Source organism: Chelonoidis abingdonii, chromosome 4 (genome assembly GCF_003597395.2).
Source record: "Chelonoidis abingdonii isolate Lonesome George chromosome 4, CheloAbing_2.0, whole genome shotgun sequence".
NCBI classification, from domain to species: Eukaryota; Metazoa; Chordata; order Testudines; family Testudinidae; genus Chelonoidis; species Chelonoidis abingdonii.
In genome coordinates, this window is record NC_133772.1 from 125,706,803 (window position 1) to 125,778,891 (window position 72,089).

A 72,089-nucleotide genomic window follows, 5' to 3' on the forward strand; every position below is an offset into this window, starting at 1 on the left:
CTGCACATTGAGTGGATGTTTTCAGAGAACTATCCACAATGACTCCAAGATCTCTTTCTCGAGTGGTCACAGCTAATTTAGATCCCATCATTTTATATGTATAGTTGGGATTATGTTTTCCAGTGTTCATTACTTTGCATTTATCAACATTGAATTTCGTCTATCATTTTGTTGCCCAGTGACCCAGTTTCGAGAGATCCTTTTGTAGCTCTTCATAGTCTACCTGGGACTTAACTATCTTGAGTAGTTTTGTATCATCTGCAAATTTTGCCACCTCACTCTTTACCCCCTTTTCCAGATCATTTATGAATATGTTGAATAGGACTGGTCCCAGTACAGACCCTGGGAGGACACCGCTATTTACCTCTCTTCATTCTGAAAACTCTCCATTTATTCCTACCCTTCGTTTCCTATCTTTGAGCCAGTTACCAATCCATGAGAGGACCTTCCCTATTATCCCATGACAGTTTACTTTGCTTAAGAGTCTTTGGTGAGGGACTTTGATCTAAAGGTAGATTTGGTTGTTTTGTCACTCTGTTAGGTGATTGATACTTTAGTTCCAGCTAACATAAAAAAGTTTGTGCCCTACAAGAAACAAGTATGGACAAAACACTGATTTTATTTATTTATTTTGTTTCCAAACCTTGTATATAGCATGATGGAGCAGAGGCAGCAAGATGTTGTTCAGATGAAGAAAATATACATTAACAATTACACCTGCCATGGAACACTGGACTATTATATATGCATAAACACACATATGTATGCACGTGTCCGAAATTCCTTTAACTCTTCTGTGTGCAAGAGCAAATAAAAATGCCATAGCATTCCACCTCACAGCAACAACAACAAACTCAAGAGATGGCAGTCACAAATTTGTATACGCTTACTGGCTAGTGTTTACTTTGCCATATTTTTGCACCTAAAATTCACTTTACGTATTAAACGCCACCCCAGACTGTAAAAGCAGCAAAGAATCCTGTGGCACCTTATAAACTAACAGACATTTTGGAGCATGAGCTTTCGTGGGTGACGAAGTGGTTATTCACCCACGAAAGCTCATGCTCCAAAACGTCTGTTAGTCTATAAGGTGCCACAGGATTCTTTGCTGCTTTTACAGATCCAGACTAACACGGCTACCCCTCTGATACTTGACCCCAGACTGGCACATTTTTAAAAAAATGTGCTTTGTAGTGCTCAAGAACTGTAGCTAACCACTTAATTTCAGCTTTCCTTCATCTAAAGTAATAAATATATCACCTCCCACCTACATACTATGAACTGTTTGCAATACTAGGATTATTATCTAGGATCCTCAGATATAAATGGAACCCCCCACACACTATTGTTCTAGCAATGGTAGGAGTACCAGTGTAGGCAGGGTCTGAGAATTTTTAACATCTTGTCATCTAACCCCGCTCTGAGCAGGTCTAGATAACATGGTAGAATGACAGGTGGGCTGCACTGACTCCTCAGGGCTCCCACCATGGTACTGGAGAAGCTGCACCAGCACTAAACCAATGGTAGGAGAAAATCTCTGTAGACTCAGCTCCATTGGTTTCAGTGGGAATTGGATCAGGTTTTACTTCAGACCATGTTGCTAATACCTTGATATAAATCCTTTGGGTTAAGTTGCTAATTGCAGGGGCAGGTGGAAACCACAGGACCTCTTGGGGAATTAAAACTCTCAATGAGGCCCTGTTTACTCTAGGATAATTACCTTGTTGTTGACACTGAGTTAAACCACAGACCCTCCTAATTCCTCCTCCACTGGAGTTGTAAATAGCTTTGCAGCTGCAGAAAGAGCCAAATGCTTTAACACCCATTACAGAAATCCTGCTAGACACCATTAGTCTGGATCCTTGGTGTCCTTTTTGCTGAGCTCTTATTCTCTTTCACCCCATATTCACTACAAAAAAATCTGTGTTGGCCATTCCCATTTTAATAACTGGTTCAACCTAACATATTTGGGGCTTGTCAATGCACTAAGTCACATCAAAATCACTAGTTAAGTTAAACCAAAGAGATTTAGCTAAACTGGGGAAAAGGGCTGTCTGAATACTTATTTCTGTTTAAATTATGTTTATTTTGGTTTAGTTTAGATCAATTAGGAAGAGATTTAAGCTAAACTGAAATAAGCAGTTTAAACCAAAGTAAGATGGATTTGCCCTAGTTTAATTAAGCCAGTGCAAGTTTGCATGTAGATAATGACTAAGATATTTTGTTTGGTCACTGAAGTCCAGGGAAAAATGTGTATTAAACTCATTTTAGAGAACTGTATTTAGAGACTGTTTTCTGATAAATTATCAGAGCATGTTTCTAATTGCTCAAGTTTGATAGAGAGGGTGTGACTGGGCTACCGGCAGCTACAGATGGGCCAAAATGGAAATCTCATATTTGAACTCCTTTGAATTTGCAGGTCAGATTTGAATCCTCAGATTTATTTGTCTATCTACCCTTTTATATTGCATTCATCAACACTGTACTTAAATGCCAGAGCTGAGGTTGGCCTTATGATTTTGACTCCAGATCAGGTGCAAAATTGGAATAGGCTTATTTTATGCTTCAGGACTGCGTACAGCCAGAATTGTGCAGAGACAGCTGTTCCATCCAAGACAACAGCAAATCTCACCAGATTAACTAGTCCCATGAGAGATCTGCCAGTTGGGACTGGAATCTCTTGAGAACAGCTCATAAATTATTGGTGTGATAGAACCTGAACCTGAGCTTAAATCTAATCCACATCCAAACACCAACTCCTTAGCCCATCTCTACATATTTCTTCTAGTAAGTGCAGCCAGTCTTGAAAACAATTTTAACATAATTTTGCCTGATCCACACTGACCAGACAGATACCTTAAACTTGTGTCAGCTGGTCCCACTTTTGGAAACTGGTTCACAGTCTAAAAAATTTTTTGTTTGCAAGCTAGAGGGAGTGTATTGGTTCCACAAGCAGCCCAGGTTCAACTCTGCATCTCTCAGTTAAGCTTTTCCAACTATTTACTATCCAGTCCCCTCCCCAACACACATACGCAAAAGCAATCCTTGTAATTTCTTAACACATTATAATTATGGAATCCAGGACTTCCAGGATACTTGGGACAAAATAGTCCAGGCTTTTTTGGAACATGTTTAGAGAAACAGAATAGATATTTTACAGATAACTATTAACCACTACAGATAACTGCTATCTAATTTCTTTATTTTGTTTTAGTATCATCAGTATATCATATTGAGTGCGTTTGTCTCCCGTTATATAGCTCTGCTTTGCTGACAAAAGCTGTTGCAATGAAATCAACTGTCCACAACAATTCCAGTTCATTGTATGATTAATACCAATAATGTACTCAAAACTGATGTTTAACAGAGTTAACTGATTTGCTGGAGTGTTAACAGCCACAGACTTTAACTAATAAACAGATCATTAACTGCTGGTAATAAACAACTTGCCAGGAATCATTTATTATTTAAAAACATAGTTTGTCTTTAAAAAGATGGTCCCCATTGAGGACTGTATATGACACCTTTCCTGTTGTCACTCAGACTGTGAGGCACTGCAATACCAAAGAGAAACCATTCCACACTCTCTGAATCAGACTCTGTTAAAAAGTTATTCTGTTTTTCCATCAGAAAATAATTATGAGTAAAATGTTATTTATTGACCACTGCCACTGTTTCATAGTATGGTCAGCATTGTTACAAAGCTCTAGCTTTTAATACTGCCTCCTATTTAAGGCATAAACTCTAATTCCTGTTTCTGATTGCATAATATAACTGCCTCATCCTTCTCACAGGATATCACCTCTGTGGCACTGCCACAAACTCATTTCCTGCTGAAAACCACCATGTGTGGTATATAATATTTACATGCAGAGAACTTCAATAATGGAAACAAAAGGAAGACAGAAAGAAAAGAAAGAGAGAGATGTTATTCTATAGGGAGCGGACAAAGATATTCTAATAGGAACTGTTTCAAGCTAAGGCTGGAATAGAGAATTCTCTCTCAAGAAATATACATTGAATTTTCTCTTATAAGAAATGTACATTCTGACAAGGAAAAGCTTGTCAGAGAATTATTGCAGGTGAAGAATTCTTCTCATAGATGTCTAAATCATTCAGTCTGTAATAAGATTAAACTAAATTCAAATGCTTCACATAAAGAGAGAGAGACAGTAGCATTCAGTGCTATTTTGATCTTGTCAGTGTTCTATAGTTCAATAGGACAGTCCTGTTTTATTTTCTTCTTTTTACATTCTTCACGAGAGGAGCTGAAGAGGTGGAACAGCTAGCTGACCAAAAGGGAAAACATTTATTAATATTAATTACTAATGCTACAATTAAGTTACCAAAGGTATGAGACAGAGCAAGTATTAACACAGTATCCTAACCTTTTGTAGGCATTATTTTGTGAGATTTATTATTTGAAGTAACAATTAAGATACAATGAATCCTAATAAAAATAACAATTAAATATAACTCAAGGTCCTGATTTTGCAGTTGTTTGACATCCAAACCTTCAGCTGAACACATGTATATGAGAATGTTCTATGTTTTTAAATAATTATAATTATTTATTAATTTGTATTCTATTAGCTCCTAGAGGTGCCAACCAAGATTGGAGTCTTATTGTGCTAGGCATTGTACTCATGAATTAAGAGACAGTTCCTGCCCCCAAAGACTTTGCAAACTAAATAGGGACTAGATGGCAGTTAGATTTGCCAATATAATTTATGAATTGAAAGAGTGATGCATTTAAAATCTAATGTCTGAAATATCAGCAATCAAACACAACTTAGGGATGCCTTCTTTATGTCAACCCCCTTTTAACAGAGGTTGCTATATCCTTTAAACACAAAGCTTTTTTTACCATTATTTAATTCCCATATAAAACCCAGAGCCCAAAAGAGAGCAATATTTATATAGTTATTAAAAACAAACAAACAAAAACCAACAAAAATAAAAATCCCAAAATCCTGACCTTAAACTAACATCACAGATATGCTATTACTTGCAGTGAGAAACAAAAACTGTATTTGCATGCTGGTTGGAAAAATGCTTCCATTTAATTGCTTGTGGAAGAAGCATTTTATTTATAGACACACTGTGCAGAAGGAAATCTGGCTTGCCATGTGTATAATCATATGCATGGAACTTTGCCAGGAAGCTGGCTATACCAGGATGTTTGGTGTTTCATATATCAGGAACTTGGAACAACTCTGCATGTAAACACATAGAGAAGGTTACTTCCCTCCCTCCCCCCAAGGGAACTTTAAGGCAGGCCTTCACTTGGATGCAAATGTATAAAATTAGTAACTACCAACAATGTTATGTAATTGAAACATGAATAATTCACTTTAAAATAACTTGGAATAAATGTATCAATGAGCTATAAAGAGATAAGAGATTATTTGCTACTCCTACATTTGCCATTTACAGAAACATAGCACTAAAACAGATTCTATGGGGTTTTTAATTAATCCTTAAAAATCAGATATGAAGAGATCTATAACTGTGTCAAAATGGAGGTCTCAAGTCTGAAATTCTGATGAGTAATCCCATTAACTGAATTAATTATGACACCACACATGAGTAAGGGTTGCAGGATCAGGCCATGCTGATTTGAAAGAGAAAGCAGGTCTAAGCAATTAGTTGATTAGAAACCCCTTTTTATTTTAGTGTTCCCCCCTTTATTACCCATAGTATGACTGCAGGAGACAGATGGGATTTTTGAAGAGGAGCCAAAATTAGCTCAATTGCTGGATTTGAATCAGGAATTTTGTTACTGCTAAGTATCTCTTTAAGTGGAACCTTTATAAACTAAAGGGAAAGCTATATAAAAAACAAATACTGAACTTAAATTTAAAAACACGAGGTTACTACCACAGTATGATGAGATAATGGCAGGGAATGTAGAAATAAGATAAGGCTTCCATTGTAATATTAACTCACCCACGTTGTACCAAGGGCCTAGTCCTTCACTCAGTACCCAGCCTGACTAGATGTCTGGTCATTGTGATCATTTGGAAGAGCATATTCTTGACTCCCCTGGCCTACAGAGTTTCTACAATCTCCTAAAATGGGAAGGGCTGGTGGGTTCACCTACCGGTTGATGCTCTACCCCTTCTTCTATCCTTTCCCCATCTGCCCTGCACACAGCATCCTACCCTCACCTCTCTTCCTGCTCAGTGGAACCCTCCTGCTTCCACTGCCACAGAGTTCTCTCTATCCAAATGGACGGAATGCATATGGCTCACAGTGGGCCTGACCATGCTTTCCTTGTGCATCCAAGGCCACTATTCAAGTCAGTTGCAGTGCTGGGCCCAGTCTATCTATTTAGGCACACACTGAATAGCTTCCCTCATAATAAAAATGTAGTCTGCATATACAGCCTGCACCATCTTGCATCAGTGGGCATGGATCCAGCTTGATTTAGCCACAGTAGGTTTTATTTCTTGCCGCCCAAGCTACCAAGCTCAATTATGCTCCCTTTGGAGTTTGTTTTCCATTAACTTGGATGGAAACAAGATCAGGCCCACAATTACCTTTCAGTTAGACAAAAATCACTGGATAGAAGTGCATAGAACTTGTGCTGGCCCTCTGCCCAGGGTGAATTTAATCCCCACAGAGTAGAGTACCTGGGGAGAACATCCATTTTATAACATTTTAAAATTCAGATAAGTGGGTCACAGTTATCCAAAATTTAAAACAGTTACCTAGAAAAATGTTGCTTGTATTATATCATCTTAGGAAACTTGTTAAATGACCTTCCTGGGCTATATGAGCTTTTATTCCAAAAAAATATTATAAACAGTCTACTGAATACAAGGAGGAAAAAAAATAATCTATTTTTCAGATCAAGCTCTCAAGCCTTGCAGTGGTGGAAAATAAATCTTACAAATTCTTTCAATTTCCATTTAACATTTCCTGTTCCAATTGCAGAGACAGTTGTCTCCTAAAGTGGTTGTAGTGCATTCATAAATTGCAACAGTATGGTTTCCCTGACAAATCCATTTCAAATCCAATAAAAAAATATAATGGAATTAACTGCTTGGAGATTTTGTTGAATAGCTCAGCTCTTAATAGGCCAATAGCCCAGTATGTTAATATATTAAGAGGCTAGACAAAGTTGCCGAAGCAAGCACAGTATCAACTTCCTCCCCAATATGAGAAACGGAAAGCAGACAAACAGGGAAGCAACAGGACTTTCTTGCATCAGGAAATGAGTTGCTATTTAAGAATCTGATCCTGCAGTTTGGCACATGGTTAAGGTGTTGGAGATCAACAATTCCTAACCACATGCTGCATCCTGGATGTAACAAACACCTAGATATTTGTCTGTCTTGGACAGTGGGAAGGATAAGCTTGTAAAGGGAGACGCGCTCCCTCCTTCCCGGCACATGATGTTCACAGTCTTACCTACAGTCATCCTAGGGCCCATTTAATGCATGCCTTCAAGTCTTGGACTTTTGGGGATATCCACAGCTGGGAGGGCAGTGCCATCCAGCCTACCGCTGAGGTTGCTATGGCTACTTACATTTCATTCAAGAATTTTTGTTTAATTTATTTATTGTTGCATCTAGCAGAGACTGTTCCACTTCTGAGACACAAGGAAGTGGCAGTCAGAAACACATGGCAATGTGGCTTAATGATCAGGGCCGGATTAACACCTTTTGCACTCCTAGGCACCACATCTTCAGCCTCCCCACCTGCTGCTTACAACTGACCTTTGTGTTTTCCATAAAAATGAAACTTTTAAGTTTTAGGGACCCCTAGAACACCGGTGCCCCTAGGCATGTGCCTAACTGGAAATCTGTAAGCCCAGGCCTGAGAGTATAGGTCTGGATCTTAATTTAGTTCATACCTTTTCACAACTTTAAATGTACCTTAACATCTTCTTTTCCTCTAGCAGCAGTACTCCCAGTCCCAGCCATTCATGTATCAGCTGTCAGGCCACAAAAACAACAAAACTGACTTAAAAATTCAGTGATTTTTAAAAAATAATATTTTGTCTTCTTTTTCTTCGCCTCCTGGTTTTTGAAACTTTGGAGTTCATGTTTTCAAGCTTTTCTCTGCAACCCTGAAAGCTTTAAGTTTCCTTAAATAAATAAAAGTAACACTGAGATTCACAGGTAATAATAGCTCTCCAGGAACTGAGATTTTAAGTGTTCTTTTGTATTGTTTGTTTTTTCATTTTAGGTGGCCGGCAGCCTTTTTACTATGTGTCTTCTTGCCACCCCAAACTAAATCCACAAAAGCGTCAGAATGAGGCAATCTTTGATCATAACACAAAAGAAAATGAAACACAGCACTTTTTCAGGAGGAAGCCTTTAATGGCCACTTATGTGTTTTTAGGCTCTGAGATAAAGGTACCTGTGACAACTTTTCAGTAGTGGGATAGTCAGCAATATTGTACAGCCTCCTGTTCTAATGTTTGTTTGTTTTAAAATGAAGAATAGGTTTGGGGGTGAAGCACAGGACAGGGTTGGGTGATCTGGTTCTTGGTTCTGTTAGATTTCCTTTGTGACTTCCTCAAAGTCACTTAGCATCTCAGTCCCAGTGTTCACTACTGCAAAATAGGGATACTAATAGTTCCCTGTAGGTAAGAGGCATTATATCCCATCCAGTGGTTTTATGAAGCTTAACTCATTATGTTTGCAAAACCTTTTGAGATCCTGAAATGGAAGGTATTACGAAAGAGGAAAAAAGGGACATACAATTTGCACTATCAAGACGTACTTAATGGACCTCTTCATATGCAGAACTGCTGTTGAATGGTAGCTCTGAAATATACAAAAAAAAAATCTCCTCCCCATACAAATTAAGGAGGTGCTTTTTTATTTCTAGCCCCAAGTCCTGTCCGACTTTCCTGGTTCTCCTTTGGAAGCATTACAATGGTACTTGTGAACATTAGTAATAAACTTAGTGTGCTTCAGTCACTTAGTCTGCACAACACAGAATACTTTTAGGCGAGATCCTTGGGCAGATGTAAAGCAGACTCGCTCTATTAATCTTGAGTCATTTCCACAAATCTGTACATGCAAATGTTTGTGGACAACAAATAATGAGTAAAACTAGACAATCTGAACAGTGGTGCAGAATTCCTAGGTTTACAAACATTTCTGTGATCTTCAGCCAGCTCTAGTTACGGTCTAATAATTTAAATATTTAATGATGAATTAAAATAATATTGTTTTAAATTATATATTGTGGGAAAAACAAACAAAAATATCCCAGAACAGGAGATGTTTTGGGGGATACCTATAATTTTAAAGTGACCATCTGAATTTTCCTTCATTTCAGTGAAATGACCTAAACACTCAGAAATTTTATTTTAGAGTGAAATGGTAGCAATTTCTAAATTACAGAGGATGTTGTTAGAGAGACAAGGTGGGTGAGGTAATATCTTTTACTGGACCAATTTCTCCTGGTGAGAGAGACAAGCTTTTGCGCTCACAGAGCTCTCCTGCAGATCAGAGGGTGGTGGTATTACAGAGGTGTGCGTGGCAATACATAGTGTGCTGCTGGGACATGATCAAGCTCGTGAATGTGTCAGATATCATTGAGGTATTTGAACAACTAGAATTCCCAAAATGGCACAGAACCCATGTGCCTATCCTGTACCTATAAGTGGCTTTCAGAAATCTTGACCCTTTGCACAGTGGAGCTCAGAAGGTAGACCAGATAGACCACATAAATAGCAATTGGTGTTCTGGGGGACATTTGCTAATTACATTAGCAATCCCCATCCAGATGGAGGCTGAACCCTGAAGAGTGGCAGAGTGGAGGCCAACATGATGGCCAGCCTTGCTCACAATAAGTGTAAGCCAAACAGAAGGCTGAGGGGCAGGGGAGAGCAGATATGTAAAAAGGTTGTTATAAAGAGGACAGTGATGAATTGTTCTCCATGTCCATTGAGGGTAGGACAAGCAGTAATTAGCTTAATTTGCAGCAACAGAGATCCAGGAAACATATAAGAATACCTTTCTAACTCTAAGGAGAGAGAAGCCCTGGAACAGGTTATCTAGGGAGATCACAGGAATCCCTGTCCTTGGCGGTTTTTATGTACGAATCAGACAAACACATGTTAAGAATATACAGTTTTGGTCTGGGGTTTTGCTTTGTTTTTTGGCAATGTAGACAAATCCCAAGTTTCTCCAAGTTGTAGACAAGGCCTAAGTTACTCCTGATCAGACCGGATTGTGTCTGTTTTTTCTGACTAGCTGTCCAGACTTTCCTGAGTGAATGAATAGCCAACCATTTTCTCAAGTGAATAAGTCACAGCAAATTCTAAGATGCTCCACTTCAGAAATTACTATGATCACTGGATATTATATATATATATATAAAATGCTTTCCTTGGTAAATAGTGGCTTTTGTTAAAGGTATAATTCTGAGTATCATTTCATTCTTGGCGATGATTAAACTAAGATTTCGACACCTCAGCAGTTGACCTTGATCAACGTTTTGAATTGCCCATCATATAAAAAAAGAGCTTTAGACACCAAGCAATTATTTAGTGATGGCCATCAGGATAAATATTCACTGAAGAGAAAAATAGAATGAGTGCATTCAAATAGTAAGTGCAAAAAATATAATCAAAGTCAAAATTTAATTTGCATGTGTCCACAACTCTGCACTATAACTTTTCCCTCTGCAATTTTCATCTATTGGAATATACCAAAGGTAAAATTTAAGACTTCAAAAGAAAATGACATCTTTGCAATGGCTATTATGCAGAGATGAGAAGCTGGAATTTGACATCAAATCAAATTAAAGCATACTTTGTTGCATTTGGGGCAACATTTGCATTTTGCACATTTTAATACTATGCCTATTAGCTAGCTAAGGATCCCACACTTCTCACTGGCACTGAGACTTTTTAAGGGTATTCTAAATGTAAGGCAAAGAAGCATTGAACTGCATCCTTTCACAAACAGCTACTGCTCATTAATTTACAATACTAAGAAAACAAGGACACTCGTTACATTTACCCAGTTAAACTTGTGTTGATGAGAATGTGATTCCTTACCACTTTAAAGTAACCTTTAAAATTCAAGTAGGGAGCTGGTCAGGTCAGTGCAAACACACTGCACTAGCTTTGAAGAAATCTTGTACAAAAATCTTGTCCCTGTTGCCTGGATCGGTTAGTGAGGAAAGAGGATTTTCCTTCTATTACTCAAGCAGCTGCAGAACAAATAAGGTGGCTAACGCTTTGCTAGATGCCTTGGAAAACTAAAAATAATCTGTTTCTTTAACATAGCGGATTATGTTCCACTCCATTACCCTATGAACAGGAGTGTGTGAATTTACTTGCTCTTTTTATTTTGTGTGGTGTTATTTATAGCAGAGAGAAGGCTTTCCTGGAAACGTTGTCTTACACTTGGACCTAAACACAGTCAAGGCTGGGATTCAGTCAGATTTCTTCTGGCAATGAGTTCCACAGATGTGGTCGCACCACTGAGAATGTTTTACCCCCACAGCTGATATAATCTAAGCCTTGGCCTCTCCAGCTATACTGTCCCTGTGGAGGATGAACCAGTCTTTGTGGCAGCTAGCTCTCGATCCATTACCAGCACTTTAGATATGAAGTCCGAAACTCTGAACTCTGTTCTGAAATGAATGGAGAGCCTCTAGAGCGCATGAAGCACAGGGTTAATTGTGTTCATACTGGCGCTTGCCTTCCTCTCTATTAAGAAGAATAATCAAGATTGGATTAAGGCATCAGAACAATAGGTCCATCATGCCTACTGTCCCACGTCCTGGAATTGTGCAGTGATGTCAGATTCTCAGTCTTTTTTTTTTTTTTTTAAAGGGTTCTCATGCTCATGGTTGTGGAAAAAAAGCTCAAACACACAGCCCATGTGTAATATGCAGTGGTGACATTTCCAGCTGTCTGCAGAGAGCCGGAAAGAATAGCTCTGAGAGCGGTGAACTTCTTCATTCATTTTAATGGGCTGACTCAAATGCACTGCTTTGGAAGGACCACCACACCAACACCACCCAAGAGAACGCTGCTTGGAGGGGTTTGCTTTTAACATTCCATCATGGCTTTCTTACAGCGTGAAGTCACTACAGAGCCCACCACACCCAGAGTCCTCAGCATGGGTGGTGGAGGCTGAATCCTCTTCTCTGGGATAGTTCACAATCTACCTAAAGACAGCAGTGGTCCCTGTGGAGGTGGAAGTTTCTGTCTTCACAAAAAGCAGGGGTGACAGCCCCCTTCCCTCCCCAAAACCAGACCGGCATGATGCTTGCGTGCAGCCTCTGCTTCTACCAAGCAGGAGTGGGGCCTAGAGAGGGTCAAAAAAGCAACAAAATGTTGGCAATATTTTCACAAAAGTTTTCTCCATTTTATGCAAATTTGAAATGTTGATGAAAAATTTGTCAAAACAGAAAATGTTGACAATTTTTGACCAGCCCTTTGAGACTGTGCAATGGGGTGGGGCCAGAGTAGGCCACTAGGTATGGGTGCACCTACGGCCCCAAAATTATCTGAATCCAGTCTTGTCTGCAATGTACCACATATACTCCACCAGAAGAACTGCAACTATTTGGCTCTCTTTTCCTTAGTGTCATCTTAACATAGTGTGAGGTAGGTGGCCTTTCTCAGGGGTCTACCTCATAAATCTGTAGGGTAAAGTACTGTGCAAAACATGCGCCTCTCGGCCCATACTACACATACCTAAAAACTCCAGAAGGTTAGAGTAGTGTTCTTAGCTCATAGCTAATTTGGAGATCCTGTGTTCAGAATTAACTTCTTTTATTCAGCACCCATCTTCTTAGATATTACTATACTGTACATCATCATCCACAGAACCAGAAGAAGTCTTATCATTTTGGGTCCCATTTCTTTCAGGAGCTCTTTAGATGGTCTGTGACAATAACACGTAATGCTCACAGATCCTTGTCTTCATTTCAAGTCATTTAGACATTTTGCCTTAAATCCACTGTCTCTCTCAGCAGTCTGAGAATCATTCCAGCTCTTCCCAGGCATTATCACAATGAAGTTCCTAACTGTTTTATATTCCTAGAATCCACAAAGATGTCTTTTTCAGATTCCCTTATTATTATCTCACTTAGTGCGAAGATCAGACCAGAATGCCCACATCCTCTTGTGAAACCACAATGCTTTTGTCTTCCATCCCAGCATTGTCGTCTCTCAGACCTGAGCACTCTAGCAAATATATTTTCTAGGCATGCTGTACAGGCTACTGCTTTGATGAGTTATTCTTCCTCCTCCTAGTGCAGAGGGATTACTACTGTCAGTTTCTAATCCTGACACACACACTAAGTATTCCAGACTGCTTTGGTAGAAATTCTTTCCAGCAATTCAGTGGCAATTTCTCCAGTGCCCAATGTCACCTATGTAACCTTACCCTTCTGCAGAGGAACTTCTCCATTTCTCCAGCTAGATAAAATAAATCCTATTGAGCTCTGACTTTCTGGCTGTGATTCAAATGGAGCTTTAAAAAAGAGCATCAAGTTGCCTCTCCCATATTAACAATCCCTGAAACCACTCTTAGGGCAGAACTACACTACTGCCAGGATCGACGCTCTGAAATCGATCCACCGGCAGTTGAATTAGCAGGTCTAGTGAAGACCCACCAAAATCGACAGCAGATCACTGACCAGTCGACCCCTGTACTCTACCCCCAACAAGAAGAGTAAGGTAAGTTGATGGGAGAGTTTCTCTCGTCAACCCCCTGCAGTAACTCGACCTAAGGTACATTAGCTCCAGCTACATTACTCACATAGCTGGAGTTGCATAGCGTAGGTTGACTTACCGTAGTAGTGTAAACATATCCTTATGTATGAAAACAGGAACATAGGAATTGGCATACTAAGGGCAGGTCTATACTATCAGGTTAAGTTGACCTAAGTTATGCAACTCCAGCTACGTGAATAATGTAGCTGGAATCAACATACCTTAGGTCTACTTACTGCAGTTTCTACACCGTGCTTGGTCAACAGGAGAAACTGTCCCGTCAACTTACCTTATGTGTCTTGTTCCAGTGAAGTACTGGAGTCGATGGGAGAACAATCCATGGTCGATTTATCAGGTCTTCAGTAGACCCCGCTAAATCGACCCCCAGTGGATTGACTGCCACAGCATCGATCCATGGTAAGTGTAATCATGCCCTAAGCTCTGGTCTACACTATGAGTTTAGGTCGAATTTAGCAGCATTAGATCAATTTAACCCTGCACCCGTCCACATGATGAAGTCTTTTTTATCGACTTAAAGAGCTGTTAAAACAGATTTCTGTACTCCTCCCCAACAAGGGAATTAGCCCTGAAATCAACCTTGCTAGGTCGAATTTGAGGTAGTGTGGACGCAATTCGACGGTACTGGCCTCCGGGAGCTGTCCCAGACTGCTCCATTGTGACTGCTCTGGACAGCACTCTCAACTCAGATGCACTGGCCAGGTAGACAGCAAGAACTCCACGAACTTTTGAATTTCATTTCCTGTTTGGCCAGCATGGCGAGCTGATCGGCACAGGTGACCATGCAGAGCTCATCAGCACAGGTGACCATGCAGTTCCAAAATTGCAAAAGAGCTCCAGCATGGACCGAATGGGAGGTACTGGATCTGATTGCTGTATGGGGACAGGAATCTGTGCTATCAGAACTCTGTTCCAAAAGACAAAATACCCAAATATTTGAAAAAAATCTCCAAGGGCATGAAAGACAGAGGCTATAACAGAGACCCGCAGTAGTGCCGCTTGAAACTTAAGGAGCTCAGGCAAGCCTGCCTCTCTGGTTCTTTGGTAAACGCCTGCTCCGAGTCAGAGCCCCAGACACGCCGCTTCTATGATGAGCTGCATTCCATTCTAGGGGGTGCCCCTACAACTACCCCACCCCAGTGCGTGGGCGCCATCAATAGATTCTCATGCAACAGGGATATGGATGAGGAAGATGAGGAGGAGGAGGAGGTTGAAGATGGTTTCTTTGCTTGCTTGCTGTGCACTATTTTCCCCGACAGCCAGGAGCTGTTTATCACCCTGGAGCTAGTACCCTCCCAACCCACCCGAGGTGGGCTCCTGGACCTTGAAGGCAGAGAAAGGACCTCTGGTGAGTGTAACTTTGTAAATATAATACATGATTTAAAAGCAAGTGTGTTTAATAATTAATTTGCCCTGAAGACTTGAGATGCATTCATGGCCAGTACAGCTACTGGAAAAGTCTGTTAACATGTATGGGGATAGAGTGGAAATCTTCTTTATCTCTCTGTTGTTATCCTCAGGAGAGTGATATCATTCATGGTCACCTGGTTGAAAAAGGGGAATTTTATTAAGGGGACATTCAGAGGTGGCAGTTCCTGCTGGGCTATTTGCCTGTGGCTGAACAGAAATCATCCCTGCTGTTAGCCATGTGGTGGGGGAAGGGGTAAATCGATCATCCCAGAGAACTGCATGTGTAGGGTGTGTGTGTGTGTTCAGTTCGGTGGTGAGAGGAGGCAGGAGGCAATGCTGAGGCTACTTGAGGATCAAACTGATATGCTCCGGCGTATGGTTGAGGTGCAGGAAAGGGAGGAGCAGCACAGACCACTGCTGCAGTCCTTGTGTAATCAACCACCCTTCTCCCCAAGTTCCATAGCCTCCTCACCCAGATGCCCAAGAACATGGTGGGGGGCCTCCAGACACCCAACCACTCCACCCCAGAGGACTGCTGAAGCAACAGAAAGCTGGCATTCAATAAGTTATGAAGTTTAATGTAGCGTTGTCCTTCCCTCCTCCACCACCCCTCCTGGGCTACCTTGGTAGTTATCCCCTCATTTGTGTGATGAATTAATAAAGAATGCATGAATTTGAAACAATGCTTTTTTTGCCTCTGAAAGTAGTGATCAAGGGTGGGGAGTGGAGGGCGGTTGGCTTACAGGGAAGTAGAGTGAACTATGGGGTGGGGGGAGCAGGTTTTCATCAAGGAGACACAAACAGAACTTTCACACCATAGCCTGGCCAGTCATGAAACTGGTTTTCAAAGCTTCTCTGATGCGCAGTGCACCCTGCTGTGCTCTTCTATATGCCTTGGTATCTGGCTGTGCGTAATCAGTAGCCAGGCAATTTGCCTCAATCTCCCACCCTGCCATAAACATCTCGTCTTTACTCTCACAAACATTGTGGAGCACACAGCAAGCAGTAATAACGATAGAAATATTCATAGATTCATAGACTCTAGGACTGGAAGAGACCTTGAGAGGTCATCGAATCCAGTCCCCTGCCCTCATTGCAGGACCAAATACTGTCTAGACCATCCCTGATAGACATTTATCTAACCTACTCTTAAATAATCTCCAGAGATGGAGATTCCACAAGCCTCCCTAGGCAATTTATTCCAGTGTTTAACTACCCTGACAGTTAGGAACTTTTTCCTAATGTCCAACCTAAATCTCCCTTGCTGCAGTTTAAGCCCATTGCTTCTTGTTCTATCATTAGAGGCTAAGGTGAAACAAGTTTTCTCCCTCCTCCTGATGACACCCTTTTAGATACCTGAAAACTGCTATCATGTCCCCTCTCAGTCTTCTCTTTCCAAACTAAATAAACCCAATTCTTTCAGCCTTCCTTCATAGTCATGTTCTCAAGACCTTTAATCATTCTTGTTGCTCTTCTCTGGACCCTCTCCAATTTCTCCACATCTTTCTTGAAATGCGGTGCCCAGAACTGGACACAATACTCCAGTTGAGGCCTAACCAGCGCAGAGTAGAGCGGAAGAATGACTTCTCATGTCTTGTTTACAACACACCTGTTAATGCATCCCAGAATCACGTTTGCTTTTTTTTGCAACAGTATCACACTGTTGACTCATATTTAGCTTGTGGTCCACTATGAACCCCTAGATCTCTTTCTGCCATACTCCTTCCTAGACAGTCTCTTCCCATTCTGTATGTGTGAAACTGATTGTTCCTTCCTAAGTGGAGCACTTTGCATTTGTCTTTATTGAACTTCATCCGGTTTACCTCAGACCATTTTCTCCAATTTGTCCAGATCATTTTGAATTTTGACCCTGTCCTCCAAAGCAGTTGCAATCCCCTCCCAGTTTGGTATCATCCGCAAACTTAATAAGCGTACTTTCTATGCAACATCTAAGTCGTTGATGAAGATATTGAACAGAGCCCGTCCCAAAAACAGACCCTGTGGAACCCCACTTGTTATACCTTTCCAGCAGGATGGGGACCATTAATAACTACTCTCTGAGTACGGTTATCCAGCCAGTTATGCACCCACCTTATAGTAGCCCCATCTAAATTGTATTTGCCTAGTTTATCGATAAGGATATCATGCGAGACCGTATCAAATGCCTTACTAAAGTCTAGGTATACCACATCCACCACCGCTTCTCCCTTATCCACAAGACTCGTTATCCTATCAAAGAAAGCTATCAGATTGGTTTGACATGATTTTGTTCTTTACAAATCCATGCTGGCTATTCCCTATCACCTACCACCTTCCAAGTGTTTGCAGATGATTTCTTTAATTACTTGCTCCATTATCTCCCTGGCACAGAAGTTAAACTAACTGGTCTGTAGTTTCCTGGTTGTTTTTATTTCCCTTTTTATAGATGGGCACTATATTTGCCCTTTTCCAGTCTTCTGGAATCTCTCCCGTCTCCCATGACTTTCCAAAGATAATAGCTAGAGGCTCAGATACCTCCTCTATTAACTTCCTTGAGTATTCTAGGATGCATTTCATCAGGCCCTGGTGACTTGCAGGCATCTAACTTTTCTAAGTGATTTTTAACTTGCTCTTTTTTTATTTTATCTTCTAAACCTACCCCTTCCCATAAGCATTCACTATGTTAGACATTCCTTCAGACTTCTCAGTGAAGACCGAAACAAAGAAGTCATTAAGCATCTCTGCCATTTCCAAGTTTCCTGTTACTGTTTCTCCCTCCTCACTGAGCAGTGGGCCTACCCTGTCCTTGGTCTTCCTCTTGCTTCTAATGTATTGATAAAAAGTCTTCTTGTTTCCCTTTATTCCCATAGCTAGTTTGAGCTCATTTTGTGCCTTTGCCTTTCTAATCTTGCCCCTGCATTCCTGTGTTGTTTGCCTATATTCATCCTTTGTAATCTGACCTAGTTTCCATTTTTATATGACTCCTTTTTATTTTGGTAGGTCATGCAAGAATCTCGTGGTTTAAGCCAAGGTGGTCTTTTTGCCACATTTCTATCTTTTTCCTACCCCATGCGGAATAGCTTGCTTTTGGGCCCTTAATAGTGTCCTTTGAAAAAACTGCCAACTCTCCTCAGTTGTTTTTCCCCTCAGTCTTGATTCCCATGGGACCTTACTATCAGCTCTCTGAGCTTACCAAAATCCGCCCTTCCTGAAATCCATGTGTACCTCTATTTTGCTGTACTCCCTTCTACCTTCCTTAGAATTGCAAACTCTATGATTTCATGATCACTTTCACCCAAGCTGCCTTCTACTTTCAATTCTCAATGAGTTCCTCCCTATTTGTTAAAAATCAAAGTCTAGAACAGCTTCCCCCAGTAGCTTTTTTCAACCTTCTGAAATAAAAAGTTGTCTGCAATGCAGTCCAGGAACTTTATTGGATAGTCTGTGCCGCGGGTGTTATTTTCCCCTACATATATCTGGATATTTTGAAGTCCCCCATCACCTTATCAAATCTTGGGCTTTGGATGATTTTGTTAGTTGTTTAAAAAAGCCTCATCCACCTCTTTCCACCTGGTTAGGTGGCCTGTAGAGACTCCTAGACGACATTCACCATAGTATCTGCTTTTGGAAGTCAACACACCACTTGAAATCATCCTAACCCATTGTAACACTCAGAAACGCAGACGTCCGTCAGAACATCGTATTCCACTGGCAACGTCACCAACGCCTGCGTACGAGTCTCACTTCAGACTACTGGACCACGGCATTCTCATTTTCCTGTCTAATCTTCTCACCTGGAGGCACTGTTCAAGGCACACCACGTTTATTATCATAGAATCACGCAGCCTACATATATCGTGCTATTACATCCCGTCAGCATAAGTATCCAAACTAGGGAAGACTTCACGCCCTGACGCTCCACCGCAATAAGATGAAGCTGCTTGCTTATCCAAATTCTGGAGAAGGTTCAACGGCGTCATGGGCAGGCTGAACTGCATTCTTAAAATACCCCAACTAGTGTCTGCCTTGAGGGGTAGTGGAAGGGGAGGCGACCTGTGACCAAGCAGCCTCTTCTATTAATTTTCAACCCAGGGGCCACTTCAAGTTTTGGTGAAACCTTGAAACTAGAAAGTTCAAGTCCCTGGGTTACTTTTCTTAATGCCCTTCAGTGTGAAGGGGCTTCTTGGCCCCCTTCCTACAGCAAGCTTCAGGTAACAGCCCTTTCTACATAGAGTTTCTTTGGATTTCTCAGCCACCGAGCACCCTTTCTCCAACTTGTCCTTTTATCTCTCAGTCCAAAACTCATGTCTTTCTACATGCTCCCATTCCAAGCTTTCTACAGATCAAACAACGCTAGCTGCTGCCACCACAGCTTCCTGCTCCAACTCCATTAGGCTGTCTGACTGAAGCATGACTGACTGCTATGTGCCTCATTAGCTACGGGTGCTCTAATTAGGCCTACAGGGCTGGGGGCTAGTTAATCTACTAACAACCTTCCTACACTTGCAGATAAGGTTCTCTCTGCTACCACATCATCAATGCAATATCCAATGCAATGTAAGCACATATCCCATCAAGTTTTCAGTGATGCCAACAATGTCATAGTTGTATTTATTTATTAGCAGCTTCCAGTTCTTCATGCTTATTACTCCATTACTTTCTCACATCTGCCTATAGACATCTAAGATAGCTGGATTTGATCTTGCCTCCCAAGTTTTGCCCTGACCCTCCTTTTCCTCTCTGCCATTCATTGGGAATCATAGAATTCAGGGTTGGCAGAGACCTCAGGTGGTCATCTAGTCCACCCCTGCTCAATAGCCGGACACCAATCCCTAACTAAATCATCCCAGCCAGGGCTTTTGTCAAGCCTGACCTTAAAAACTTTCTAAGGAAGGAGAGTCGCACCACCACCCTAAGTAACTCCATTCCAGTGCTTCACGCACCTCCTAGGAAAAAAGTTTTTCCTAATAATCCACCTAAACCTCCCCCACTGGCAACTTGAGACCATTAGCTCCTTGTTCTGTCATCTGGTACCACTGAGACACAGTCTAGATCCATCCTCCTATGGAACCCCTTTCAAGGTGAGTTGAAGAGCAGCTATCAATCCCCCCTCATTCTTCCTTATGGCAGACTAAATAATCCCAGTTCCTCGGATCTCTCCTCCATAAGTCCATGTGCTCCAGCCCCCTATCATTGTTGTTTGCTACTCGACTGGACTCTCTCCTGGACTCTTTCCAATTTTTCCACATCCTTCTTGTAGCATGGGGCCCAAAACTGGACACAGTACTCCAGATGAGGCCTCACTAATGTCGAATAGAGGGAAATGATCACATCCTTCAATCTGCTGGCAATGCCCCTACTTATGTAGCCCAAAATGCTGTTAGCCTTCTTGGCAACAAGGGAACACTGTTGACTCATATCCAGCTTCTCATCCACTGTAACCCCTAGGTCCTTTTCTGCAGAATTGCTGCCTAGCCATTCGGTTCCTAGTTTGTAGCAGTGCATGAGATTCTTCCATCCTAAATGCAGGACTCTATACTTGTCCTTGTTGAACCTTATCAGGTTTCTTTTGGCCCCATCCTATATTGGTTTTGCTGAGGTCTAACCGAGTCAGATAACTGTGCCAACATGCTTTTAAACGTTCAAACACACATTCTACCACCATTCTGCACTTGCTCAGCCTATAGCTGAACAGCTCCCGACTGTCCAGGGTGCCTGTGTATGGCTTCATGAGCCATGGCATTAAGGGGTAGGCTGGGTCCCCAAGGATAAATATAGGCATTTCAACATCCCCAATGGCCAACGTGCTTTTAAACGTCCAAAGGCACATTCTACTACCATTCTGCACTTGCTGAACCTATAGTTGAACTGCTCCTTACTACTGTCCAGGCTTCATGAGCCATGGGAGCAAGGGGTTGGCTGGGGTGGTGCGACTGCATGGTGCTGCCGGCTGTGAGAGCAGCCCAAGGCAGAAGTTTCCAGCTCACATGATATTCCAGGCAGGACTGAATCTCCATGAGATGAAACTTAAAGAAGAGAATGACCTGGAGTCACTCCCGTTTATGTCCAGGCACCCCTGACTGACCTCACCAAGGTCAGCCAGGGGCACCCATGTCTGCCCAGGTGCTCTGACCAACCTTACCAAGCTCGGCCAGGAGCATCCAGGTCTGCCCAGGCACCCCTGACCGACCCCACCACAGTTGGCCAGGAGCACCCTGGTGATGACAGCTAGCGAAGGCAAGGAGCTGCTGCTGTGTAGCACTGCAGTACCGTGTCTGCCACCAACACTCAGGAGACATATGGTGACGGTGAGCTGAGTGGGCTCCATGCTTGCCGTGGTATGTCATCTGCACGGGTAACCCAGGAAAAAAGGCGAGAAACAATTTTTTGCTGTTGCTTTCACGGGAGGGAGGGGAGCCTGACGACATGTACCCAGAACCACCTGCAACAATGTTTTTGCCCCATCAGGCATTGGGAGCTCATCCCAGAATTCCAGTGGGCAGTGGCGACTGCAGGAACTGTGGGATAACACCCACAGTGCAATGCTCTGAAAGTCGACGCTAGCCTCAGTACTATGGACGCACTCCGCCGACTTAATGCGCTTAGTGGGGGGACAATCAACTGTATAAAATCGATTTCTAAAAAAATCAACTTCTATAAAATCGACCTAATTTCATAGTGTAGACATACCCTAAGACATAACAATGATCCACTTATTCCGATACCTTGTCTCAGAGTGGCCAAAGCTGGATGCTGCAGAGGAAGATGTAATAGCTTCATACTACTCCTACTGTAAGGGTGGGCCTATTAAGGGAAATTTCTTCTTGACCATAGCTATTGATCATCTTATGTCTTGAATCATGAGGACTGATAACCCTTATTTTTATTTCATTTATCCCAGTCAGTGTAACATCAGATACCACTTAGTTTTATGTATGTTTAATATTTTTGTGACTCTTACTGGGAAATATTTCTCAATCCTGTAGCAATGAATTTCCACAAATTAATGACACTGGGGCAAATCCTGCCCCTCTCCCCCAGTTATGGAGGAACCAAACTTGTGCATATCTGTGGGATGGGGACAGAAAAATGGAATTCCTGCACAGGAGTGCACCTGCGTGCACTCTAGATACCCTAGCACACCAGGGGCATATTAGGCCCTATTTTGCATATTCAGGATATCAGACAGTTTGGATAAGCATGTATCTGAACTGAACCCAAGCTCTGAACCGTGTATGGTTGACCATAATTATAAAAACCTAGGGGGGGCCATGTTCTGTCCCATGCTGTAGTTAGTATGCTGGTGCAAGCCAGTCACACATAGCTGTTTAGTCAACTAAATGAGGCTTCTCTTGGCATAGGGGAATTGATGGATGGCGTAGGACTAATGTAACTGGCTCTGCACTCTCTCTTCCTGGCTCAGGAAGTAGGAAACTCTTTTGTCAGTGAGTGGACATGGGCATGGACAGAGTGCTACTGCACTTTGGCAATACTCAGATGTTGAATGGGCCCTTTAAGACATAGCCCTGGGACTGCACTAACTTGTGCCAAGGGTTTGAACAGACCTTATCCAGACCTTGTCCCCTCTCCTTTAGAGTTCTGTGTCAAATACAGCCCAACAGAACCTGAGTTCTATGGCTACACTACAGCATACATTGACGTAAGTTACATCATGAATTAGCCACCTCCCTGAGTGACATAATTTATGCCGATTTAAGCACTAGTGTGAACAGCTTCTCCTGCCAACATAGCTACCGCCACTTGTGGGGGCTGGAGTAATTAAGGGGACAGGAAAGTTCTCTCATCAGCTTAAAGAGGCTCCATTAGAGAGCTCTCTAGTACAGTCATAGCCTAAATATCTGACCCAAACACTTCTATATTGAGGGAGGTGAAGGGCTAAGAATTAAACCACAATTCTAAAGTTCCTATAAAATAGGTCTAATACAGATTTAATCTATTTCATTGCAAGTGTTCTTCTTTAAAAATGTTTTGTCTGTTGTCACTGAAAGGTCTTTTGCAGCAGATCATCTCATTTACAGGGCCAGGTAATCAGTAAGGATTTAGTGCACATACTCTGTAGGAAAGTATACAGTAATGTACTAACCAGATTTATATTTTATGCAATATTCAGACTGTATTATAGATCTAGGCTCTAGTCTCATTTTTTGCCATTGCTTTGCCGTGTGACATTAGGCTTATGACACTTAATCCCTGTGGTTCATTTTACCCATTTGTGCAATGGGGAAACAACACTTATCTGTCTCAAGGCTGGTCAGATCTCAGCATCCGTGGACATTTTTCCACCAGTAAAGATTGCAGGATTTGATTATGGCTTTTAAGTTGGCCATTTACAATATTGGTAATGCACTTTGATATTCTCAGGTAGAGTGGCTAATAAGTATATTGTTATGTAAAGCATTTCACTTCAAATTTCTCCCATCATCTGCAATTGCTTTGTTAGAGGTTGTTTTTGTTTATTCTAACCTTAGTCACAAACTTTTTTTAAAAAAGTATATTAGATAACTTTTAATTTAAAACACTCCTGAAGAAAATTGCAACAGGAAAACAGCTGTTACACACACAATAGTGACACAGTGACTTACTATAGCTAATTAATCAGAACACCTGGAATATCTTTCAGAGTTAAACTGGAAACAAAATAGTAGAGATTAGGTTTTCAAAGCTACTGGTGGTCCCCACTAATCTTTTTCAGGTGTAAACTACAGCGCACGTGGAAAACAAAATCTGACTCATTTCGGTGTGACAGGAGGTCCTTGGGCTAATAATTGCAGCATGTAGTTTCCATAAAATTTACAAGGTTGGCTTTCCATTTTAGTCTTGGCAGGGTTGCAATAAATGCCAGTGAGGTCCATCAAAATGAGCATTTTTGTGTGTCCTTGTAAAAATAGATCAATCTTTTTAACAGACTCCGTGCAGAGAAACTTGAATAATTACAACACATAGCCACAGTTTTAGAGTCCTTTTCCACACCAAAATCAACATGCTAAGTCATAAATGAAGAGGAAAAATAAACACAGGAACATAATAAACTAGACTGGGTTTGGTTAAGCAGTTCTGCCTTTCAGCTGCCGTGCTGTAGCTAACCAAGTTTCCACTAGGAGTGGGCAAAAAGGTTATTCTCCCTGTTTTACAGTTTTCCTTTCCCCTTTGCCTGTTGCATTCTCTAGGTCTGAGCACATGACGGCTCCAACAGGGGAAAAGAAAGAGAACCGACAGTCACGGCACACACGCATTCATTCCTGGACCTCACTTTAACTCATACATTGACCGTCTTGTGGGAATATTAACAATCAATGGAGGAGAATGAAGATAGCTCAAAATACAGGGCAACTGCACCTTTAAATCTTCTGTACTTCACTTATAAGTTGTCCTATTCTGTAGTCATTGCTGCATTGTCAACTAAAAGTAATCAGATATAGCCAATGGGACAGATTCCTTGTTGTGACAAGTTTCCATCCAGCACAGCAAAGGTAGAGGGCTTGTTATACCTGATTCTTTGCCCAGCTCTGTCTTGGCATCACCATTTGCAGGCCTTACTACCTACTGTTTCCCAACATGGCACTTCTGGCAAGGGCTGGGGGCATGGAGGTTAAGAGCCAGGTCTAAGCCTGGCAGGAAGCCCTATGGTGAAGGAAATTGACACATGGGGAGCTGCTGGCAATTTTACTTTCCGTTCTGTTAGGGCTGAGATGGAAGAGCCCCCTCACCAAAGCAATAGTGATGTATAGATAATGGCAAATCATGAGAGTAATGTTGATCATTAAGAAGGATAGAGGTGGGGGTAAAAAGGGACAGAGGGAAGAAGGTGCTTGGGCCAGTCAGTCCACCACAATATAACCCATCTACGATACATAATAACACCTAGAGAAACGTGTTTCTGCTGGAAGAACTTAAGCATTGCTAATGGAAGATGGACCATATTGATGAAGGGGCTTCTGTCCAGCCTTGAGTCTTGAACATAGGTATTGTCATAAACATACAGCTAAGGGTAGCATAAAATCCCTCCTTTACCTGTAAGGGGTTAAGAAGCTCAAATAACCTGGTTGGACCAATTAGGGCCAATAAGGGAAGAAGATCCTTTCAAATCTGTGGGGGGAGGTTTTGTTTGTGCTCTCTTTGTTATTGTCCTCTCTGGGACAGAGAGAGAACAGGGCAGGAAAAACACATCTCCTAAAACCCTACCTGAAATAAGCATCTAAGATTACAATTTGTAAGTAATAGCAAGGAAATGTGTTAGAATGCAGGAGGTGGGGGAGAAGGCGGCGGCTCTGGGTACCCAACCACTCCACTGCAGAGAATGGCCAAAGCAACAGAAGGTTGTCATTCAAACAATTTGATTTTTAATGTGGCCATGTCCTTCCCTCCTATCCCACCGCATCTGGGCTACCTTGTCCGTTATCTCATTTTTTGTAATTAATAAAGAAAGAATGCATGGTTTCAAAATAATAGTTACTTTATTTCGAAGGGAGGAGGGTGGTTGGCTTACAGGGAATTAAAATCAACAAAGGGGATGGGTTTGCATCAGGGAGAAACACACACAATTGTCACACCGAAGCCTGGCCAGTCATGAAACTGGTTTTCAAAGCCTCTCTGATGCGCAGCGCACCTAGCTGTACTCTAATTGCCCTCGTGTCTGGCGCAAAATGATTGTCTGCCGTTGCTTTCACGGAGGGAGAGGCGACTGACGAAAGGTACCACAAACGACCCGTGACAATGTTTTTTGTCCTATCAGGCATTGGGAGCTTAACCCAGAATTCCAATGGGCGGCGGAGACTGCAGGAACTGTGGGATAGCTACCCACAGTGCACTGCTCCATAAGTCGATGCTAGATATGGTATGCATAGGATAGGATGCACTCCACTGACTTAATGCGCTTAGTGTGGACATATGCAATCGACTGTATAAAATCAATTTCTAAAAATCGACTTCTATAAAATCAACCTAATTTTGTAGTGTAGACATACCCTAATAAGTGACTTAACCAAGGTGACATAAGTTAGGGACAGAGTCATGAACTGAACTCAGATCTCTTGAGTCTCCGTTCAGCACTTTATCTACAAGATCATCCTTCCTTTATCATATATTATTTTAATCCAAGAGAGTCCTAATTATTCAGTTTTGTGGGTCAATTCCTCACATATTGCATTCTCTCCTCTCTGTCCCACTCATTTCATTATTCACTAACAGTGGAAGCAAAGGGATATTCTTCAGTGGTGTAACAAATGCCATTATTTTTAATGGATTTATACTAGGAATGATGGCTTAATTTAATCACTATATTATAACCTTCACTCATCCACATCAGTCCCTCCATTTGCAAGCTACAGTAATTGCTCAGGATCCATTAGTACACATGAAACTATCCAACTTTAACATTGTTGAATCAGTGATGTAAATGTGACTTGCTTCCCTGATGTTTGTTTTCAAGGTTATTGACAGAGTCACAGAACCGGTACAACCCAGGCACTGATGGTGTGAGCTTCCCACAACTGCCTCTGCCTTGAGCTACAGGGACCACAGTAGGCAAAGGGAGCAGTTTAGTGCACCAGAACCAAACAACATTTGGTTTCTCTGCTGAGAAAGCTCACAGAAGTCCCATTTGTGTGTGTGTGTGTGGGGGGGGGTGTTTTGTGACATGGATGCCTGCCCACTGGGAACTGCACTGAGAACCACCAGGCTCATCACAAAGAAGTCATACACACATTAGATGGCAATGACTTTTGGTCACTCACAATCTGGGCTGCATTTTAACTAGAGTCCTAAAGACAAAAGGCTCTATATCCCATCACCAACCCTCTGAGCCATCCATTCACCCTAATATCATATGTTCACTATGAGACACTTCTCTTCAAAGCTAAACAAAACTACTGTACTGCATAGAACTGGCAAACAAAATCATTTGCAGCATATTTCCTCCATCATAAATATGCCCCAAACCCATTTATTTTCTTGATTTCACTATTTGCCTCAACTAAAGAACAGTTACATTATTGTTTCCTCTAGAGCCTAACTCTTTCTTTACATTTTTACCATTAAATTGAATCCACTAGCAGTAATCTAACTGATGTTTAAAATGCACAGTATGTCAGCATGACCGGATTGCAACACAAATTTCTCCTAAAACTCATAGATGCCTTGATTCTGGTGTCTATAGAAATTTTAAGACTGTTCTTTCTCAAAGTTTTGTTGCTAGTACCCTGAACTCACTGTCATATGAATCATAGAACTAGAAGGGACCTTGAGAGGTTATCTAGTCCAATCCCCTGTATGTGTGGCAGGGCTAAGTATCTACATCATTCCTGACAGGTATTTGTCTAACCTGCTTTTAAGAGTCTCCAGCGATGGAGATTCCACAACCCCCCTAGGCAACTTATTCCAGTGCTTAACCACCCTGACAGTTAGGAAGTTTTTCCTAATTCCAACCTAAATCTCCCTTGCTGCAATTTGAGCCCATTTTTTCTTAAGCTCTGACGATAAGACAAGAAGCACAACCTTTTACATACTTGAACACTGTTATGTCCCCTCTCAGTCTGCTCTTTTCCAGACAAAACAAACCCAATTTTTTCAATCTTCCCTCATAGGTCATGTTTTCTAGACCTGTAATCATTTTTGTTGCTCTTCTCTGGACTCTCTCCAATTTTTCTACATCCTTCCTGAAATGTGTCACCCAGAACTGGACACAATACTCAAGTTGAGGCCTAATCAGAGCAGAGTAGAGCAGAAGAATTACTTCTCATGTCTTGCTTTCAACACTCCTGCTAATACACCGCAGAAGGATATTCACTTCTTTTGCAGCAGCATTACACTGTTGACTCATTTTTAGCTTGTGGGCCACTCTGACCCCCAGATCCTTATCTACAATACTCCTTCCTAAGCAGTCATTTCCCATTTTGTGCATGTGCAACTGCTTGTTCCTTCCTAAATAGAGTACTTTGCATTTGTCGTTATTGAAATAGGAAACATTCTTAGAGTCATGCTATGTCAGAAAATACAAAATCTATTGTCACTTGCCTTCACTTGCAAAACCAAAGATTTGTCAACTCCTAACAAATAAGATAGAAAAAGCGTCCAATGTGAGGTATCTGCCATTACCAATAATTGCTGGCATTTTATTCTGGTATACTGCAGTGTATTGTAAACTGTGCTAAAATTACAAGCTCTCACTTTAAATATAAGGGGTTTCCTCGTACTGCTTTCAGGCTAAGGGGCTTTGTAGGGAAGCATGCAATCAGTCTGCAGAAAGCCAGCCAGTGGCAAGGTGGGGTGAGTTGTACCTCTCTGTTTTAGGAAAAAGCCAGCTTTGTCTCTCTCCTTTTCGAGGTTCTTGTGTGAGGGATCTGAATTCTAAGAAATAAAGTAGTGTTACACTGCAATTTTCTAGCAAGAGTATTTTATGTTTTTATCTAACTTCTCTGCATGTGTGCTGTGAGCATAACATGTACCAAGCTGAAAATGTTCCTGTCAAGCTTTGTTTCTTTTACATCCATTCTTATCCATAATTTCACTTGGGTTTCTTGAAACATTGCACCGTTCTTTTCCTGACTAAGAGTGTCTTTTCCCACCTTGCCAGGATTTACCCTGGATCCCCATTTCTATATAGCTACATGGGACTGGAAGGGTGGTAGTTACACCTTAACACCTGCTTGCAACCCCCCAGGATGAGAATCACGATGTTAGAAAAAGCATTCCACTTATGCGTTTGCTTTCACAGAATGGCTCCTAAAACTATTACATCCGACTAGACATGTCACTGCTCCTTTGGTTAATATGGTAAGATTTTAGGAGAGAGTTACCGCCTACAGAGCAAGTGTGCATGCATGTGTATGTACAGTCAAAACGTGCACCAAATGAAGACATAGCCAAATCAACAGCAACTGTCTCAGCACAATGCTAGTACAGTATTAAATAGCAACAATATTTTATTGCACAGAGTGGATATTCTCTTGATACACTGATCACAAGAACTAGACAAACAAAATTCTTGCTAATCCAAGGTTATTAATCTGTTCAAGATTGCTACAGTATTGTTGTGTTGGCAATCAGTGTTAAATCAATGGGGTCAGATTGCTGAGTCCTCCGTACTCAAGATGGACGAAATTCACCCAAATACTTAGAAACAGCACAATGGCCTCTGCCTTGCTTCAACATAATTAAACCCTCATGCTTTGTGTTGGCCCTCTACACAAGAACAACAACACAGTGTTTCAGTTACTCCTGTGAACTAAGACCCAACACCCTCTTTCTGTTTAAAGACAATGTTTATATGTGCCTTAGAAATACCAGAGCTTGAAGGTAGGACTCCCATTGATGTCAAAGGGAGCCATATTAGTCCCCTAGTGACTTGGATGCTACTTCTACTCCTGCTCCTAGTAGTGATTTCTTCCAAAGGTGAGTCAGACGCCTGTATATACACCTGTTATCTGGTCTTTAAATGGAGGTAAGCAGTTTCTAGAAGGTCTAAAAATACATTATATTGGTTTGGAATATCTTCTCTGTAATTGTGAATGTGATTTGCCGTATTGGAGCCAGGGACAAATTCTAAGGACTAAATTCTGCCCTCAGGTGCATACATTTGTGGGCAGTTTGTCACCGAGAAAGCAAAAATGTAGGACAATCTGGTTTTAGTATAAAACAGAGTGCACTGATCCAAACTAGTAAAATTCTTCCCTCAGGGAATTTAATTTTTTTTTTGTATACAGTAAGATTGTTTACACCAGGGTGTAACTGTCTATGTGACTATAATCATGCTATTTATGTAGGAAATTGAAAGTTTTACAATAAGAATCAAGAATAATTTCATTCTGAAGGATTAAGCATTTAATTTAGAATGTTAAGGTTTAATATTTCCTTTTTCTTTTTTTTCCTTTTTCCAAGTGTTTTTTACTAGCATTCTTATTACACTCAGAGTAACATAAAATAAATACCCATCCAAGCCAAGCCAAAAACTGCAATGCCAAGAGAAAGCAAGACCTGCTGAAAAAATCTCTCTTCTCAGTGACCGACTTTTGTGAAAGCCCTAGTTTGGATTTAGAAGTCCTCTGTCATCTAGCCGGATCAGCAAAGTATAGAGTCATTTTGAAACAGAGAATCATAAGCAGCACTGGGCCAGAGAGAGGAGCCTCTCAAAATTATGTATGTTTAATGCTATGTCCTAGGTAGGTCTACAAAAAACGTTGCAATCAGTTCCATTCTATATCTTTATTTATTCATCCACCTAGCATATGTAACAGTATGTATATTAGCTTGTAGGCAGTGATGCTCATAAACCTTACATGGTCCAACCACTAGAGAGGGACAGAGATCACGTCAGGTAAACTTGGGTTTCACTCTCTTCTTGGGCAGAGATCCACAACAATTCAAATCACCATAAGGATCCTCACGTGTAACAAAGTCTTTTGTCAGCTCATCAGCAGAGATTGGACCTGGGACCTCTGGATCGAAATCATGATTCCTCTTCTGCTTGAGCTCAAGAATAACATTAGTACATTTGGAGGCAGTAGCAGAGTCATAAAACTCTTTACTAATTCAGCCGCTAAAGGGGCAATGAAGATTCACGCTGGGTTAGTGTGGTTAAGAATTGAATTGTTTCTCCTGTAGGATCTTGACTCCCAGGTGAGCTAGAACTTCATGAAACCACAACTCATAGCAGCCACGGGTTTTGCCTGCATCCCCAATAAACTTGATGAATTGATTGCAGGACAATGCTGTCCATAAATATAAAATGAACTTGAAACTAAGCTTACATTGTAAACAGACAACACAAGAAATCAAACAGAAAATGCCCTGAAAGAGCCCCATAGGGTGATTATAAACCAGAGTGCAGCATTCAAATATAAAATACAATAATGGCTGGGTTGCCAGTGGAAGTGTGGGGGTTCATGGAAGGAGTGATGCGCGAGAGGAAAGGATAAATGCCTGGTTTTATTGTGTCAGCTGCTTCCATGGTGGAAAAGTTGTTTTACTTTAGGAAAGTTTTATTTTTAGGAGTATAGTTTCTTTTGGTTCAGGTTATGAAATAAGGTTAGGGATCTTTTTCTCCATATCTTCAGTCTCCCAAACACACTTCTATGGACAGTGACAGGGATCATGTATATTTTTATTTTCCTAGTTTTGCAGAATCATTGGAAAGTTACACATGTAAAGTGACAGACTGTCTGGGATTGGAGGGACCAAACATTGAGGATGCGGAGTCTGATGACAGCCTGACTTAAGTACCAATACAAACATTTCTAAATGTCTTAATCACCCTCCCTTTGACCTTCTTGTGTGTGTTTGTGGGGAGAAGGGGAATTTTATTTACAGCTTTAAGTATCTGCCATATAGAAGGGTCAACCTAAATTAAATTAGTGCTCTGAATAAAAGCATTTGCTGGATGTGTATTGAACTGAGAGTTCAAGACAGATTCCAAATTAACACTTTTTTTCTGTTGGAAGTATAGAGCAATTGGGATCATTTGGTAAGCTGAGCGCAAGCAAACAATGTGTGCTTCAATACATTTAAATGTACAGTGGGGGACTCTATCCTGGAAAGCAATGACTCTAAAAAGCATTTGGGGCCATGGTGGATAATCAGCTGAACATGAGCCTCCAGTATGATGCTGTAGTTAACAGAACTAACGTGTTCCTTGGACAGATAAACAAGAGACTATTGCGGAGGAGTAGGGAGGTTATATTACCTATATATTTGGCACTGTGCAACTGCTACTGGAATCCTGTTTCCAGTTCTCGTGTCTACATTTAAGGAGGATGATGATAAATTGGGGAGGGTTCAGAGAAGAACCATGAATATGATTAAAGGATTGGAAAACCTGCCTTATAGTGAGAGACTGAAACAGCTCAATCCATTTAGCTTCACAAAAAGAAGATTAAGTGGTGACTTGATCACACTCTACAAGTACCTACACACAGGGAACAAATCTTTGATAATAGAGGGCTCTTTATCTACAAGACAAAACTAATCAAATCTGATGGCTGGAAGTTAAAGCTAGACAAATTCCGACTGGAAATAATGTGCAAGTGAGAGTAGTTAATGATTGGAATGATTTACTAAGGGTCGTGATGGATTCTTCATCAATGCACATTTTTAAATCCAGGCTGGATAATTCAACCATAGCTATTGGACTGGAAGCAGGAATGAATAGAAAAACATCCAGTCTTCCCTATAAAATATGTGCTCTAGGAATTATTTTGGGGAAGTCTTATGGCCTGTGTTATGCAAGACGTCAGACTAGATTATCATAACAGTCCTCTCTGCAGCGTGGTATCCACAGCTGGGCCGTGGCCCACCCACTTAGCATCCAGACACACTCAAATCTGAGCAGGGGTGTAGAACTGCCACAGCGGCCCAGAGCAAATCACTCGCCCTGTGGGATTTAGCCAACTGCAGCTGCCCAGCGCCCACCAGCCAGAGCCAGGGAAGAGCCAGTGGTCCCCGGCACTCGGCTCCCGCAATATCTCACAAGCCAGCTGGGCTCCTGCGTGGAGCCTGAATGGCTCCGGCTCCCCATACCTGTACAACGGCAGGCCTGTGTCCTAGCCGCCCCAGGCCCTCTTGCAGTGCACCCCAAAGTGTGCCCGCAGCTGTAACTACAGCATGCTGTCCTGGCTGAGGGGCCACAAGCGCTACTGCTTCTTCAAGGACGGCGAGAAGTGCTTCCTGATCATCGAGCACTAGCGGGTCATGGCCGCGCAGGTGGCGCTGCACTGGCAGCAAGCCAATGAGGGCCTGGACAGCCTCCTCCTAGACTCCCTGTGTGCCCTGCCCGGGCCCCCACCACCTCCAGTGGGGATGGTGCCCCGCAGAGACCCCCTGTTGAGCTGGCCCCCACCACCCTGTGCTGGGTCTCTGAGCACCCGCAGCCCTGCGGGTGCAGCTTCTCAAAGCAGGTAAGTGGCAGGAGATGGGGCAGCACCACAACCTGGGGGCCCAGGGCTCCTCAGAGCCTGCAGGCATGGGCATGAGGCAATCTGGATCCAACAGGAGATGGGCTTTGGAGTCCTCTAAGTATCTGGACATGGGACAGGCCCTGCAATCCCAGGGGTCTCTGCAGACCAGGGGAGGACCCGGAGAGGGAATAGGTAAGGATCGCTGAAAGGCAGTGGGCAGGGAGCACTCCCCAGAGCAGGTAGGTATGGGTTTCCAAGGGGCAGGTGGACTGCAGGTTCCCCAGGGTATGAGCACCATACCTCGCTCCTCATGTTGGCCAGGAGGTTGCATATGGGCCACATGCAGAGAGCCCGCAGCTGTAGTTATTTGCAGATAGGTGAGGAGGAGGAGAGGATGATGATTATCATTGCTCGCATGCACTAGGAGTTCTGGCTGCTGCTCTGATTGAACAGGCTGTTTGTACATTGCTATGAGTCCCTCTTCCTAGACCTGATCCGAAGGGTGTTGCATCGGGGGAGAAGCTGAGCTAGCACTGTCTGTCATTGCCGATCCACCCAGAAGCCGGGGCCCACCACATTTCTATCCAGCTATGCCACTGCCTCTCTGGCCTTAGAATCTATGAAAACAACAATAAAAATTACTTACAAAGCTAAAGGCTAGTGTTACTTTATTAACAATGTTCAATTTCTTTAAAAATAATCCTTAGAACCAATAAGATACGGGTCAAACAATTCAATTTCTTGGCTATTACACCTCTTTCCTCTTTGGCTGCTATTAGCATAATGTGGGCCCTAGTAATGCAAACTGATCCACATGGCTGGACCCTTACACCTGGACAGAGCCAAAAGGGCTCTATGCAGATCAGTTTGCAGGACAGACTGGAAGTTCTCTGGGGCATGGCTTTTACATCCTAGGTACCTATCAAGTGCCTACCACACTGTGGGTGCTTTGCTAGTCAATATTAACCTAACAAACTCATGGCCATCTACATACCACTGACACTCAAAACTGCATGGCCAGAAAGATTGAACAAGTACAGAACACAGATTCTTTTACTCCAAAAGCACAAATTCCTATTACTTGAGCTAAAAGAGAATCTCTGCTAGTTGTTAGCATTATAGGGTCTGTGACACACAGTGTTAAGCAGTTCTGGCGCTATCCCGGGGAGAGCATTCCTACAAATACTTGCTAGTTCATCGCTAATGATAAATAATAACTAAACTGGGCCATTGGTTACCTCCTGATGAAATGTAATCTCAAACTGTGGGTGTGACCAAATTACTTTTTGATACATATTGACACATATTGACAAAGCTAAAAAATATCCATGTGTTTCTAAAAGAATAGGCCTTTTTAATCTATGGAGATGTTTTCTCTGAAGTTGTCGGGCACTTGCTATAACTTCAAATCACTGCAAGCGACAAACAATCACAGCAGATGATACCAAATCTGTGCTGAGTTTTACCTGCCTCTGTAAAATTAAATAAAAATTTAACAGTACCACTATTGTGATTCACACATAACTGAGTGTGCCAGCTAATAATCTTTAATATCCACTGCTGACAGGATGGAATTAACTGCATTTTTTCCTGCCCAACTTTCATTTTTTCCGTGTGGTGTAAGCCAGTATCTAATCCCATCCTTATATCATTTTTGCTATATTAACTCAATTGAGGGGAAAGTTCTTAGCCTGAAAGCAGGTTAGGGTGAGACCTTGAACTATCAATGTTTACACGAGTTAAAGATGCCTTTTGTTGAGGTATTCCACTGATGCTTGCCAACAAAAGCTTTTCATGCGCAAAAGAATCAATACAGAATTATAGTTAAGCCATGTAATAATTATCCTCATTAGACGTAACCAGAGCATGGTAGGGATGAATTCAGTTATAAACTCTAGTAATGCTCAGGAAGTATATTATATATGTAATTTAATAATCCTGGAAATAAATACACAATTCTTTTTGTCTTTAGCCCAAAGTCTATTAAAGGAGAGAGGTAATTCACTCTAGAGTGAGAAGACTGATTCTTTTACTTAATTTGGCAGTAGCCTTTGAATATAAACCTCAGGAATGTCTAATGGGGCATTCTGAGATACAGATGGGGTACCTGTTTACAACACTTTCTCATGTGAAAGCAGCAAAGAGTCCTGTGGCACCTTATAGACTAGCAGACGTATTGGAGCATGAGTTTTCGTGGGGGAATACCCACTTTGTTGGACACACGACTAACACGGCTACCCCTCTGACACTTTCTCATGTGAGTCACCCTTACTCACATGAGTCATCCCGATGGGAATAGTAGTCTGAGTAAGAACTGGTTGTGAGAGTGCAAAATTAGGTTCTCTCTCACTCAGCACAGAAAAGAGTTTTCACTGCTAAAGAGGCCCAAGAGTCTCACCTAGCATTTCTAGGCACCTAATCACAGATACATAATTTTTCTGATTCCACTTGTTGCACCCTTACAAATTTTTAGAGATTCATGGGATGCTAATAAGGTCATGAATGTTTTTAAAGTATAGATCTAAAGTTCATGTCTTGACTAGAGAGACTGACAAATCAATCCAGATAAACATTGTGAACAATCTATGCCCAATACTTCATGGTTATCATTATACTGCTGCTGTAATCCATTGGAAAACTTCATGGCAATTCTGGGAATAGAACCCAATGCCTTTTGCTCCAAGAGCACTTCCCTAATACTTGAGCTAAACAAGAATGTGCTTTAGCTGTTGGCAATGTTGGGCATATAGCACACAACCTAGCACTTCTAAGTCTAGTGAGCACATGCTTGTGGTACTTCTGCACACTAGCCAGATCATTGTAATATGAACCAGTCCAAAATTTCCCCAAGAAATCCAGTTAAACTAAATCCAAACTTTTGAGATTGGGGGTGGAGGGAAGGAGAGGAAGAGAGAGAGACTCAATAACCTGTGACTTGTGTTCAGTTTTCATGTGCCTCTGCATTGATTAGGTTTGGGCCACAACAGGAAGCTTAAATTCTAAGATAGAGGGGGTCTTCCTGCAACATTTCTGACTTCAAAACCAGTAAGTAGAAAGTCTCTCAAAATTCCTGTACCTGGGGATTTACATCCTGCAGAGAAATCACATCCAAACTTTTAGATACTTATCTGATCAGATTCTCTGAACCTTTAAAGGCACATCTACCACTTTAAAGTCCACTGCTTTCTTCTTGCCAGGAGAGGCAGCCTGTTCTAACAGTTTGAGCACTCAGCTCTACTCCTAGCTCTGATATTTTCTTGTTAAGTGACATACTCATAGCCACAGAGCCTCTCTGTGACTCAGTTTTCACTTCTGTAAGAAGTTTATCCTATCCTATCCCAGGATTAATTAGCAACAGCAAAGCACTTTGCCATTAGAAAGGGTAAGTTTTACTGTTTTCCTTTGTTATCCATTTAAAATTAACAGTTTATGAATAAAAATTGGGTGAAATAACTTTTGAAGGATTAGATTTTGCAAGGAAAGCGACAGCACTGTTACCATGGTGATAGGCTTGTAAAAAATTCTAAAAGACAGACAGATATAACTGCAAGCAAAGCATAACTTATTCATTGTGCAGTCAGTGGGCCAAATTCTGCTGTCCTGCTATGATCCAATCTGAGTCAGTGGCAAAACTCACATAATAGTAATAAAATTCAGCTCTTACATTGGTGAAATCTGGAGTAACTCTGTTATAGTCAGTGGTATTAGGTTGGATTTACACTAGCATAACTGAGAGTATAATACGGTCCAATAAGACATCTCGTATGGGTAAGAAATGCAGGATTTGGAGATGATTGTTTAAAATAATTTGGATTCATTTTTCAAGAGGCTATTTAATTACTGTTGGCCAGCTATAATGTTACTTGCAATAGTTTAAAAATAAATTGTACGCATTGGGAAGATTAAGTGATCCATTTTAAGAGCATAATTTCTCAGAATATTGAAACAACTGTTGAAAGAAAGATGGAAAAAAAGAGAGACAAAGAAAATGGTGCTCCATAGAAAAGTTATTTTCAAACCCAGTTGTAGAAGAATGTGCGTGTGTATCCCGAACATTTTTTAGCAATAAAGTCATGGTACTAAAATATTAGATGTTTAATTTATGTTTTCATTGCAAAGATATATTGTAACTACATTCAAAGTCATCAACAATAGAGGAATGGTATAAACAAGATCTAACGCACATGCTATTAAATTAGGCGGCTTCTAGCATTATCATAATTGGCAGTAAAATTGCTTTGATTGCTATCAATTATAATCAAATATAGGAAAAGGTTGGAATGCTAGTACCTTCCACAGTAGTATGTTCTTTAGCAGTCAAACAAAGCTGTGACATATCAATTTAAAATTCTCCTCTCCAGTAGCAGATTAACAACATAATGAATGCTAGATTTGTTTCAATGTACAAGTTCAATTGATTATTTTATTTTCATCTGTCCACTTCAACAGGTAATTTGTCCATTTCAATAGGTTAGCTTTGTAAATAAGCCAATTCAGTATACTGAACTGTTTGTAACTCTGAGGCCACCGGTCCTACAGAGCTCTCTCCTAGGAAATGACAGCTGAAGTACCCCAACCTATCTTCACTATCATGATGGGACACACTGAGATGGGAAGAGAGTGTTTCTCATGGGACTGGGTCTCAGGCCATTCAGAGTTTTATGAGTCATAACCAGAAATGGGTTCATTTCCCTTCTCAAGACCAATGGCTGTTTCTTCTACCTAGTAGTATTTCACCACAAGCAAGCATCAAAATGCAAAAGCTGTTTCAGAGCTGGCTAAGTCATTGCACCTTAAAGCATAGCTTGAGGGTAGATGGTATCGGAGTAGTTATTTGTCTCTAAGGTAGGGGTTTGATACCCATGCCTCATTCAGTCAATGCTTGTGGGAGTTCAGGGCACATGGATAGAGGTTGTAAAAACACATCTGTGAAGTTAGTGAATTTCCCTCTCCAGAGAGAACGCCACAGAGATAACTGCTCTTTATCCCACAGCAACCCATTTCCTCTCCCCAAACCAGTCCCAAGTCCCCCCAGAAGACATTAAAGAAAAGTCAGCAGGGGGGACATGAGCACATTGAAGCAAGAGAAGCAAATGCTGTAGATGTAAAGTGGGTCCATTCAAGGGTCCCTTTGGAGATTCAAGTTCATCCAGCTCTAACTTCCCAGGGAAACTGAAAGGATTTGTTGACTTCCAAACCCTACAAAACCACATGGTGGCATTCAGATTTCAAAAGTCTTCAAAAATGCACTCTCCATGATTTGCACAGCCCTAATAATAATGCTGTGCAACATATCTGTATTGTCATCTGCCATTACTAGGAGGCGACACCTCTCCTAACCATGGTCGTTCAGAACCTTTGAAAGGACAAATGGATCCCGCACCAATGGGGAATGCTAACTGGTAGAATTCCTAAGGTCCTCTCCTTCCGAGATTCAGAACTCTTGAGCTGTGTCCACAAATACAGTCTCAGAACAGAAATGGATTTGGATTCTAGTGTTCCCCCAAGGTTTATAGTTTATGATTGAACTCCAGAAAGGACTAGAATTACTGTGTACTCTTTGCTTTAGGGTCACATCAGACAAAGGACTTATTCCTAAATACAATGAAGCCCTCATCATGAAGTTATTAAATGTAAAGGCTGGGCTGTTAAAAGGGGCCTGCATGAATTAGGTGTCCATCTCCCTTTGGCTTCTTTGAAAATCTTAGACAAAATACAAAACTGAAATAGATCATGACTACTCTGGCTGATTTGATGCTTTGACTCTGCCTATGACCTGTACTGGATATGTAAAGGTCAGAGAAGAATGAAGACCTCCTCTTCAAAATAAACTTGAGTCAACTATGCCCATACACCATATGGTATACAGTATGCCGAGGGAAAATACTTCCTTATCACATCTGATGGGTCATCTTATGCCATGAAAATTACATCAGATACTGGAAATCTAGTTTACCTTCAGGGTCTGTCTACACTGTGAAAAAGGTGAGTTCTTAACTCTGGTTAGCTAACTCTTCAAACATCAGTTCAGACATGGCTACTCAGCTTTGAACTTGGGTTAGGACCTTGAGTTCAACCCCAGACTACCCTACAGACTTTAACTCCAGCTACTAACCTGAGTTCAAAGCCAAGTTACTGTGACTTCACTACTATTTTAACCCACATTAACTAACCCATGTTAAGAACACTTCCCCGCCCCCCACCCAGTGTAGACATACCTGTAGAGAGCAATGTATAAGTCTAGTACCAAAATTCAGCACTGGAAATCCAGAGTGAGCTTTGGCTAGGTTGGTCCAAATTCACCCATGGTGTAACTCTAGTGAAATCACTAGAATAAAGCCCGGACTAAAACCGAGCAAGTATTTTTATAGTTAATTATTTTTTATTAGGTATACTCAGAACTGCTGAAAGAACCCATGCTTTTCTACATAAGCTGTAGAAAAGAGGGCGCCAGATATGGTGTTTCTTACAAGTTATTTTTATCAACAGAAGTTTGAAAACGTGAACTAAAGATGCATACATAAAGAGGGCCAGACTCTCAAACTCATGACACAAATGAAGTAGAAAGCTCCGGGATCTCCTCTGTTGTGAATTGCCCCAGCGGCTGTAGAGCTGGCAAGCCAGGTTCCACACCACCCCCATTGCAGCCCTGAACATAGGGCACATATCAACAACAGAAAGGGGGCACGGGCAGAGCATGCTCAGCTGCGGGATGGCCTCTTGGAGGCGTTGCAGGGAGCTGCAACCAGCCACAAACTTTTGTGCCCCCAATCCCCATCCACCTGGCCCAGATGGACCCAGCTGATAATCCAGCCCGGTATATAAAAACCTATAGCCAATTATTTGTTTTGGTTTTTTAAAGATGGTTGAAATGATACAAGATCAATTATTGTCTATCTTTGCACCAATCTTAGTTATGAAGTTTTCATTATGTTAAAACAACAGTTGGCATCTGTGACATCCCTGTATGCAAATTCTAATACATTGCTTTGCATTATGTCACTGCATGTTATGTAGGAAAGCATGGACAATAACAGAGAGCCACAGCAAAGCATCTAGTGCATCTGAATCTTTTGTTTGCAGCTCAGTCTTTTCCTGCCTAGCAGTGACAGGATCAGGGAAGAATTTTCTGTGACTAATTAGGTTTTAACTTGCCAGAGAGAAAATGGACATTGGCAGTCTATTGTATAATAGTGAAACATAGTTTGAACTAGCCTGAACTTAATTTCCTTTTCACTGAAAGGAAAGAAAGATTAATGAAATATCCCCAAATCCATCCTGTTACTTTTTATTAAATCAGCAAATGAAATTTAACCTCCAATTCTGTTATAAAATCTTTTTCCTGTAGATTAAGTTTCAACAAACATAAATGAAATAGACATACTCCCCTCTACAACATTGTAGATATGAAAATTACATTATTTCAAATCAACATTAAAGTTACTTTAGGCAAATGCCCCATTAAGAAACAATTATTTCTGTAAAAAGAAACATAAATGTTACCTAGACTTTATTAAACGATGCCACTTTGCTAATTATTTCTGAAAACCATTTACTGACATCCCAACATTTACTTGCTGTTTTTGTCAGTAATACTAGATCAGTCCTAACGGAACATGGATTTCTCTTTTATTAATTTTATACTTTCCATGGGATGCCATCTAGGTAATACTCCTATTTCACCTACTCCTACATGAATCTCCTGACTCATTCCTCTTCCTCACCCCAGTATAAATCAAGACCAATTCCACCGAAGTCAGTAGATTTACACCAGTGTAAAACCAAAGTAAGTGAGAAGAGAATCAGGCCCTGTGTGCTTTCAGAATATATCAGTTTAGATATATGTATGTATATGCAATACAATTCAGGCAACTATTCCCAGCTGAGGAGTCCCCTTTCTAGTTGAGATTTAAAGGACAAGTCAGTCAATTAGGACCCTGATCCAGTCATTGGATACATGAAGCCAGATGTTTGTTCCTCCACCCATGGAGCCAAACACTTGCTGTGACATATAGCCCCACTGAAATCAGTGGGGTGCAAATCTGATTGAAGGTCTGAGCCATCTGTACTGCAGGTGGGAGGAGGGAATCTGCGCCTGAAACATTTTAGTTGCCATTAATCATAACATTTTTTCTGATTACTACTCACCTGCTCAGTAGTACAAGGATGTGAATGTGAGTGTGCTGAATATATATCCCTGGGAGACACCCCCCCCCCCCCAATATCTGACAATACAAGGTCTCATCCTGTGAGGAGCAGAGTACTCTCCCTTCCCAAAGAAGGCGGTGAGGTTGAGTGTGTTTCCACACCAGCATGAGGGGCTGGATGTCTTGTTGGGTCAGGCCCCAAGAGGCTTGATTCTGCAGCCCTTTCTCCAGTGAGCATTCTCTCTGAGTTGAGTTGCTCCACCCTGTCATGTAACTCAGAGCACAATAAAGAAGCAATTGCTGCCGTAGAAATTAAAATGTTAACACTGTTTACGTCAAACTTGCCAGTGCTCAGTACTACGCCAGACAATATGAAACTGTATAAAATATTCAGAATGATTGCCAAGAAAGTAGATGCGCTGCCAATGCTCCTGAGCACATCCTCTGGAACTGATTACTCCTAATCCTTTAGAAAAATGTATAAATAAAATGATGCCAAGACTGATGGAGAAGCTGGGGCACCTACTCATGTTTCTAATATATTGCTTCCCCCTTCCCCCATATGAAACGCTCTCCTCTTTTAGTAACTGAAGTTGACAATCTTCAAAAGAAATCAAACTGCATATAAATGAACATTCTGAAGCATGTCACAGCAAGTCAGAAACTATTGAAATCTACTAGAACTCCCCTAAACAAGAATTTAAATCTTTTAGTAAGGCTTTAGTAGAGTGATTAGTTAACTTATTGGTAGGAATGTGCTTAACAGGAACACCAGAGATGTTTACACTCAGTATTAGCTTCTCAAGCATGTATTCTAATCCCAAAGCCCCAATCTGTGTGTTACTGGGAATGCAGCAATTACTTATGGTCTCTACAAGTTAGAGGAGGGATGAAGAAATCCTCAATAGGTGGATAATTAGTTTTACACACTACCATTCTCTGCATGGGGCCAGATTCTGTGGTACTGATTTTTTCAGGGCATGCTGCCACTAAAGTCAAAGGGAGTTTTGCCCCAATACAGTCCAGAGCACCATCTGTGATCATCAAGGTTGCTTGGCGGAATGTCAGGAGACACAGTGGCTTGTTCTCCTTTCTTAAATACATTGTAATAGTCTTTCTTTATCAAAAAGTGTCTAGTAAGCTAGAGTAAGTGGGTTTCAGCAGCCTATCTGCTCATTAATAACTGCAGCTGGTGCTTGCTTTGGTGTTTTATTTTGTGCTTAACACAATCCATCTTTAGAACAGATGGATTTAGCAAGTCCCATCAAGATACTAAATAGGAATGAGGTGCATTTAAAACAGCTGGCTGCAAACTGGTTTTACATATAGTAGAAGAGTGGTGTTCATATTCTGCACCTCCTTACACACTATGATTTATCATACGTCTGGAGAGTTGATATTCCTCTGAAACAGAAAGGTAGTTTTACTCCAAAATAGGAGTTGTTTATGTCTAAACACAGATATGGAGAGGAAAACAGACTAATATGATAGCACTGGTTTTGCCAACTCATTATAATTACAGATGGCCCAAACCAGAAAATTCAGACACAGATATCAGATCTAAAATAATCCCCCAGAACTTGAAGTTCATTATAGAGATAGATCCAGGGTCATTTATAGGTATTTGGGTGCATGGACTATCTCCAGATGGAATATAACTTATTTATATGCTTTCAAAGATATACAGTGGTAGGTGATCAATGAATCATTGCTAAGCTAGTAATGAAGGCACATAGTAGCAACCCAGTTATATGAACTTCCCTTTTTGACACATCCTGGATTCCATTGACTGATTATCTCAACGCATTTGGCATTGACCAATCATGAATCAAAAATTCAGCTAATCATGAATTTATTACATATCCATCCACAAATACTTAAACCTGAGCTTGGAGTTCTTTACTCACCAACAGTCTATATGCAGGTATCTCCCATTTTTGCTATTTAGCACCATGAAACGGGTGAAAATATTTAATGCTGGTTATCATGAACAGGCTGGGATGCTTCCAATTTTCATGGGTTACCCACTGAGTTAAGTCTTCATAAGAATTCAGAGCCTAAGTAAAAGGCAGTAGAAGGCTGTGAATTCACCTCGACCACTGCAGTTCTGCTGCACAAGAGTGGGTGTAGGATGTGGAGGGTCCACCATACTTGGGGTCCTCACTCTCTATGCAGTGAGTGACTGGACTCTGCAAGATCTCCACCCTGTGTGGCGCTAAGGAGAGCTCCAGGGATTGGAGCAAGTTAAGGGAGGTAAAGGGCCATGGCCACTGGATGACCCACCAGTCAAATCCTTCCCATTTGTTCAGGAAAGACACAGAAGCTGAGGAGGCCGCAGTGCTGTGGCTGCAGTAATGGTCTGCAAGCAGTTCTTTAGCCACTCGGAAGCTTTGAGGAAGGGAGGATTCCATTCTCTCACCTCACCTGCAAACCAGTCCCCAACCACTGCAAAGGATCTGCCATAGGTGGGAGTAAAAGAAAAGAAAGCAAACCCAAGAACAGTAATATACTTGCCATCTCCTATGCATGATTTTAAGAAGCATTGCCCCAGGGATGCACACACACACTTTCCATGTTGCTAAGAATGGACAATGATGACAGGGGGCCAGATGATGTACTACAGTTAATGGGAAATGTGTGCATGTATCTGGGGGAGAGAATTTGACCCCAGGTGATTTTCAGTAGATTATATTTTGTTACCTAATTTGATATGCACCAAAATGAAAACTGCTGTAGATACTCGTTTGCAATCAAACAAACAAAATGCTGTACAATAAATGCATCTATATAAGGTTTCATGGTTTTGAAGAGCTTACTGTGCATATAATTCTGATGCCTTACCAGGCTTTCAAAAAGCACATGGGGGGTTCCAGATTTTTTGATTCTTGGTCCTGGCATGTGCAAAATGAGTTGTTTTTTTTTAAACCTGTCACTATCATATGCCCTATGGATCCCCAAGTAAACAATTAGACTGCCTACTTCCTCTCAGAAGCGTTTGATTAAAGTCATTCTTAACTACATGCTAAATGGAGCAAGGAGGGAGGGGGAGAGAGAACCCAGAAAGAATTCAAGAACCAATTTTTGTTCTTTTGGATTTTTACCCCATTGTACGGGGAACAGCTCTCCTATCTTTGGCACATCAAAAAAGGGTTTCTCTCTTCTACTGAACATTGTATCCCTCTAGCATCCAAAATGTGTTGCTGAACAGTGGCTGATGAGAAGATGTCGGCTCTGGTGCAATTTTACCATCCCTTCATCTGTCATCACTGGGGAAAGAGTCACACAGTCAAATACTTGTAACCATGTACAAGAATATTTGTTATTTGGCATTCTCCTGTTTAACCTGTTTGCCACCCAACTGGGGAGAAATAATATCATGTGACCTAGGATAGCTATTTACATGTCATGAACAACACACAGAATTGAGCAGTTTGTGGACAGCCTAGAGGCTAAATTAGTTTGCATGAACTAGACATTTATAAATAGAGAATAACTTTGCAATATTAAATTGGCCAGAACCTTAGGGTCATTTCAAATTACGTCCAATGCCAGTAGCCCTAAGGGATCATTAATGGAGCTGGGGATCCTCAGGGTGCAAGAACTCCCTGGCCACACCCCCTCCAACAGCGGCAGAAAAAGTTTGTGACATAGGAACCACAAAGGCAGTTCTATGCTATCCAAGCAGCCCCTTGTACCTGAATGATCCTTGAATGGCTGGCTTGAAATCCACATTGTGGTGACAGTGAGGTGCAAAGCTGGTACAGCACAGCCCATGGTCTGGGCCAGAATCTCTCTGTCAATGATTTTCAATAAGACATAAAGGACGTTCATCACATCATGTATTTTAATTATTCATTGCAACCAGATCCTTCACTTGGTATCACTTTAGGAAATACTTTCTTCCAGAAAGCAAGAGGACACAATCCAAGATATATCTACATTGTGCATCCTGTACATAAGTACTAGCTGTGAGGCAGCAAATGCAACCCAAGGTTGCTCCCCTGAAAGAAAATAAAAGACTGCTCTCATAGACTGTCTCCAAAACTCACGCTGTTGCTGCCCTACTTTCTGGGTGGCGGTGCTGCTGCTGCTGCTTCTCATGTATCATCCTGTTTTCAGACACAAACTAATTATTATGTGAAATGCAAGATGCAAGCACAAAATCAAAACCCCTATAATCATAAAATCCAGCATATGGAAAACGTAATGGGCTGTGTTGAGTGAAAAATTGCTCTCATCAACCTTTGCCAGTAGTTGATGCTTAGGATGCACCCAAAAGCCTACTCATTTATACACCACCCCATAACAAAAAGAGATCCAAAGTGCCATCACCTGTCAAAAATTAACTGCAAAGAGACTTGCGATGGCCCAAGTAAAGAAAGCAAACCAAGGTTATTGAATGTTTTTATTAGGAAATCTTAAAGATCTGCTTGGCCATATGGGAAGTTCTGAACTGAAAGAAAACGTCACAGATATTTTCAGTTTTATTAAGGACATGAAAACAAAGAATATGGTTGCTCCATTTATTGCTGCTTCGGTATAATTAGTGATGAGTGACCTTGGACATGCTGGAGGTTGCAGGGCCTGCCCCTGTGCACAGGACAGTGGGGGAAGAGGACATGAAAAACACATTCCCTAGAGCAGGCACCTGCACGGGGTGTGGAGTGCACATGACCTGCGGCAGTGAAGCCTGGACTGCATGGTGATGAGGAGAGAACAAGCTGCACCTTTACATGGAAAGTCAAAGAACTGCTCCTCAGTGCATCCTCCCATAGGGCTCTCGAAGGCATTCTGCCTACTGTACTCTCTATCTGCAGGCAAAATGTCTTTGGCCAATACCATTGGTGTACCATAAGACATTGTAGGGGAAGCAGAGAATGTGGGAAGAGATTTTGCAGGGAGGGTTGGGGGATCTCCGAGAGGAGGACAAGAAAGTGACTTTCAGGTGAACCTTAGAGACTGGGGTAGTCAATAATCATAATTAAACCATGCTCCTTTATGTGAATCTTCAAGCTCAGGCTCATAGACATGCCTTTTGCAGGACAGCAATATCCTGGGTTAGTTACTGTGCTTAGAGGCTGACATTATGCCTTAAAATGTAAGTGTTGTTTAGAATTTTTCTCCTACGCACATGGTGGTGGTGAGGAGGGTGGAGTGGCTGTGATCAGAATCCAGTGGTAAATGCATAGAGAAGCATACTCTGTAAAATACATGTTGACCAGTTACCTGCACTCAAGCGCTGTAAAACGATCTTTATAACAAGCAGTTAGAAATAATATCCTTTCTTTGCAAAACAACATCATCAGCAACACTTCATGAGACAATTGCATAAGCCTGCAGAACTGTTCTGTTATGGATACTCATGGATAGTGTTAAAGGGCATGGCTCAAGATTACAAACAACACTGTTACCTAAAGTGCATTTGCTAATTAATCTCATTCAATGTTTAAAAATCTCTCGAAGGTTTTTAATTAAAGTTAAGAGGATCCAAGTGGTGGTTCTGATTTTACAGTATATGTTTACCATTAGATTAGTTCTGGCTGATTGATGTGCATGCACTACACCTTGTTCTGCCTGAAAAGCATGATGAATCCCCTTTTACTGTAGTATACCCAAGACACAATTAGCTGCCCTTGCTGCCTCAGAATCATTGTTTATTACACGGTCAAAAACTGGAATAACTATATTGCAATTATTTTCTTGGAAGGATTATTTATTTTAACTCTTTACCTTAACAATGGTCAACCTAGTAACTGGATAACTTTTTTGTTTCCTAGCCAACACAATTACAGACCATGTTGCTACCACATTTTCTTAAACCATGGTAGATGGGTAGTCTATAGCAGAGTCTGTTAGCATGATGGCCACACCGCCCCTAGGTCTAAGACATCACAGCCCTGTTCACATGGGATACTGAAACCATGTGGTAAGCTTGCTAGCAGGTGGAGGGATAGCTCAGTGGTTTGAGCATTAACCTGCTAAACCCAGGGTTGTGAGCTCAGTCCTTGAGGGAGCCACTTAGGAATCCGGGGCAAAATCAGTACTTGGTCCTGCTAGTGAAGGCAGGGGGCTGGACTCCATGACCTTTCAGAGTCCCTTCTGGCTCTATGAGATAGGTATACCTCCATATATTATGGCTTCAACCACATTTGAAAAGCTGTAAAGCACAACCAAGAGCAGCACCTATCGTTGGTTTCCAAATGCAGTATTAACTCTGATCTTAGTGTAGTCAGAGCTACACAAAACTAGCATTTATTTTAATCAAAGCACATTTTAAATACAGCCCTAAGGCAAAATCTTGCACCTGGTGCTGTTCTTACAAAGGATGAAGGAGTGACACCAGCCACTAGCAAGTTGCCAGTGCTGTTTTGCTAGCACAATGCAGGATAACCTAAGGACATCAGGACACATGTTGAGATTTCTTTGAAAGGAATAGCTGGTCTCCCCCATAACGCATGCTGTAGCATCCATGCGAGGTGGTCTAATCGTGACCCCAAGATCACATCATCTTGGGGTCTTTGACACCCTTGCTGGTGCCCCACATAATAGTCTCTTGTATGCTAGGCAGAAATCTTGACCGATTTCTCAGTTGGTATGCCAGTGGATGAAGAAAGAAGTTCCCCTGGGCCATTTTCATAGCCCTCCCTTTTCCTGACTCAAGCACACCTGTGCTACACAGGACAGTGTTAGATCCCTAGAGATTTTCTGCAGTTAATTTTATTGTCTGAATAAGAACACAGCAGTAAGAGCCTCAGAAACTACCCAGTTTCAAATGGAACCAGAAGCCCATCTTGCTCAGTGAGGCTATTTTTCACTCTATCAATGCTTTTCTTTAAATGTCTGTAGTAACGACTTGCTGAAAGCCTGGGCTATTTGACACTGTTTTGAAGTTGAGGCTGTCTTCAAGGCCCTTCAATTTAGCATGTTGTAAGCCTTTCGAATCTGGTATTAATAATAAATATTATTGCCGTGCATCCTTATTTTTTGCTTAATTGAATTACAGAAAATGTAATAGCCTTATGAAAACAATATATGAGTTTTCAAACCTAATTAACATGATACAAGTGCAAAGGTCACTAAAACAGTTGTTTTATCTGGAAACCTTCCATGCAAATAGATAAAACTAAACTGCATTTAATTCAGCAACTTCCGTTAGAAGTCAAATCAAAGATGACTAGTTCTGGCCTGGGGGTGCAGCCTTCCTGGTAATAAATACTTTCCTTTTGTCATGATTTTAGAGAAAGAGATTTACAAACCCTGTCAAAGGTCAGCTATGACCAGGACTCAGGGATACAAGGTTGGCCTATTCACTAAGCAGAAAAATCAATCCAGATGTAATAGACTCTCATCAGCCTGCAGTAAGTTTTATTTTTAAATGAATTATTTTTTCTCCCCTTAATACACACACAATGCTGGGGCCTGATTCTTCAGTCCCTCCATGCACAAATCTCCAATTTAAGTCAATAAGAGTTCTACAAACAGAGGACCTTCAGGACTTAACCCCTTACATATTTCTCCTTTATATTTTCTTATATATTCCTCATATGGATTTCCCCTCTGCACTAACTGTGAGAAGGTCTTGGGGATGGCAGCACAGAGACCTGCATTCAGGCCTGGTCTACACTACGCGTTTAAATCGATTTAAAGAGCGTTAAATCGATTTAACGCTGTACCCGTCCACACTACAACACCCTTTATATCGATATAAAGGGCTCTTTAAATCGATTTCTGTACTCCACCCCGACGAGAGGAGTAGCGCTAAATTCGATATTAACATATGATTATGGTTAGTGTGGACGGAAATTGACGTTATTGGCCTCCGGGCGGTATCCACAGTGCACCACTGACCGCTCTGGACAGCAATCTGAACTCGGATGCACGGACAGGTAAACAGGAAAAGCCCCGTGAACTTTGAATTACATGTTCCGTTTGCCCAGCGTGGAGCCTCTGATCAGCAACCAGGTGGCGATGCAGTCTCAAATCCAAAAGAAGCTCCAGCATGGACCATATGGGAGATACTAGATCTGATCGCTGTATGGGAGACAAATTCTGTTGTATCAGAGCTCCGTTACAGAACACGAAATGCCAAAGCGTTTGAAAAAAATCTCCAGATACACAGCACTGCGTGACAAGTGAACGGAAGGCAGAGATTTCAAATGGACGCTCATGGATGGAGGGTACTGAGGACTCCAGCTACCGACAGTCCACAGCAGTCTCTGAAAAGTATTGCATTCTTGGCTGAGCTCCCAATGTCTGTAGGTTTCAAACACAGTGTCTGGCATGGTTCAGGAACAGCTCCTCAGTTTCTTTCCCCCCGTCACCACGTGAAAGAAAAGGGAAAGAATCATTCTTGACTACTTTCAATGTCACCTATAGCCACGTCTAGACGACTGCGCCGTATAGGCGCGTTAAAATCGATTGCTCGGGATCGATATATCGCGTCTCAATCTAGACGCGATATATCGATCCCGGAGCGCGCTTAGATCGATTCCGGAACTCCACCAGACGAATGGAGTTCCGGATTCGACATGGCGAGCCGCGGACATTGTCGCCCGCAGTGAAGACGGGTGAGTAATCGATTTTAGATATTCGATTCAGCTATGCTATTCTCGTAGCTGAAATTGCGATCTAAAATCGATTTTATCTCGTTGTGTAGACCTGGCCTAAGTGTACTGAATGCTGCTGGTGGACGCGATGCTGCAGCAGTGAAGAGCAGTATCCGCTCCTCTCCCTTCCCCCTCCCCCGTGGTAGATGGTGCAATGGACTAGTAACCGTCCTCATGAATATCTAACATGTTGACATCGAGGCCAACATTGCTGGTTACTCCCAGTAGATAGGACAGAACGGCTAATAACCAGCTTCATCATAGCAACTGGGGGCTTCAGCCCCCTCCCTTTCCTGTGTAAAGAAAAATTCTGTACTGCCTGGACTGTCATGCAGCAGCATGCTGGGGCTCCTCTCCCCCACACCGCTTAATGTCCTGCCTGGACTATCATCGCGCGCGGAGGCTGCCTCCCCTCATTTTATGTCACTAAACACTCAGGTTTTCTTATTCCTGCATTCTTTATTACTTCATGACACAAAGGGCAGGACACTGCCACGGTATCCCAGGAAGGTTGGGGAGAAGGGAAGCAACGGGTGGGTTGTTGCAGGGAACCCCCTGTGAAACTAACATGAGCAGCTGTGCTCTGATACACTGGTCCTCTAATACACTTGCCCCTTATTCTAGGCAGGCTGACTCTATTTTTAGAAATCATAAGGGAGGGATTGACTCAGTCCCAAGTGAGTCAATCCCAATTTTGCTTTTGCGTTGCGCCCCAGCAAATTCAGCAGGGGCACTCATGATAGCAGCGGACAGTACAGAGGGGAAGAGATAACTGTCATCTCATTGCCAGTTTTCTCTGGCAGTCAACGTACAGAACAACCGGTAACCATCTCTGCTTATCATGCAAAAGCAAGTGAATGCTACTGTGTAGCGCTGGAGTATCGCCTCTCTCTCCGCAGCATCCAGTACACATACGGTGCGGAAAAAAGAAAGCTGAACGGGCTCCATGGGTGCCGTGCTATGGCATCTGCCAGGCAATCCAGGAAAAACGCGTGCGAAAGGATTGTCAGCTGATGTGTTCCTGGAGGAAGGAATGACTGAGAACATTACCAGAACCACCCGCGACATAATGATTCAACCAGAATTCCAAGGGGCGGGGAGACTGTGGGAACTATGGGATAGCTACGGAAGAGCTACCCACAATGCAACGCTTCAGAAATCGACGTTAGCCTCGGACCATGGACGCACAACACCGAATTACTGTGCCTAGTATGGCCGCATGAAATCGAATTTATAATATCAGTTTTATAAAACCGATTTTAGCTAATTTGATATTATCCCGTAGTGTAGACGTGGCCTCAGCAACTGACTTATTGCTTTCATTCCCCCCATGCTGACGTATAGAAGTAATTCCTTCCTATCTCAGAAGAGAAGAGAACGACCATGGTATATTCACTATGCCTTTTGTCTGCCGATCCACAGACATCTTAACCACTGGCTGCTACCTTATCAGACACACAAAACACTGCCCATTGACATAGTCAACTGCATGTGAGCTTCTGTGACAGGCACTAAATGCCTACATTGATGCCATTGTATACCAAGGGCAGGCATCCTCATACCCAGGCCAACCTGAATAAGTGATGACATGTTTTATTTAATCATTACTGGCAATACAGCTCCTAAAATTGTTCTTCCAAGGAGGACATAGAAGCATTTAAAATGAAAAAAGATTTTGACATTGCAATAGCCTTCTTAATGGTAGAACATACTCATTTTGGGTTCACCACCACCTCCTTTATGGAGTCATAGAATCCTCAGACCAGCCAAAAGCCACTTCTTCAAAAGAGGTGCAAAAGCCAGGAAAAGTTAACAACAATGCTTTGCACTTCCAGGATGTCACTCCGAGGATCTCAAGGTGATTTACAAACAAAAAAAGGACTAAACCTCAAAATACCTTCTGTGCAACAGATAATACTATTGGCCTTTTACAGATGGGCCAACAGAGGTATGAAGAGGTTAGTAACCCAGATCCCATGGCACTCTTTAAACTCAAGACCATCTTTTCTTCCCCTAATGAAGATTTAAAATTCAATGTATATTTTCCTGTTTAGTTCAATCATTTAAAGAGTTGAAAGATGTAAACCACTCATATTATAACCAGCACAACCCCGAAAAAAAAGGAAAACATTTGTGACCATAGTTATTTTTTAAAACTCTTTTGCAACATCTATGCTTCATTCATAACAAAAATATCATTTTTATATGAACACATAACAGCATGAGAGCAGGTTTTGGGTGAGTGCAGATTTACACAGTGAAACCAAAAAGGGTTTCCCCAGACAAAGACTGATCATGTGGCCAAAAGCTGTGACTGAGGAGTATCCTGAAAAGTAATCTGAAAAGTAGTAACAGTCACCTTTGCTGGTGTTCCCATTTCAGAAGCAACTAGCTGGTAGCATAGGAAACAAAGATGTGAGATAATTTTTCTTTAGGAACGTAAAGGATGAAGAATTAGGTAGAAAAATGCCAATAAATAAAAGAGAAAGAAAATCTAAAATAGAAAAAAGCTTTAAAAATAATTCACACGAAGGGGCATGAAGGTAGCTCTTTGTGTTTGTAAAAAGTGTAACTTTCAGTCTAAGATGACTTAAATAGTATAATAAGGAGATGAGAACCAAAATATGGTTTATGTGAGAGCATAGCGTCTCCCCTCAATAACAGACACCACCACACTAGGAAAACAGAATGACCTCTGTCCGTTTAGACAGACATACTGAAAGCTGTTATGCACAGAAAACAAGGCCATCTCAGTTTCAGACCTAAATACACCACAATATATATTTTCCTACACAAGTACTGTACACATTGTGAATCTGAGAAGCCAGTGTATGTTGCCTGCGTCACCCTGCTAAACCTGATGCCTGGTTTCTTTATTAATTCCCCTCAATCTTCCACCTATGACTCATGGATAAAACCAGCAACCAACTAAACTGATTCATTCACATGTGGGGAGAAGAGTAGAATTTGTGAAAACAAAGCAAAGGAATTAGGAACATAAAGAGAGGGGGAGGACAATTGTGGGCGTGTAAAATCTCCTTAAAAATAAGAGAGGGGAAAAACAAAGGAAAACATAACAAGAGTTATGAACAGCACTTACCAGCTATGGAATATACAGCAATAAGTCAGCTGCAAAATGGCTACCTTGGGGCTACAGCAGCTTATCTCTGCTAAATTTAAAGGGCTAGAAGGGCACGCTGGGAAAAAAGTTACTCTAAAGAAAAGTTAATAGGTACCAGGGAAGAACTACAGGATATGCCTACAGAAAGTGCTGTTCCTGCACATTGCTGTTGTCTATTATCTTTTTCTATGGTGAAACGCACAGGAAAGTAAACTCTATTAGATTCATCTTGTGGCATTATCTTGAAAAAATAATGAGAGGACTGGGTGTTCCACCCATCACTAGGATTGCCAACTTTCTAATCACGCAAAACCAAACACACTTTCCCCCACCCCTGCCCTGCTCCTTCCCCTGGACACCACCCCCACTCACTCCATCCCCCCTCCCTCTGTCGCTCACTTTCTCCCACCCTCACTCACCCACTCTTTCATTTTCACTGGGCTGGGGCAGGGGGTGTGGGCTCTGGGGTGAGGCCATAAATGAGGAGTTCAGGGTACAGGAGGATGAGGGGTTTGTGTGTAAGAGGGGGCTTTGGGTTAGAAGGTGGAGCCAAGAGTTTCAGAGTGTGGGAGGTGGCTCTGAGGTGAGGCAGGGGGCTGGGGTATGAGAGGGGGTATGGGCTCTAGGCTGGGAGTATGGGCACTGGGGTAGGGCCAGAAATGAGGGGTTTAGGTGTGGGCTCTGGGCTGGGGCAGGGAGTTGGGGTGTGAGAGGGGGTGCAGGCTCTGGGAGGGAGTTTAGGTGTGGGAAAGGGTGAGAAGAGCGGGTTTGAGTGGCACTTACCTCTGGAGGCTTCCAAGAAACAGTGACATGTCCTTCACCTCCCAGGCAGAGGCGTGGCCAGGGGCTCTGTGCAGTCTGGTGGTGGGGCTTCAAGCTCTAGCTCCCCACTGCCTCCTCTGACCTCCCATCCAGGGCTTAATTTGTCCCCAGGCTTGCCAGGGCTGAGTAAGTCTGTGAAAAGTGATATTAACAAACATACAGGTATCTCTTTTCACAGCAGACTTACTAAATAGCAATAAATAAATTACAATAATTTGTATGTGTATATGTGCACATTTATTTGTTTTTCCTAAAGCTAATTAAGTATTTTAGGAAAAAGTGTGAAATCAGCCACCAGCAACAATTGGTAGCCGCGCTCTGAGGCCACCAAAAAATTTGTCCTGAGAACCCCTAATCTAAAAGACTATCAAACAAGGGGTTTTCCCTTCTGAAGACCATCCAGCTAAAGGGAACAAGGGGTGTTGTTACCATGAAAATCTAATACTTTCAGATGCTTCAACTGTTTCTCCTTCTTGTCTGTCTCTCTAGTAAAAGGTAAAAAAGATTTTTAGTGGTGTGTTTGCCATGGTACTAAGCAGTCTCCATATTATCAACACCAGAACCATCTTTAAAAGTGTTTAATGTTGAACAGTAAGTGGGTCTTGTTAATACTTCTGACTTGGGGGGCCCATTTATGGCATCTAAATTAACACAACAGGCCCCTCCTCTTGCACTAGTTGCACTTCTGCACCCTGTCCCAGCTAAAACCTGGAAGTGCAGAGCAGCACAAAGAATGAAAAGTGAGGTGGAAAGAGTTGCAGAAAAGTTTTCAAACCTTGAAAAATCTCATTTTCAGAGGGAGATTTGGAGTGGGATCTCTTTGACCCAAACTAGCTCACCCCAGCCCAGTGACAGGATGGGGGAAGAGGCCCCAATCAGATCCTGAATAGGTTTTGTCATTGGGGTTTCAGGCTGATGTAGTGCCAAGGGGTTGCTTTTAACAGCACTGAAATCTTATGAATTGCTCTCATGAGTTTCACTCAAGATGGCAGAAATCTTAAGATTTTGACCCTGTTCTTAAATGGAACTAAATAAAAAAGGTGCATTTCCGTTTTGGACACAACTCTAAACTGAAACCACAGGTGCCTGACTCAAAACCTTCCGACCCAGACCTGGAATTAAAGGGGTTTCAGAAGAGACATTCTGGTTTTCAAGTGACAACTAGAATTTGTCAAATGCAAACAAGCCTACCTGGCATGCGTGCTGGGGGTGCAGCAGCACTCCCTGGTTTTAAGTGGTTTCCATCATTTACAGGGTTTATAGATTTGTCTAATGGCTTTCAGCACCCCCACTATACAAATTATTCCAGCACTTCTGCTACCTGGTGAGCAAGCTCTTTGCCTTCTCTCTAAGGTGACCAGACAGCAAGTGTGAAAAATCAGAACAGGGGGTGGGGGGTAAAAGAAACCTATATAAGAAAAAGACCCAAAAATCAGGGACATCTAGTCACACTACTTCCCTCTCTCACACTTTTTAAAAGCTTCTCCCATGAGCCTCCTTATCCCAGTGCATGTTTGTATGGAGATTGGACAGTGATGGGGAAGGGAAGAAGCACATGTGGGCGTCAGATTTACCTTGCTCTAGGAGTCAATAGTGAGAGGTATCCAAGACTTGTGGGAGCCTTGTTTCCCAGGCTTATTCAGGGTTAAAAGCTTGCTGCAGCTTTGTTAAAAATGTAGTTTGGAAGCAGTTTAGGAGAGGGCATGTGGCTGCCCTTACAGCTCTCTAGGGACACATGTTTGGGGGACTGCTGCAGTGTTGGAAGGAGTGTGAATAACATTTTAAATCAGCTGCTTACATCCCACGGGCTCACAACTGTTAGGAGCAAAACAAGAACTGAAGTAGAAATTCTTCTTTATACTGGTGTAACAATGCATAGGGTCTTCTCCCTCTCAGTCCCAAACAGATAGCCTTGCCATCAAATGTATGGGCCCTTATGATGGACAGATGGCTGGATGTAACACAATGTATGTTTAATTAAAGATGGGCCTGAACCAAAGCCTGCCATTTAGTTGGCTCCTACAAAGCTTATCCCTTAGCTTTAGAAAATAAGAGAATCACTTAATGAAACTGATCACTGTTAAGCTTAGACCAGATAGAACAGTATGTAAAGCAGAGGTGGACAAACTACAGCCCGCGAGACACATCTGGCCCATGAGATCATCCTGCTTGGCCCTTGAGCTCCTGGCCCCTCCCTCGCTATCCCCTCTCCCCCATGGCCATGCCGCAGCGCAGGCAGCGTCTGGGCAGCGGGAGTTGCACGCTTTTGCCAAGCAGCGTGGCAGTGTATCTGGCTTTGGCTGGGCAGCACGACTGCCAGACATGCTGCTCTGAGTCGCATGGTAAGGGGGCCGGGGTCAGGGGGTTGGATAAGGGGTGGGGGGTCCCAGGGGGCAGTCAGGGGACAGGGAGCGCAGGGTGGTTGGATGGGGTGGAGGTTCTGGGGGGCTGTCAGGGGACAGGGAATACGGGGGGTTGGATAAGTGCGGGAGTCTCAGGGGGCGGGGGTGTGGATAGGGGTTAGGGGAGGGGAACAGGGGAGTTGGATAGGCATGGGGTCCCGGGGGGCCTGTCAGCAGGTGGGGGTGTGGATAGTGATCAGGGCAGTCAGGGGACTGGGAGCAGGGTGTTGGATAAGCGGTAGGGTCTGGGGGATGGTTAGGGGTGGGGAGTCCTGCTAGGGAGTGGTTAGGGGCAGGGGCAGTCAGGGGACAAGGAACGAGGGGAGTTGGATGGGTCAGGGTTCTGAAGGGGGCAGACAGGGGTTGGGAAGTGGGAGGGGTAGGATAGGGGGTGGGGGCCAGGCTGTTTTGAGAGGCACAGCCTTTCCTATCTGGCCCTCCATACAGTTTTGCAAGCCCAATGTGGTCCTTGGGCCAAAAGTTTGCCCACCCCGATGTAGAGTCTTGAATTAAATCCACACTAGAATGGGTCAGAATATTTTCAACTGAATTAGATTCATCAAAATATGCTGTTTTGTTGAAGCCAAGATGTCTCAGTTTTGACAAAGTCTTCACTGTTTTTGGAGAGAGCAAGACTGACTCTCACAGTCCAGAGACTGGTGGTTAGGGTGCTAGTCAGGAAGACTCTGGTTTAAGTCTCTGCTCTTATAGATTCAGAATGATCTGGGATGAAGAACTCTGATCTGACTCAGGTAGAGCCAGGACTAAAACCTGCGTCTTCCAGGCCAGTACTCCACCCAGCAGGCTACATACACTTTCAGAGCTTGCCATGAAACAGAACTGTTGTCCCCCAGTCATACACAGGTATGGGGTTACTGCTCTGTTCTTAGCACAGCTCCACACTCAATTCCCCTCTTCTGGGGATTCCCAGGCCAGAAAATGTTATGACCAGTGTTGTGTACTGAACCCTCACAAAGCACATTTGGATGATGTACACAAAATGCTCCACTTTTACTGAACACAACTAAGAGCAGAATAAGGAGCAATTTACCCAAGTTCCAGAGAATGTCCCATCTGCCCAAAATCAATCCTCACACTGCTCTTCTTCCTAGCTATGTGTCTAGACTAAGGTTCCACCCTCTTTTAGAAGTTTCTTGCAACAATGTACCATCTCAGACTGTTTCCAGGTTCTTCTAGCCAATAAGAACCTACAGCTCACATGGGCCTCAATTTATCTCATATGAATGCACTCCAGAGAATTCATTAAACTTGAAAGGTTATATGTGTATACACACACACACACACACACACGCTGAGATTAGGTCAGAGTGTATTAACTAACCTTGACCCAGCCAAGAGCTTTTCCTACCCTAAGGAGAGCTTAACGTACACCTGGATCTGCTTAGTCAAGGTAACAGGCATTGCAGTGTGTCCACACAAGGCAAGTGGTTGGATAACAGTATTGTGCAAGGACATATCTAACCACTAGAACTGGTTGAAATTTTACAAAACTAACCTTATAATTGGAAAATGGTCCTTTTTTAATAAATGAACATTTTTGAAAAATATCTTTTTTTTTAAACAAAAGGAAAACAATTATGCTGAGTTTTTGTTTTTTCCTTTCCTCCTCCCTTTCCCAATCCCCAGTGGCAAAATAGCAAAAAGCGAGTAAAGAGAAAAGATGGGGGAGGGGGAGTAGAGAAAGGGTAGAAAAACATAAAAAAAATTCAAAAAGAAAAATGTCACTACAAATTTTCATGAAAAGTTACAGAAATATCACTTTCCTTTGTGAAACTTGCAGAAAATAAGGTTCTTCATGAAAAGTTTTGAAATAAGTTGTTTTCCAACCAGTTCTGCTATAAAAAATATCATTTGTCTGTATGCAGGCTAAAATAAAGGCAATCAAATCTCAGGATTCTGGGCATAAACAGTTTCACCAGTAGCATTAGGATTTCTTCCCTTCCCTACTGCTTCTATGCAGCATTGCACCACTGGCTAATGAAACCCTCCTGTAATGCACCTGTACCTTTATTACCATAATGTACTGTTTAGCAGCACTGACAATGCTTTCGGTGCTGAACAGTACACAAAAAATAATGTCCCAAAGCCACCCTATTCACTTGAAGAAGGCAGGGAACTTTGGGAAAACTAGAGGGGATTGTGGCTTTATAAAGTTCACTTCTTGTTGGCATCATGGAAGTAGTGGTGGTACAAGGGTGTTAGGCAGAACTTGGATGAGGAGGGGATTGTAGTTGATCAAGCTGGTTTGAGGAGGGCATTCTTTGTATCGAGGGTAGCTTGGAAAAATAGATGGAGATGCAGATTTGAGAAGGAAACAAATGGTGACTGGCATGGCTAATACAGCAACATGATAGGAGATCAGGTCTACAGCATAGGTAGGGACAGAGTTATGAAGGGCTTTCAAGGCAAAGATTGCTATTCAGAAGTTTAAATTTGATGCACTAATAAAGGGAAGACAGTGAAGGGATATATAGAGGGTTGTGGCATAGTCAGATCAAAGGACCAGGAAGGAAACTTTTAGCAGCCACACTTTGGAATATCTTGCTCTGAAGCACAAGATGTTGAGCAATCTCACGTCTACCAGGTGAGTTTTCTATCTCCCGGCCACTTGGGAGCATAACTTAGCTGAGCTGAGACACAGGTCAGAGCTGAGGCCTGTATCTTTTTCTAAGTGTCATTATGTGTATTGATGGTACTGTATAAACAAGACATAGGCCAGAAACCTTAGCTGAAAAACCCATCAGGAACTACGTTCTGGCCCATCAGCAATTTGGGGATGTTTAGATTCACATTCAAAGCCAGAACCACTCTCATCATAGGTTAGCCCCATCTCGAACACAAATGCATATTAATAAATGACAAATGTTAGTGTTGTAAGAATTTCAGGAGCAGGGACCATCTTTTCATCATACGTGTCTACAGTGCCTAACACAGTGTATCTCCAATCCCTGATCAAGGCCTCTAGGTGCTACAGCAATACAAATTGTTAATATTAATATAATGGCAGGATCGTTCAGAATATTCAACAAGAAGAAAATAAAGCTTCAGAGGAGGACTTCCCATCTACTAAAAAGAATTATTGCATGGTATTCCCTTTGTTCACCTCTGGAATATCTGATTATATGTAAATGGGAGTTTCCAAACGATTCCAGGAGGTTATAGACGTTCAAAAGTGTTTATATAGTGCAGAAAAGAAATGCGCTTGGATGCAGCAGTTTTATCTCAGGACAAAGATAAGATGATTCTTTCTGAAAGGGAACTCCTTCTTAAAGAATCTAGGACAAAAGGATTACACCCTCCCTGAAAAGAAATTATGAAGCTTCCATAGTAACTTTTAAACCGTAAAATGCATCTTCATCTATTACTATTTTGAAATGAGTGGATGAGGTCAGAGGCCAACTGAATATGAATTAAAATTAGCATTACAAGAGATTTCTTAAATGATTCTTTTGGACTAGTCTCTGATCTTGACTACACTGGTGTAAATCTGGATTAGCTCCTCAGGTTACTCTGAAATCAATTAAGTTACTCTAGGATTTATACCAGTGTAACTGAGATCCAAAATGGCCCACTGGAATTACTACAAATTTGCACTGGTGTAAATAAATAGGAATCTGGCCTTTGAACCTACACATTTGTTTCTTACTTTATCATTTCTATTTTTCAGAATTGTTATATTCATTAATCTGACTCTACTCAGCATTTTTCTTTGGGTTGAAAGTTAAAATAATATTCATAGCAGTTACGAAAATGAGCCACATTTTCCCTTTTAAAGCCTGACTGTATTCTAATTTTTCTTAACCTTTTACTTGGGAAAAAGATTTGCTGTAATACCAGAACACTTAGATAGGGCCAGATTCTGACACCCTTGAATTGTTCCTTACTTCACGCTGAATAGTAACTGAAGCCAGTGGGACTACTTATGGAGTAGGATGCTACTCAGCATCAATGAGGGTGTCAAAATCTAGTCTAGAGTAAGCAAGTATTTTCACAGCTTTGGAAAAACTATTTTGGAAAGTTTTTGCAGCTGGTGTGATTTCAGTTCTATTAATGGTGATTGCTGGGGATGATTCTGCTTTCAAGTGACTAAGAGATGGAGAGCCTACCTTTGAGGATTGGTGGGAAAAATAAAGGAGAAGAAATTATGAGGAAAAAAAAAATCCATCTTCAGATCAGAAAGGAAGTGCCAGCTATTGATCTGTGCATGGTTTCAATTGCTTTCTACAGACAATTGTGGATGAATTCGTACATGTGAAGGTGAGGAATTAACAGTACTGGCAAGATCCAGACATCATGGGGTGAGAAGCCGTGGCAGTTCCCCCTCAACAGAACACTGTCAACAAACTTTAGTCAAGTTCTGTTATTCCATTGTTGAGCATCTCTTGAGCAGATGCAGGAATAATCATACTGAATTACGCCAAAATTATCCTCGGGCTCTCTAAAACGGATAAAATGGATGGAAATAGGCCCATCAGACACCACGTCATTTTTAACATAGGCCCTGATTCAGCAGAGCGCACAGGTATGTGTTAAAGTGCTTTCCTGAACCGGGACCTTTATTAGGTTTCGAACCAACAGGTGAATCCTGACCCCATCAAAGTCAATGGCAAAACTCCTGGCTACAGTATGGTATCTTTGCATTCCTGAAGCATATGCCAACCAGTGATCTCAAGTACAAGCATAAATGAATTAATCCTCACAATATACCTCTGAAATAAGAATCTTCCCCATTTTCAGGAGGGAAAATTAGGCACAAAAAGGTTAAGACTTTTCCAGGTTATACCATGAATCACTGGCAGAGGTGGGAGCAGAACACAGATCTCCAAAACCACAGTCTTGTGCCCTAGTTCTTATGGCTATTCTGTCTTCTCACAATTTGTTATACTGGCAGAGTGATTTTGTAAAATATTAGACATACCCACCAGACCAGTTGTTTTCATTAAAGGATTATCAAATTTTGAAATATTTCACGCATCAGTTGATATTTTTAGTTCAAGCTTTCTGGTTTTGGCGTCATTGTCACAGTCTTATTTTATTGCCCATTTCATGGGGTTTGAAAAAGCTTATTTACAAGGACTTACCTTGAATGTATTACCTTAATTCTTTACCTGGTTACAACCCCAACAGACAGTATTTTCTAATGCCTACCAAATCCAGAAGAGGCCAAAACTACAATTAATTCACTAAACTCAGAAAAATACACACGTTATACTGAAAAGCAAACACCTTCCCATTCTGAGTTTTTAATTTGCTTTGTATTCAATATTCATTTTTATTTTATATTTAAAAGTTCTGGGTTGATCAAATTGTTGCATATTTCTTCTTGAGTAAGTGGTAGTGAGTAGAGATTTCTGACAGTTGTATATTAAATGCAGGTGGTTCTGTGAATGCTATTTCTGTCTGATACACTACATTAACCATAACCTGAAATTTCCAAAAGAACTGGAATGAATTAAATTGTTTAATAAAACCTTACTTACCTGGATAAACTCATTTCTAGTTTGCATTTAGGTTCCCCTAATACATCTGTCCAGATTGTTATTTGTAGCATAAAAAGCTAGAAGTGTTTACTTAGAAAACCAAACACAGAGCTGTAATTCTGGTAACTATCCAAGATTTTTTTTAACATTTCCTTACCCTAGTATGAACTGTTACCATATTTCATTGAGCATGAATTGATAACTTCATTTCCACTCCAAATCTACATTAAAGACTCGTGCACTTAGCTTACTGCTCTACATTATTTACATTTCATTGCACCTTTTTTGAATTTGCATTAAAAATGTTAAGTTTCAGGCACTAATGAACTTGAGGAAGTTTTTTGGTTATTGCTGTCATTCATGTTATAGTAATACCATGGAACAGAACAAAACATTGTATTATGGAGCCATCCACTAGTAAGGTTATTCCCACTGAAGAGAAAACTTAGGGCTATTAATACAGAAACAATGTGTATAGTAAAGCAATTAAGTCTGATCATTTGGACAAAAAAAATCATCACTCGCAAATGGTAGATACATGGGGTTGAAAGCTTGTGTTAAAACTATCATGTTAAATGGCAGGGGAAAGCACATTAGGGATTGAAGATGACTATTATATCATGTTTTTAAGGTTAAAACAAATCATTAAATTCTTTATTGGTTCAGAGGCAAAATGGAGCCTTGCAATTCCAAGTGCAGCATCATTTATATCCATAAACAGATTAAATTTTAAAAGATCTCTCAGTACCACTGACCAGAGGAACAATGTCATTGTTAGAAACACGCACACTGGTTACCTTATAATCAAATTTTCACTGCTCTTTCTGACAGGTTTTTAAGTTACTTAAGGGATCTATTTATATGTGGAAGCAACAACATCATGCAGTAAATCCAACCACAACTCAGTCACATATTTTATTAAGTTTAAGTTCAGTGAAAGTGCAGAGTAAACTAGGGCCCTATGTCTCTCAGTTACATCTGATTTGCGGTTGCTATAAAAAGGCCCACATGCCGCTCTTTCAGATGTGTTTTGGATTGAAAATAGGATTAATGTGCTAAAGTGTGATTAGAATGGTTAAACACGATTAATTGGAACAGACTTGTATTGCCAGGGGAGCGCCGCTGTTGCTGGCCAGCCTCCAGTTTACCAAGTGAACAAAGCAGGCCAACTGTCCAAGTTTTTCCATGTCTTTGCTTATGTGCCTTTTCCTTTGCATTTTCTCATAGCCAGCTTGTCTCAGAGCAGATTAAATACAGCTGAGAATGTTGGTCTAGGTCTGCAGCAAGGGATCCTGAGGGAATAAGCAGGAACCTCAGGCCCAGACTTGGCTTCTCTAGTGCTGGTTGAAAACTGCCATGCACCTAGGGCAAGGGTCCAGGTGGATCGACTAGGGAGTGGGAGTAATTTGGGGTTTTTAAAATGATCTATTAAACCCCTGAACTTTAATCAAGCTGCTACCATACTGACAGCCATGATTTACTTGCAAATAGCTGTAGTGGGTAAAGGGGCAAGGACTGAGGAGTACGAGCACTTGTTCAGAGTTTTATAGAGACTTGAGCGTACGCACACACATGCATATACCAATCACATGAACACACTGATTTGTTTTTATTGCAAGCAAATTTGTGTGCATCTGTGAAACAGAAAATCTATTGTTTTTGTTATTAAATATTTGACCAGACACAGAGCAAAACCTGCCCTCTCTCCTCTAACTCTCTTCCTCCCCTCCCCCCACTTCCCTACCTTTTCACAAACACAGATTAAGGATTTAAAGCTTAGGTAATCAAAGCTTTAAACTGATCCTGCCTGGAGATGTCAGAATGGTTTAGTATATTGTTTTCAAAACAAGAAATATCTCCACACAACAAACCAGCAAGGTATTAAAGTTTGCACAAATTAAACTTGGGAGTACCAGACATTTAGGCACAGTTCAAATCACAATGGAATTGCATTTCCCTACAACTAAGACTATGTCTACACTGCACTTTCGTTGGTAAAACTTTTGTCGATCAGGGGTATAAAAAAACCCCACATCCCTGACCGACAAAAGTTTTACTGACAAAAAGCACTGGTGTGAACAGCACTTTGTCAGCAGGAGACACTCTCCCTCAGAGCCACCCAGAGGGAGGGGCAAGTGAGGCAATTTGCCCCAGGCCCCGGGCCCCAGAAGGGCCCCGTGAGCCTTGGCCCAGCGGCAGTCCGGGTCTTCAACCGGCATTTTGGTGGCAGGGGGCCCTTCAGTGCCCCAGGCGGCCCTGCTGTCCCACTGACAAAGTTGCTGCTCCTTGTTGGGGATGGTTTTATTTTGTAGGCAGGTGAGCTCTCTCCTGCCAACAAAGAGCACCTGCACTGCTTACCTCACAGCAGCACGGCTATAGCAGCAGAGCTGTGCCACTGTAAGGTGCACAGTGCAGAGACAGCCTAAGGCACGTTAAGGGTTACTGAGTAAGAATGTTCTACCTGAGAGCAGTCCTGGAAATCTCCCATATAGATACTGTTGTCCCTTTGGCCCGAGCAAGGCAAACATTTGAGGTCTTGCAGAATTGTTTCCACTGGGAGAAGAAACTGATGATCAAGTCAGGTTTATTCTTTGGTGGAGTCCTGATTATTTACAAAGAAAGTACACAAAGTCCTGTTTTCTTGATCACAGTAGAAACAAACAACAGCAGGCAGTTCCCTTGCTCACAAATCTGCCCCTCAAGTCAGTTCTGTGCCTCAAGAAACTCTGTTTCTCTGCTTCCTCTTAGAGCCCTGCTCACAACTCCTTTTCTCACTGTTTGCTGGATTTATTCTTTCTGGCTTTCTGCTTTTCAGACACACTCACGGCTTGCCAGAACAACCCAGAGGCCCCTACATTTTTAATCAATGAACCCCTCTGCTCACATAGCTAAGCTTCTTATCTGTCCTTGCCCTATGGCTCAGTGTATTGTGGGGTAAGTTCCTGTTACAGCTATCACTACGTAAAGGGCATTTAATTCTTCTACCATTTAGCCCGAAAGAAGACTCCATAGCACAACCATTGGCTTTAACCAAGTCTGTGATTGTCTATAGATCAAAGACCTGCTCAATGGCAGCCATTAACAACATGCAGCATAACTATAAGGTAACAACTGTGTGATCTTGTATTATTGGTTCCCTTCTCTCATTCATGAACACTAAGAAGACATTGCTGATGTCTTCTTAGTGTTCATGAATGAGAAGCGGATGAATAAAACAGAAAGGGAGGTATAAATGGACCTAACTTTGCCAGCTTGACTTTGCAGGCTATTTGCAGATAAAACTCCCACTGAACTCAGTTTTGCTGCATCAGGGCTGTAGAATCAAGCCATTAATGAATATCTGGGATTAGAAATATTATGTATACATATTTGCTGCTCTCTCCAGTCTAGTGAGATCCTGAGCCAAATTCTGCTATCTGTTAAACCTGTGTATTAACCTCATAAAGTGAGCAATGATTTAACAGAGTACAATTTGCTGCAACCCCTGTATTTTTGTATGGAATCCCTCACAAGTAAGAAAATAGAGAAGTAGAGATGCCTATAGTTAAGGTTGCCTTACATTTTCCACTATACTGTTTTGCTAAGAAAGTGTTAATGGCAACTATCAAGCAGGTCTTTGATCTATAGAGAATCACAGCCAATGGATGTGCTAAGCACCTTTCTTTCAGGCTAAACAGAAAGAACAATTAAATGCCATTTATGTTGTGATAGCTAGAAACAATAGAAAGCCCTTGTATCATGATCAGTGGAACTACAGTCAGAAAGCCAATGTTTCCTGGGGATATAATTATTCATGGGACACCAGGGAAACAGGTTTAATAAAGTTCCACCACATGCTCAATTTAGGCCTTGGCTACACTTGAGAGTTACAGTGCAATAAAGCCGTCCACAGCGCTGTAACTCACTCCTCGTCCACACTGGCAAGGCACATACAGCGCTGTATCTCTGTGGCTACAGAGCTGCTTGTACTCCACCTCCCTGAGAGGAATAAAGTGTATTGTGCTACTGCTGCCGTGCTGGGGCACCAGTGCAAACGGGGAGTAACTTTAGTACGCAGTGACTGATCTCTGGAAACTCCCCATAATCCTTTTAAGTGAAGGTTCCACTCTTCGTTTTGTTGTGATGCCTCTCTTTGTTTTGTTGTGAACTCCGGGCTCCGGGAGCTGCTTATCCAAAAAACAAACACAGCTACTGTTTGCTGAGAATGAGCAGAGGCAGGCGGGCTCCCTTTGGAACGCCCACAGCTATTGTTTGCTTGAGGAGAGAAGCAGCGCGGGGGGGGGGGGTCCATTTTGGCGATTGGCTGCTTATCTGGTCTGTGAGAAAAAAACAAACAGCTGCTGTTTGCTTTCAGTGACTGAGGCCACTTCTACACTACGGGATAATATCGAATTAGCTAAAATCGGTTTTATAAAACTGATATTATAAATTCGATTTCATGCGGCCACACTAGGCACAGTAATTCGGCGTTGTGCGTCCATGGTCCGAGGCTAACGTCGATTTCTGAAGTTCTGAAGCGTTGCAATAGTGGGTAGCTCTTCCCGTAGCTATCCCATAGTTCCCACAGTCTCCCCTGCCCCCTTGGGAATTTCTGGTTGATCATATTGTCGGCGGGTGTTTCTGGTAAATGTCGTCAGTCATTCCTGTCTCGGTGAAACGTTGCAATGTGGGTATTTTCCGTACTTTCCCATATTTCCGTCTCCCCTGCTCCTTGGGAATTTCTGGTGATCTTATTGTCGCGGGTGGTTGGTAAAGTCGTCAGTCATTCTGTCCGGAACATCGCTGCATCCTTGCCGCGTTTTTCCTGGATTGCCTGCAGACCGGCATGCCGGCAACCATGGAGCCGTTCAGCCTTTTTTTTTTCCATAGCACGTTGTGTACTGGATCGTGAGAGCGCGATACTCGCGTAACGCGCTTCATTGCTTTTGCATTGTAAGCAGAGATGTATCCGTCGTTCTGTACCGTTACTGCTGGAGACTGCTATGAGCGACATTTCTTTCCTCTCTGTTCTGTGTCATTCTATCATGAGCCCCTGCTGATCTGGCTGGGGCACGCCAAGCCAATTGGATTGACTCACTTGGGACTGAGTCCCCTCCCTTATATCTAAATGAGTCAGTCCTGCCTTGATAGGGCAATGTTTAGGGACCTCGTATCAGACCGTGCTCGTTTCATATTCACAGGGATGCCCTGCAACAACCCCACCCTTGTCTTTCTCCCACCTTCCCTGATACCGTGGCAGTGTCCTGCCCTTTGGATGATAATCGAATGCAGGGCATAGAACTGTTGTTGTAGGGAATTTAAATGAGGGAGGCGCCTCCCGGCGCGATGTGTCCTCAGGCAGGGATTAAGCGGTGTGGGGGAGAGGAGCAGCATGCTGCTGCCATGACAGTCAGCAGTACCAATCTTTTCTTTCCAGGAAAGGGAGGGGCTAAGCCCAGTTGCTATTTGAGCTGGTTATGAGCCGTTTCTATCTACTGGAGTACTCATGTTGCTCGATGTCCAGTTATGATTTATGAGGAGTTACTATCCTATGCACCCGGTTTACCACCGGGGAGGGAGAGGGAGAGAGCGATACTTGCTCTTCACTGCTGCAGCATCGGGTCTACCAGCAGCATTCAGTGCCTACGGTGCATGAAATAGTCAAGATTGATTCTTTCCTTTCTTTCACCGTCGTGGGGGGAGAAATGAGGAGTTTCTGAACACGCCACCACTGTGTTTGACTACAGCGATTGGAGCTCAGCAGGATGCATCTGTTCACGGACTGCTGTGACTGTCGATAGCTGGAGTCCTCAGTACCCCTCATCCATGAGTGTCCATTTGGTCTTCTGGCTTCTGTTCTTGTAACGCACACGTCTGTGTATCCTGGGATTTTTCAAACGTTTCAATTTCGTTTCTGTACGGGCTCTGATACACGATTTGTTCCCCTACAGTCATCAGATTGTATTCCGTCCGGTCCTGCTGGCGTCTTTTTGGATTTGAGACTGTTTCATCGGGCCCCCCCCCGGTTTGGCGGGGATTCAAGCTCCGCTGGCAACAGGAATGTATATCAAAAGTTCACGGGCTTTTCCTGTTTCCTGCGCTGCATCCGGTTCGTTGCTTCCAGAAGCGGTCATGGTGCCTGTTGGATACGCCGCGGGGCATTATGTTCGATTTCCGTCACACTACCGTATCGATATGTTTATCGATTTAGCGCTACTCCTTTCGGGTGAGTACAGATCGATTGACCTTTATTCATATAAGGTGTTTTGTGGGGAGCGTTACAGCATTCATGATGTTTAACGCTCTTTCAATCGTTTACGCGTAGTAGACGCTGAGAGAGGTTGACTGGGGGGGTGATTGCAGGCGGGTGCTGACCAATGCGTCCAAATCCACTCTCTCCCCTGTCCCTCCCCCTCTTTGAAAAGCACATTGCGCCACTTGACTGCTGATATATGCACCGCTCCCAATGCCTTGCAATGGACCGACAAGATTTGCTGTCAGCTGTCATGTGAGGATGCACGCTTTCCCTATCGTGTAGTCAGTTAACCACGCGTGTCAGCTGCATCTAGGCCTCCTTATCTTTTCAGTATTCATCTTTGTGAATGAATTTGATACCGTGTTGCGTGGTGGTTCTCTCGGGGGCAGCAGTTTGGCGAGATGTAAGCATGAAACTCTGCCTGATTCCTCAGAGTCTGCTTTCAGACCAACCTGTCCAGCACTGGACCGTGGATGAAGGACTTCATCTTTACCCAGACGTAGGCCCACCGAAGACAATTACGCCACGGAATAAATTCTTATTTTTGCGTATTGAGGGAACCAGCAGAGAAAATTGGACTGCCATCAATCCCAAAGGGAGGGCGATGACCACAGTGGCGCTACCTGGCATTTTGGGATTACAGCTCCTGATTGACCGGTTAGTTTGTTGACTCCAGGAGGCGATACCATTAGCAGCTGCTTCGCAGCGACAAGGATGAAAGTCTGGCAGCACAACCCCAAAGCGATACTGTGTACTAACACAGGACGCGGTTGGTTGGGTTCCACCCCTCATTGAGATCTTTACTGCGGGGCAGCATTGAGCAGTAAATGAGAAGTGTCCCATATAGACGAGCACTCAAATGTTGCAGTGATCCTTTTACGTGTATGCAAACCGAAGCACGGTCTCAGAAATTCGGTCAGACTGTACAAAGGTTTGATGTACTCAGACAAAGGTCTCATCATGATCCTTGATTGAAAGCATATTCAAGTTGCTGCATACAGGGAAGCACAAGATTTACCAATACGCCAAATAGTCAATAGGGAAATCATGTGCAATTCAATTGAGAGCAGCAACTGCACTTGATTCCTTGGGTGAATTGGATGACAACACCATACAAACCGCAGGCTGCAAGCTAATATGTACAATAGAGCATCCGCGAGCCTGATAGGAAATCGTCTCTGTAACTACTGAAAATAACGATGGTAAACAGAGTCATATGTGGATGGATGCTCGAGACACTTTTCGTGCATACGCCTACACCAGGTATGCCGGTGCAGAGCAGAGCTCTATAGCGCAGTGCAGAGAAGTGTGGTCATGGATTATTGGATTATTTAAAAAGCTAAGATGTTTTCAAGGTGATGAGTGCAAGAGGAAACAGACTTTCTACCATGCAGAAAAAAAACCACAAACTCAACCCAGACAAATAAACTCAGACACTGGGGATATTGGATTGACTCCAGGCGAGGTCTAAGAAAGATTACTCAGCAGATCAATGCAGTCGAAGCATATCATTACAGGGATGTGAAGGTACAGCACTTTACAGGAACGATACTTTTTATGTCACGATTCTAACCTGTCTGCGTAGCAGACCCTACATCAGTACAGGGCAAATTTGAGTGGGCTGGGAGTTCAACGCAGTATTGACACTAACATATAACGGATTCCTTTCCGACTACACAGAAGACTACTGACACTTCGGTGTCATGCTAGAGGAGGAATTGACTGCAGCTCTTTTGCAGGCACAACTGTCACTTTGTCAGTGAGCCCTGAACAGGGTTATGCCAAATAAAACAAAGTGGTGTGGTCTTTGCAGTTTAGATGATCATCATCTGTAGCCGTCTGACCCTGTTTAGTGTCATCAGCACATGCCCTCACCAATCATGGCAAGCCCTTTGCATTAGTGCTCAAGAGATTCGAATTTGATGTGCTTCAATGCTACAGGGTGAGATAAGATATTATGTGTTATACCCCTCGGCGGGCTGTTGTACCCATCAGACCTATGCAACAATGTTAATGGATTCACTCTCCTAGTTTCATCAGCAAGTGATGAATCAAAGAGGGCTACGAACGGACCTGGCTACGCAGTCAAACACGATACATCCGAGTACAGAAGCACAAGCCAAGTCTAATTTTCAATTAAAGATGGCTTGAGTCTGCAGACAGCATCTATTTTTGACGGGCTCGTTGTTCCGCCTTTACATAGAATGTCATGCAACAATGCGATGTCTCGACCCTGGGCCCTGACGCTGTCTTCGACAGACTCGAGTATGTTCACTGGTGGGATGCTACGCACTTTCCTTCTTCGATCGAGGTGTGACCCACCATGTGCCTTCGATCCCCTTCTCCAGCTTGCCTACAGCTGCCCTAAGCATTTACTCCAGCTCGTACCATGGCTGCTCATGTAGCCCTTCCAGCTCTATACGTTTCCTGTAGTCACCCATCCAGTCACACTGCTGATCCCCTTCCAGCGTCTACAGCGCAATATGCCCCTTCCAGCTGTACACCGCTACCGACGGCCTGCCTCCTCTACATCAGCCTGATCAGTCCCCATTCCTCAGCTCTTATGAGGGACCCTGTCCCCATCCTCCATCACAGAGGTGAGAGCAGCTGCTCCAGGCTGACATACAGAAGTTCTCGCCATCCAAGACCCCTCCGTGGCAGATGCCAGCAGCAACTGAACACAGGAAAAACACAACACTCCCCTATCACGCTAAAATCCCGACTCCACGCCACGAGTGCTGCATCGAAAACTCAAACACAGCCAAAAACCCTCCACATAAAACTCCAAACACACCCAAAATACAAGTCCACACCTCCCCTCACCCCAACCACCCAAACCCCACACCCTCACCACCCTAAAACCTCTAACACACCACCCAGATCACACACCCTCCAAACGACCCCACAGCCAGACTCACCCCACCACCCATTACCCTGCCCACAACCCCGCACACCACACCCCAGCCAAACAAGACCCCACGTCCAGCCCTACAGCCACACACACGTGCAACCTCATCAAATCCAAACTAACCCAAACAACTCCAAACCTCTCAACACATCTACCCCACCAGAACACAACAAAGCCGCCACCACAAACCACTCAGCCACATACAACAACAAATCCCCAAAGCCACCCAAACACCCACCGACCACCCAAACCAACAACACCTCCCCACCAGCCCAACGCCAAAGCAACAGACACGCCCATACACTACCCTCAAACACATCATCCTTCAAAGTAACAAAAGAAAAGTATGATCAACAAATGTCTCCATAACCTAAAATTAAAAAATAGACATATAAAATCGAGTGTCAACTCTTAAATCAAATCACGATGCAAAACAAGCCCCTCCAACAAAGCCGCACAATCAGCTCAACCCGAGCAGCCGCATCATCACATCACAAGAAACAAACAACACATCAGCCAGACTCATACACTCGACCACAATACTATGACCCAGCCAACCTCCATGAGACTATCCCCATATTTAGTACTCGACCTGCTCACCCTCCCCACTCCCCTCTACAATCTTATCCCAACCCACCCCGCACCCCCAAACAGACTTACCCCCTATCGACTATCCTCGCCCACCCCTCAAATGTACCTTCATATTTCATCACTGTACCTATTCCCACTGCCCACCCCCATCCCACCCCACCTCCCGCCCCGCCCGCACCCATCGCCCCTCTCACCGCACCAATGCTCTCCCCCAGTCCCTCAGCCTCGGCTCCGCCGCTCCGGGACCGGGCCCCCATCAAGATCCCTAATACGCAACCCCCATATACCGGACAATGTGGCGAAAGAGAATCTACAAACACAGTTGTTTCTGGCCCCAATCTTATGAGACTTTCCAGACAGCTAGATTTTTAGGACTAATAAATGCAAAGCTAGCGTCCATCTACTTGAACTGACAGAACAACGATATACTTTACCAATGTTGGTGTATTAATTACATATGCCAGATAGACAAAGCATCAAAAGCCCAACAGCGAAAAATAACCCAAAAACCGCAAAGGCGTACGGCTGCCATACGTATAAGGAGATTGCATCATCTAATTAAGTCTCTCACCCAGAAGGGTTGAATAGATCCAAGTCGATGGCCGATTGCCAAATTATATAAGGGGTAAGCCTACAACTTTCGCTTCTACAGCTTGGCAATCCCCAGGGATTCCATCACACCGGGTCCAAAATCCTTTTTGCCTGGGTCAGCACGTGTCCCCCCGCTAGTTCTAGTAC